Below are 72089 nucleotides of genomic sequence, written 5' to 3' on the forward strand. Positions count from 1 at the left end.
CAGTGGAACAACATATTTAAATGCCTGAACGAAAGAAATTTCCAACCTAGGGTCCAATATCCAGAAAAACTCTCATTCAAATGGGAAGGCAGACTAAAAACATTCTCAAACAAAAATGAATTTGCATTATCTACTCAAACAAAACCGATTCTAAAGGACCTACTCAGAGACGAATTACATAATCCAAACCCCCAATTGTAACAACAACCACCCCACACAACACAACTGCACAACAGTCCTCTCTGTCGATAATCTCCCTAAATGTTAACGGACTAAACTCTCCCATTAAGAGACACATAGTAGAGAACTGGATTAGAAAACATAAACTGGACTTCTGCTGCCTGCAAGAAACACACCTACAACTACAGGACACAGGCTTAAAATAAAAGGATGAAAAGTAATTATTCAGGCTAATAGAAAAAAAAGAGCAGGGACAGCCATTCTTATATCAGACCAAATTCCATTCAACCTCAAAAAAGTAATCAGGGACAAAGAAGGACACTACTTACTGATCAGGGGAACACTAGATCAAGAAGTAGTAACCCTGGTCAATATTTATGCACCTAATGTAGAGCCAGCAAAATATGTGAGGCAACTGCTTGCAAACCTGGAGAAACATATGAAGGAAAATGTGATAATTGTAGGAGATCTCAATACTCCATTATCACCAGTGGACAGATCCACCAAACAGAAAAACAGCAAAGAAATAAGAGCCCTAAATGAAAAATTAGAAAATCTAGGGCTAATAGACTTATATAGGACCCTCTATCCCCAGAAAATACAATATACATTATTCTCAAGCCCACATGGAACCTTCTCCAGAATAGACCATGTCCTAGGTTACAAATCTACCTATATAAGACCACAAATGTAAGGATCATTAGAAGCACCCTATCAGATCACTATGCAACAGAGGTAAAAATTGACTACAAGAAGAAGCAATGGAGAAAAACTAATACCTGGAGATTAAACAACATGCTGCTCAACAACAGCTGGAACAAAGAGCAAATCAAGGAAGAAATAAAAAGATTCCTTGAGACAAATGATAATGAAGAGACAACCTGTCAAAATCTGTGGAACACAGCAAAAGCAGTAATTAGGGGGAAACTCATACCAATACAGGCCTATGTCAAGAAACAGGAAAAATACAAAACCAACAGTTTAAAGGATCACCTCAAGGAATTGGAACAACAGCAGCAAAGAAATCCAAACACAACTAGAAGGCAAGAAATAATAAAAACCAGAGCAGAGATAAATAACATGGAAACTAAGAAAACAATACAAAAATCAATGAGACCAGGAGTTGGTTTTTTGAAAAAATAAACAAGATAGACAAACCACTGGCAAACTCACCAAAAAAAAAAAGAGGAAAAACACCCAAATCATTAGGATCACAAATGAACGGGGAGAGATTACAACAGAACCCCAAGAAATACAACATATCATGAGATCATATTATGAAAAAGTATACTCAGGCTAGAGAACCCAGTAGAAATCGACAGATTCCTGAAAAAAAATACCATCTCCTGAGACTGGATAAGGAAGACCTAGAAAGCCTAAACAGACCAATCACTTCAGAGGAAATTGAAGATGTAATTAAGAAACTCCCTAAGAACAAAAGTTCAGGTCCAGATGGATTTACAGGTGAATTCTATCAAACATTCCGAGAAGATGTACTACCACTTTTCCACAGGCTCTTCCAAACCATCAAAGAAACAGGAATCCTTCCCAACTCCTTCTATGAGGCTAATATCACACTCATTCCCAGGGATGGCAAAGACACCACCAAGAAAGAAAACTACAGACCAATTTCACTAATGAATATAGATGCAAAGATTCTCAACAAAATTTTAGCAAACCGAATCCAGCACTTTATCAAAAAGATCATACACCATGACCAAGTGGGTTTCATCCCAGGAATGCAAGGTTGGTTCAACACACACAAATCAATCAACATCATACATTACATCAACAACAAGAAAGACAAAAACCACATGATTATATCAGTCAATGCAGAGAGGGCATTTGACAAAATCCAACACACTTTCATGTTGAAAACACTCAGCAAAATAGGGTTAGAGGGAACCTTCCTCAAGATAGTTACAGCTATCTATGAAAAGCCCACAGTCAACATTATCCTTAACGGCGAAAAACTAGAAGCATTTCCACTAGGCAAGGCTGTCCACTCTCTCCACTCTTATTCAATATAATCTTAGAAGTCCTAGCAATAGCAATCCAACAAGAGACGGGAATCAAAGGAATCCAAATTGGGAAAGAGGAACTGAAACTATCTCTTTTTGCAGATGATATGACAATATACATCAAAAACCCTAAAGAGTCCACAGTAAAACTCCTAGAAACAATTAACCAATACAGCAAAGTGGCTAGCTACAAAGTCAATACACAAAAGACAGTAGCGTTTCTCTATACAAATAACGAAGTTGAGGAGAGAGAGATCAAAAACACAACTCCATTTAAAATAGTATCAAAAAATATAAGGTACCTAGGAATAAACCTTACAAGGGAAGTGAAGGACCTATACCAGGGAAACTTCAAAACACTCCAGAAAGAAATTGAAGATCTAAGGAAATGGAAGAACATCTCATGCTCATTGGTAGGTAGAATCAATATAGTCAAAATGACTATCCTACCCAAACTACTATATAGATTTAATGCAATCCCAATCCAAATTCAGACATCATTCTTTAAAGAATTAGAACAATAAATCATAAAATTCATCTGGAACCACAAAAGACCCAGGATAGCCAAACACATATTGAAAAACAAGAAGCTGGGTGGCATCGCCTTACCTAACTTGAAACTATACTATAAAGTCATAGTGATCAAAACAGCATGGTACTGGAACAAAGATAGGACCTCAGACCAGTGGGTTAGAATAGAATTTCCAGACATAAACACCAAGATATACAGCCAACTAATATTTGACAAAAGAGCCAAGAATTTGAAATGGAACAAAGAAAGTTTCTTCAACAAATGGTGTTGTACAACTAAAAAACCACATGTAAGAAATCCAAAATTGACCCATACCTCACTCCTTATACAAAAGTCAACTCAAAATGGATCAAAGACCTTGAAACCAGACCCGAATTTATAAAGTTTATTGAGAATAAAATAGGTAGAACACTCAAAGACCTATATATCAAAAAGGTCTTCGAAGATGGAGCTCCAATGGCAAGAACTTTAGTGTCAAACATAAACAAATGAGACTACATTAAACTAAAAAGCTTCTGCATGGCAAAAGAAACCCTACTTAACACAAGAAGACAGTTAACTGACTGGAAAAAAATCTTTTCACTCACCATATCAGATAAAGGGCTGATATCCAAAATATACAAAGCACTCAGAAAGCTGAGCCCCCTAAAGTCAAATAAAGCCATAACAAATGGGAAGACGAAATGAATAGACACTTCACTGAGGAAGATCGAAAGATGGTCAACAAACACATAAAAACATGCTCACCTTCACTCATCATCAGAGAAATCCAAATCAAAACAACAATGAGGTACCACCTTACACCAGTGAGAATGGCTCACATTAAAAATAATGGGAACAGTCTCTGTTGGCGGGGATGTGGTATGAAAGGCACTCTCATCCACTGCTGTGGGAATGCCCCCTAGTCCAACCCTTATGGAGAACAGTTTGGAGAGTGCTCAAGGAACTCAGAATTGAGCTGCCATTTGACCCAGCAATTGCTCTCCTAGGTATCTACCCCCAAGTTGGAAGGACATTCACCCCAAAGTATGTGTGCACCCCACTATTTATCGCAGCACTCAGTATAATAGCCAAGTCTTGGAACCAACCTCTATGTCCAACAACAGATGAGTGGATCATTAAGATGTGGTATCTATACACAATGAAATATTACATGGCAGTCATAAATGATACAATCATGGACTTTGCAGCAACCTGGATGGACCTAGAACATATCATGTTAAACGAACTAAGTCAGAAGATGAAAGATAAACAGAATGATAGCACTATTCTGAAGCACCTAGAACATACACCTTATACACAACTCATACTCAACAATCAAATAACAGGGTTTAATAGGGTAGAAACACCAAACACTGTAACAGTCAACATATACCAGGGAGCAGTGCCCAAAACACATGAAAGAGGAACAACAAAAACTCTTGACTACACACTATACCACAAAGAAAACAGTAAAAGCAGAAACAGCAGCATAGAGAGAACAGGTATGTAATCAGCCTTCTACTACAAAGACCCATAATAATCCCTTAGGGATCTTATACAGAATTACAGGTAAAGAATACCATGGGAAATCACTGACTCCAGTGGAAACATCTCATAACAATATGTTCTAATGCCTTAATCTTTCTATATTTAAAATAACCTCTCAGCTTCTCTGTCCACAGGCATTCTTGGATACAAAGGGTGGACAAACCAAGATGACATATTTCAGTCACACGAGATACCATACCCAGCTTGGACTACAAGAATGTCTGTCCCAAGAAAACTCCTTAACCGACAATTTATTTCTAGGTTATACCTTCTTTTAGGACCTGAAATACGTGACCAACCAGACCACCGAAGCAGCAACTGTGACCTAGAGACTTATACTACAGGCCCTATGCATTGAACACATTCAAGCAAACTAGCATTCCCTTGCTCTTTTCTCCTCTCTTCTCACTACTTTCTTTTTTTCTTCTTATCTTTTATTTTTTTCTTTTTTCTTCTCCTTTTCTTTTTTCTTCTTTCCTGCCCCTTCCATATATTTTCCCCTTTTCCCCCTTTGGAAATTAGACTATCCCTTCACTCTTCAATCCCATCCAGATTTCCCACTTCATTAAAACTCTTCACCCTCAGTTCTTAATCCATTAGGCATCAAGACTGACCTCCTACCCCAACAAACCAGTACCTAGCACCCAAGTGAAGGGACACTCAGACAAACCTACATTCGTCCCCGGCAAGAAAAGTCAACCAACTCCCCTGCTGACTTATGCTGCACGGCCCTCCTTACCAACTCTTCCTAACGTGAACTGTAACCTGAAACTGGACTTAGCTCTAAAAGTATCCCCAAAACAAGAACTCTTCCCAAGACCTCTCTGCTTGCAAATCTTTTGCCAATCTCAAGAAGGTCAGGGTGTGTGATGAAAAAGCGCCCGGGAACCCACACATCATAAGAAAATCTCAAAAGACAATGGGGAAACCTATACTTCTATTATAAGTATAAGACCTGTATTACACTACCTCTTTACCTGCTCTTCCCCAAATCTTTGTTCTTTATATATATATGTGAGCACATATATTTTTATATTTTTATCTTTAAAAAAAAAAAGACCAAAAACCCAATTCCTATGGTTGGTTATCCAATGAGACCAATACAAAGGATTTAGTGTTAGCATCAAACCATAGATTTGCAACCAACTCATCGATTGGTAATATCCAATTTGGACTTGCTTAGAACAGTTGTATCTTGCCACAAGGATTTAATGTTCAAAGACATATTGTGTTGTCATACACCCAGTAAATGGGTCTTTACCTGATCCCAAGTCTGAGATATCTTATATGGATATGGGATGACACATCAGTGATTCCAGGACAAGAGAGGCCTCATCTAAGCTTGCAGTTTCTTTAAGGCTAAAACGCCAGAATTATTATACCAATCACCATGGATTTCAACAGGAGCATAATACAAGCAGGTTGCTTAAGAATCAGAAATTTAGAATACATTTTAGATATGGTTGGATTAATACAACTAGTTAATACACAATTTGTACAGAAGATTGTATAAGAGGTATGGAAAGTAGTGATATGTATATCTGATGACTGAGCCATGAGGACAGCATAGGGCAGGTTATTACTCAATTTTATAACTTGATCTTAGGGCTTTCCTCCAGGTTTTAATAATATTGGACTCTAGGCTGCTAGCAAACAACACAGGCTTGGGAAATTTTTTGAGAAGTTGTGATGGAATGTTAAGAAAAATGGGACTGACTCAGCCTGGGGCAAAAAGGTGATGGACAGGGTGTGAAGCTGAGAGCTTAAAAGAAAAATAGGATCCGGAGGGATGGCGCAGCAGTATTGCCTTTGTGGTTCAATCCCCCAGATGTTCTATATGGTCCCCAAGCCAGGAGCGATTTCTGAGTGCATAGCCAGGAGTAACCCCTGAGTGTCACCAGGCCAAAAAAGTACCATAAATGGGAGATTTATTAAATATATAAATATATCAATGACAGGGGTCAATATGGAAAAATCATATATCTTTATATCTGAGGCCTGTTGTCAAAAGACAGTGGCACTGCTAGGAAAGCCTCAGTCAAACCATTTGGGGGGTTCACTAAGGAGCTTCTTTAAATCCTTGTGTTCTTCCTGGCAATATATATACTCGAGTATAAGTTGTGTTTTTCGACACAAAATTTGTGCAAAAAACACAAACTTTGTTTATACTTGGGTCATACAGGTTATATGATTCGATGTGTGTAGTGCACATGTGTGTAGCGCACGTCATCTCCAGTCATCTGCCATCTTCTGGAGGGAGTGGTGCTTCAATTCAGTTTACAAGTTTTGGCAGAGCTGAAGAGGTTAGGCAGCCGAATTGAACTGTATGCCCCTGAACTATTTAACCCACAATATTCAATGACACATTTAATTAAGTGAAAAGACCATCTAAGTCATCAAGTCATTTAAATAACTGTTTATAAAGCCTAAATCCTTATAATCAGGGGTTTTGGAGTACAAGGTTTCAGGATTTTTAACCATTTATTTACAATGCTTTACTGTCATTAATGGTTTATTCACTTTATTAAAGTTGCCATTGAATACTATGGGTTAATGTGGCATGTTAATGGTATACAATATATCAAACAATCATATATTATAAATTTATTCATGTACTTAAATGTATAAAAATATTAAGTTTACCTATGCTGATACCATCACATCAGATACAGTTGACGCTTTGGACATGATGAGGAGGAATCCAGTTTTGAAAGATTTTAATCTTTGATTACCTGTTAAGCTATGGTTTTCTGCACTTTAAAGTTTTAAAGGTATTGTTGCTAGTTTACAGTTTTTCTTTAGCAATAAATACTGAAAACCATTTAACCTACTGATTCCTCAATTATTGTAATTGTTTTGGTATATATTTTAAATTATTTTTTAACTGAAACCCAACGACAAACATGTTTATAATCACGGTGCTCAAAGACACTATTATAAGAAAATAAATTAAAAATTAAAAATAAATATTCAGTCCATTTTTTCTTTTTCTTCTTCCTTTTTCTCTTCTTTCTCTTATTCTTCTTCCTCTTCCTCCTACTCCTCTACTTCTTCCCCTTTTCCTCCTTCTTCTTCTTCCTCTTCTTCCCCTTCTTTTCTTCTTTTTCTTCTTCCTTTCTCCTCTTTTCCTCTTCTTTCTCCTTTTCTTCTTTCTTTCTCTTCTTTTCTTCCTCTTTCTTTTTTCTTCTTATTCTTCTTCCACTTTTTCCTCTTCTCCTCCTCCTCCTCGTTCTTCCTACTCTTCCTCTTCTCACACTTCCTCCAACTCTTATTATTAATATTCTCTTCCTATGTCTATGGGACCCCAATGATTCCGATGTTGTTTCTGTTGAGTTCATCAAAGACTTCTATTTTCATCTATTCACATTTTTTAGTAGTTAATTCATTGTCTGATTATTTGTGTTAAGGTTCTTTTCCAATCTCTTCTGCCTTATGAAGTTGTTCTGCATCTCATCCTCTGGTTCACTGACCCTGTCCTCAGCTGCTGTTACTTTGTTGAAGAAGCTTTTCATCGAGGTTTTCAATTCATCTACTGAGTTTTTCAGATCTGTCATTCCAGTTTGGAGTTTTCTGAATTCTATCATTGTGGTCTGTTCAGCTCGATCTATGCTTTTTTTTTTTTTTTTAGTTCTCTGAACATCCTCCATATTACTGCTCTAAACTCCTTATCTGAGAGGCTAAGTGGTTGGTACTTTTCAGGTCATCTTCATTCTCTATGCATGGTGTTGTCTTGCATTGTTTCCTCACTGCCACACTTGTACAGTGGTTTTTACTCTGTGCTGTGTTGGGATTCATTAGAGATGTGCACTGCCATGAAGCAAAGTGAAGTGGCTGTGCTCCTCTGGCTCCACCTTATTGGCTGAGGTCAGCTTCCCAGGTTTAGGTCCTGGAGACTATGTTTAATGGCGTCTTCTTGGCTGTCTTGTGAAGAAAAGCAGCATATTTTTAGTTTTGAAATTTACCAGTGGCTGCTGCATTTTCCACCTCAGCTTATACTCAAGTCACTATGTTCTCCCAGTTTTTAGGTAAAATTAGGAGAGTTGGCCTATACTCGGGTCGGCTTATACTCAAGTATATATGATAAATGTAGGAGAATATTGCCCCTCCCCCAATGCCATATACTAATCTCACCTGGATGGACAGACTCACCCACATCTGGGAAGGGTCTGCAGTTGGGAATATAAGCCTTGCCTGGAGGGAAGGGGAGGTAGACATAGGAACAAGGGATCATGGAGGGCAACAGAAAAGAGGCTGCTTAGCTTAGAAGCCATGTGGAGAAATGCTGACTACTGAAACTTCAACCAACTGTCTGTGGATTATTTCTCCACCATTACCCTGAAACCTACAGACCCATTGACCAAAGATGTTATAGGTGCTGGACTGATCTCAGAGGGGCCCCCAACTCTAGGAGTCTATATTTTATATTTAATCAATAGGAGAAAATATGAAAGAAAAGTTGTAGCACTATTAGGCAAGTTTTGATACTGTTAACTTGATTGTTGGTTAGTTGTACTGAGAATTTCTCTAAAGCACACTTCCAACCTTACTAAAGTGAATCAGTATTTACTGATGAAAAATTATATAACTTTTGAGAGAAGCAGATAAGGTCTGAAATTGATCTCTTACTACTGGAGAGACATTCCCATGGTGCACAGTCTTGTGAATGGAGAACAAACATTATACTTGTTCCCTGAGCATTTAGGCATCTGCCTGTCTTCCTCAGAAAAAGCTCTCTAATACTATACAGGTGCTGCCATACAGTGAGAAAACACAGCTGAGTTACTTTTACTGTTACTTCTCACTCTATTTCAGGGTAAGTTTTCCTAGTAAAGTTCAAGCCAGACTAGTGATTGCATTTACAGCTTTCAGTTCCCTATGACCTGTCTGTTACAATCAGTGAGTAACTTCCATGTAGGTTACCCAAAAAGATTGGGCTTTCAGGTAAGTCCTCTAAAGTGGATTTAATTTAATCAGCTACAGAAAATTAGTTACTCTCTTCACCTTCACCTAGAACCTCACCAGATAGCTGAATAATCTAGGTTTGTTCTTGATCATAAATTCAATAATAAGTTTGGAGAAATCTCCACTTGGGGGCACCCATTAAGTGGGCTCTGAGGTCCCCTAACAGACTTTTAAAAGTCTGTCTGCATGAAGAATAATCCACAGTACAGAGAGAAGTGCTTCCTGCCTGTATATACACAAACTAACATAGTGTCATTAAGCATCAAAAAGGACTGAAGGTACCAAGAAAAAGGCAAATCTTTTTCAAATTTACACAACACATAGAGCAACCATGATACATATAAATTTTAAATTCCATTTGAAAAATAAAAATAACCTTGAACTTTTATAATTTTTATAGGTCTAATTTTCTAAGAGCACTGTAACATGAGTTTAGAGCATCTAATTTCCTTTTTTATAGAATTCTCTATACAAAACATAAGATCATTTCTAATTTAGAATTAGAAATTTATAAACATATTAATAATAATTCAGTTTGATCATGCAGTATCATAAATCTACTATCCTTTTGCATAAACCACACAGTCACACTCCTCTTTCTAACCTTTTTTCCTTTTGATCCTTTGCTGATTACCAAGGTTACCACATTTGGATAAGCACAATTTATCTTCTGCAAAGAACATGAATCCACATCACTGGTCCTTCTTGCCAAATGCAACCTATGGGAGTGTGGACAGTTTTTTGTTTGTTTGTTTTTAATTTAATAGTTGCCATGGTTGAAAATTTTGCACCAATTGATTATTAAAGGGCTGATTGAACAGCTTTAATGCCTTCTCAGCTTCAGGAGTTGAAGTCCTCTTAGAGTTTGGAGACAGATCCCCTTTACTAAAAACAAGGAATGAAAGGACTTTACTTAAAAAAGAACTTAATTTGAAGGCTTCCTTTGGAGATGGAATTACACACAAATTTTCACCCAAAAAGTTCCTGGCAGGAATGGATCACTGAGAAGTCTGAGTCAGTGGGAGGAGTGTAATCACTGCTTGTGACCAGATCAAAGCCAGTGCTGTTGAGTGGGTATTTTTGTTTGCTAGGTGCTGCAATCTGTTCTCGGCATACTGGCTTCCCAAGTTAACATCTTAAAATTCAGCATTAACATTCAAAGAGGGAAATATTAAAGCAGCTTTCTTTCCATTTACAAATAGGTTGCTAGATGTGTTTATTAAAGACACTGAATTCAATTTTACACACCTCCCATTTTTTGGATGACTATACCATTACATTCAGAGAGCATTTCTAATATATCCTGACCCATTGATACTTTCACATTTTATAAATTTATCTTTTTTTATAACTTTATCTTATGAACAATGTCATATTGTAAAACTGTCAGTGAAACTGAGTTATTTTAACTCATGCACTCACAAAATAAACAATATTATCCAAAAGGGTCAACCACAATAATTTGCAACATTATCCACCTAATTCTTTATTTGAAGAAATTTCTACTGTCAGAGAAACTTTTCTTTATTTTCAGTAGAAATTTTAAAAAGTCCAAATTTTCTAGTCAGTTTACCTATTAACATGAAGATAATAGCCTCCCTAGGAAGATTTCCCTTGCCCTGAAATAAGCAAGTTCAAGGCCACTTAGATGTAAAAAAACAACTATTTTTTCTTTCTTTCTTCAGCCAGTTATCACCTCAGAAAAGAAGCTAGGCCAGAGTTTAGGATGCCTCTTCACTGTTCCTGGGATATCCACAGGATACTCAATCATAAACATGACAAAAAGCACACACAATTCCAACACACAATTCAAACTAAATTTCAGATTAACAAGAACACAAACTGACAAACAGGAACAAAATAAGTGATAGACAAAAAGATGAAAGAGAGATGAGAAAAATATGGGAAATCTGGACTTCTCTAAATTCCCTGCCAGTAAAACTTCACTTGCTGACTACATATCAGAAAAGAAAAATAGAAGGCCTTTTAAAAGAAGTACTTCTGGCTCTATTAATATTATCTAATAGTTTTTGAGGAATAAAAAATAGAAAAATAATTAAGAGCATTTAATTTATTTCTTTGAATTTCTAATTGTTAAATCCCTATATATTTTCTTAAACAGATGTTTTGCTGCCTGTAATTTTCTATAGTATGGGCCACAGCTCTACCCAACATGCTTATTATTTTCTGTATAATATTGAACAGTGACTTCTAGGAAAACTGTTTTATTCATTATTCAGATGTTTAGTTACCATTATGGTCAGAGCCATTTCCTTCAGTATATCCCTTCCCCACAAAATATATGGTAAGGAATATAGAACATAGAGCTGGAAAGTTCCTTTGCCCCACCATCATCCTAAGTTAAAATTTTTGTATGTTTTGTTATATTATTAGCAAATCCTAAGGCCATCAAGGGAAAGGAAGCACATTTAACAGACCATGGATAGGGCCAGTCTTTTCTAGCAATGCAAGAAATATCTGCTTCCTTATCCACGAGTTCCAATATCTCCTTTGCCTGAACTCTTACTGATCATAAAGGCCTTTTTCTTTCTATTTCTTGAATTAACAATTTATAAGACAAAGGTTGCCATAGGGCCTTCTCATATTCCTCCAAAACTCTGCAGCGCCGAAAATTGCAGTTTCAAGTCTTGTTAGTCCTGTAAAATTTCAAATCTTTGCATAGGAGGAGCATAGTCAAAGCCAGCAGATTGGTTTTCAAAGGCTCTCATCTTCCTCATCTTATGCTCTTCATAGTTTATACTGCCCTGGAGATAAGACTGATTTTGCTATTTGTTGCCAATCAAAGAAAGTCATCCATCTTGTTCCCAGTTTCTACAAATTGAACAAGTATATGGGGAGGATGGACCAAAATGATGACCTACTTAAGATCTTTTAGTAATTTCAGTGGCAATGGTGCCCAGAATGGCTCATCCCCTTCCTCACACAGAATGGGAAGGCAAACTCCAAATCCCCAGTCCTAGGGGTCTCCCTAGCAGCTCCCAGAAAGGTAGTTCAGGGCTTGGATCCCTCACCCCCACCCCTGTGGCAGTCAGCAAGGGGAGCAAGATTTTCTTCTAGGGAGAGTGGGGGTGGGGGCTACTGGAAAAGGGGCTGGGATTTCCTTTGGGCCTTTCTGCTCCTAGAATTTGCTAATGTCTTTTCTCACCTTCTTCCAATCCAGTAAGGAAAGGCTGCCTTCCTTGGAAAACCAAGAGCTAACTTTCTGCACAAACTGGAGGAATTCTACTACCTGATGCTGGGTGATATTAGACCCAAGCCATGCAAAGCACGGCACAACACATTAGAAAACAAATTATCTGGGGCCTGAGAAATAGCACAGTGGTAGGGCGCTTGCCCTGCACGCAGCCGACTTGGGAGGGACCCAGGCTGGATTCCTGGCATCCCATATGATCCCCCAGTCTGCCTGGGACTATTTTTGAGTGCAGAGCCAGGAGTGTCCCCTGAACTTCAGTGGGTGTGGCCCAGAAACCAATCAATCAGTGAATCAACAAATAAAATAAAAAAAAACAATTGATCTTTAGAATTAACTTGGTACATTGTTCTTACCAAAAAAACTTCTCCTTCTTACCTGATGTCTTTTTTTATTGGGAGTCCTAGGTACCTTAGAGATCGCCAATCTGTGTACTTAAAAAAGAAAAATAAGGAAAAAAAAAAAGAAAGAAAAGGAAAGAGATAGCTTACTCTCCTTTGGGTCCCACAAGTTTGGGAACAGGTGTTGTTACTTCATGGTTGCCAGATATCACACGTGGGTGCCAGATGCCACGGGTTGCCTTGGGCTGGGCAGGAGCGGCTAGACATAGAAACACCAGTAGGGTCCTCAAGGAGAATGGGCACAGGAATTGGTGGATTGTAAGTAGATCTCACATTACGAGAGGAGTTTGGATCTAGCCCGTTTATTCTCTCAAAGAGCAGGGATTTTATACATTTAGCAAGTCATGGTGAGTTGGCAAGGAAGAAGGGGGATCAATATTTACATAACAGGAAAACATGTGGCTTCTGAGGTACAGATAGTCATCAAAGCATTCTATAGACTTCATTGACATCCTCTTTAATACATTGCTACAATAGTTCTTGATATTTTACCACTTATTTATGGCCTAGGATTAAACAATACCCCAATTTCCCAAAGTCTCCTAAATCTCCTGAATCAGCTTAGTGGCTTGAATGCCCAGTTCCTGTTTTCCAGGGTGTCATTTGTGTGGCTATTTACTGCATGCCTAAATTGGGTTTTGTTTGGATGCAAAGATTATTTTTAAAACCAAGTGGCAATGGCTCAGGGCCAGATGCTCTGGTTCTTCAGTAATTTTCACACTCTTTTTTTGGGGGGGGCACACCCAGTGACACTCAGGGGTTATTCTTGCTATGTGCTCAGAAATCGCTCCTGGCTTGGGGGACCATATGGGATGCCGGGGGATTGAACTACAGTCTGTCCTCATGCTAGGCAGACACCTTACCGCTATGCCACTGCTCCGGCCCCATAATTTTCACATTATTATCTCCTATAGCATTTCTATACTGACCTAGATGGCCTGGAATAACCAGGTCTCAGTTTTGATTTACAGAAGTCTTGGTGGTCTTTAGAGAGCTCTTTGGTGGTATTTCAGAGAGATTTCCTTAGGATGCTAGTAAAACTATTCTCAAATGAGAGAGGTGAATTTATGCCATGACCTCTATCCATATCCCCTTTACCCTAAGCATCTCCTTGCAATTGTGAGTACAACAAACAAAAGGCTTTTTTGAGCCTAGTGCCCTCCCTTAGCCATGGCTCTAGGTTAGAGTTCCTTATACAGAGGTCGTGACAGAAAGGAACAAATAACAAGTGTTATCCTGCTTTGAGATTCATTACCTTAAGTCTGATGTGAGGGCGATCTGCCTGCGACATCTGTCACCCCACTGATTGCCAGGGTTGATTCAGTTGATCTGGCTGGCTAGGCGGGTATCCTCTTCCTCCCTCACCACTCCATGTGCGTCCCTCCCGAAGCTGCGCGCTTGGTGGAAGAGGATGACCTTCCCCGAATAGAGAGGGGCCGTTCTTCGGTTGAAGCTATATGAGTAGCTGCGCTTCCCTGCTAGATCTCCAAACAAGCTCTCAAGGTTCATTACCTTAACATCTATTTTGCTAATTTTCAGAGGTCATCAAATCCCACTCTGGTGATTAAAGTAAAAAATGGACATGCAGAACTCTCCCTATCCAGAAGCACATACCCAGATGTCACAGTCACAAATCCAGAGTCTCAAGCTCCAGTCTGCTGTGGGTGGCGGCTCCATCACTGATCAGATGGATGAACTTGAATACTTACACTTGAATACAGTGCCAAGAAACTACATGGATGATGATGGCTCAGACGGCTTAGATCAAAGTCTTTTGCTGGTGAACTTCCCAAGGGTGCAGAAAATGGTGTTGAGTGGCAATTTCTATACTTCCTTGTTATTTTCTGTTAAATTGTGTTTTTGTATTTCAAGGCAAGCTCTCTTAGGGACAGGGCAGGGTGGTGGTTGCAAACTGCCTCCTTACTGGTTAGCAGGACTTAAATTTGTCCTGGAAAAGCTGAACTTTGCGACTAAACAAACACCTCAGCCAAAAGGTAAAAATCAGAAAAATCTTGAGAGCTGCCGTCTTGCTGCTTCTGGCTGGGATGCGAAGAAATTGGTCAGTTTTAAATTCTTTACTGAAGCTTATCTGAGAAAGGGAAGCTTGCCCAACTCCCGTCCCCTTCCGGGTTTACATTTCAAAGGAGAGATTGGGATTGACTGGGAGTCCAGAAGGAAAAATTGGGTCTTTAAATATCTCAGAAAAATTCCTCTGACTTAGGTTTATTAGAATGAATAATTTGGTGGGAAATGTTGCAAATTATTGTAATTAACTTTTGTAATAAAATTAAGTTATAATACAGACAGTGAAAAATTTCACCTAGCCCTAAGGAATTTGAAGGAAGGAGGAATTATCAGTTGAAAAAAAAAAGACTTTTACAATTTCAAAACAGGTTATAACAGCATTGTGATGTGAGTATAAGTTTTTATATTTCTATTTTTTTTTTGATTTTTGGGCCACACCCTGTGACGCTCAGGGGTTACTCCTGGCTATGTGCTCAGAAGTCACTCCTGGCTTGGGGGACCATATGGGACGCCGGGGGATCAAACCGCGGTCCTGTCCAAGGCTAGCGCAGGTAAGGCAGGCACCTTACCTCTTGCGCCACCGCCCGGCCCCATATTTCTATTTTTATTTAAAAAATCATATTAATTTTAAGAGGCCAAAACTGTGTAGAAAATGTTGTGGTTAGCATTTTGATAATATTGTTAACTTTGTAAGTGCTTAATATTGTAGAGATAACTAAAATTGGATAACTATATGGAATTTAATGTGGTCTTGAAATCTAAAAGAAACTGTCAGATCAAACTAAATAATTAAGCCTTGGCTAAATAAGCTAATGAGCTGCATTAAAATGGTTTAAAAATCATTAAGGTTCAGTCTAAAGGCTTTTGAAAAATTAGTAATTGTTAATAATTGTAAATCTTTTTAAAGCCTAAAGTCTGCTAAAAGTAGCGAGCATTCTTCCTGGAATTAAAAATTAATTTGTGTAATGTGAATTGCTGGTGTCTGCTGCCCAAAACCAAGGCCAGGAAACTAAGTAAACTTTTATGTGAACTAAGCATGATTAAAACATTTTTACCATTCTTCATTATTTGCTGCTAAGAATATTAATAAGTGTATCACAAGGAGATTTGTAAATATGGCCGTGGTTTAAAGAATTAAAAATATGGAAGATCTTATTATAAAAAAGGCCCTAAACAATAATCAAATCAAATGGTTTTAAAATTTTCTGTACAGATTTCAGTAACATTTACCTTTTTCTCTCTCCTAGCACCTCTTAGTACTGTTTTTATGTCACAGCATCAGGTTGCTTTGCATAAAATACAAACAGTTAAACTTCCTCTCTGCATGAGGAGTAATCCCTGTGCAGACAGGATATCTTAAAATTAATAAGGGAACCCCAGAGCCCTCTTTCGGGGAAATAATCAGGCTTGAGGTGGTGTGATGAGCAGGCACCCTTAGGCATCTGGCTAAAAAACCAGGAAGACACCAAGATGAATGGCCTGAAAAAGGAAATTGGAGATTTCCTATAAGTTTCTGGACCTGCAGTAACTGTCTATGTCTGCTCTCACCCTCTACCCTCAATCTCAAGAAAAGGAAAAAAGGTCAGAGTCTCTTCCAAACCTAAAGAGGAGTTGAACAGGCTACTTTTAGACAAATCCTGCAGAGGGTAAGAAGACAACAGCCATCTGTGAAATCATCACGCTGAACTAACCAACTCATCCTTACATCAGCCTAGCCCAGTGGTGGGCAACCTTTTTTTTCAACTGAGCCAAATCTCGCCAAAACCACGATTAAAATTTATTTTGAGAGCCACATTTTTAAAACCAAAAATACATAGGATGGTACACTGTTTTAGTTTCAACAAGTTTTTATTGAGACTATTCTGCATGCAAGTATCCACATAGGTCGGGAGGATACACAACTAATAAAACAAAAACTTTAGAATAAAATTATTTATTGATATTGTTAAATTTCATAAAATTTTCCTTACAATGTAGAGAAAATTACATCCTGACAATGACTAACAAAGCCACAAACACTAATGTGAACATTGGCCTTGCATTTCCTTGAATAGTTTGAGTAAGTCAGGTTTGTATGTTGTTGGTTTTAATTTTAGGCACGATTTCAGGTTCTCATCTATGAGATGATTTATCAATCTACTCTTGATAAGATTCATGCTTGAAAATGATTGTTTGCATAAATATGTAGACCCGAACAAGGAAAGAACAGCAAACACTAGCTTTTTTAGTTGATTATATAAGTCAGGAATACTATTCCAGGTGTTAAAAATCAACATACCGCTCTTTCCTTCCTGGGAGCCAGGAGGCTCTAGCAGCATGGGGTTCGGCAGGCCTCCGCCATGCCAGAGGCCTTCTTAACCAGGCCTAGGGGGGTGCGAGACTTGGGTGACCCCAGTACCCCTCTACCGCCTTGCTCCAGATCTCCAGGGCTTCCCCGGGCCATATGCCTGGGCAAGCCAGCGAGGTGGGTCCCTTGGCGGAGCTTGAAGGTACCCTAGGCTTTCCTCCATTCCCCACTCAGCTCCTTAGGGAGGGTCTGGGCGGGGCTCTGAACTTCCGGCCTCCCAGCTTTTTGAAGCAGTCACTGGTAATCTCTTATGCACAAGATACATTAATAGTACTGACTATCATTGAATTATGTTTTTATGTATGCAGAATGACCATTTTGTACTCTGCTCTTTCTCACACCCCTACAAAAGATCATTTTTCTCTTTAACTCTCTCACCCCCTATCATCATTACTCTACATTTACCCTTTTTAACTTAAGTACTGTAGAGTCCTAAGTCACAGACCAAAGTGGTGCCCTTGAGTTAACATATCTCCCGCTATTCCAAAAGGCATAAAAAAGTACACGTATGTCTTTTCAACATTTTATGTGTGTTTTCTTTGATGGCTATAACTCTTGCTGAATATTTTCTTATGTAGTGACGATTCCCCCCCCCCTTTTTTTTTTCTTCTCTTTGTGAACTGTTCAATAGGGAAGTTGGTGAAAGAGTCCCTCAGTTTAATGCTTATGCTTGAAACAAGTCATGGGTATTGTTGGACGTGTTCTTACACCTCCATATACTCTGATAACGCCACATGGCTTTATTTCTGTTTGCATAGGCACATTAAAATGGGAAAATACTATACATACAAATAAGTTCTTATCTAATAGAGATGGGAACACACAAATCTTGTAGTGCAATGGGAACTTATACCCTGAACATTGATATAAAGACCTGGCACAGGCCTCAGAAGAATGGGCATTCTCCATTCACCCCTGATCTAGGGAAGACATCTATGAAACATCCAAGGTTGTCTATAACATCACCTGGAGGCAATCCTCTACCAGGGAAGACCCTACCGCTACTCTGACATTGACCTTCTCAAAAGAGACTTCCCTTAACACTGAGAACAACAATGACCTGCTTACTGGACAGGGCTTTCTGTATTGCCCCTTAATTGTGAGGTGAAACTCCACACCAGCCTGACTTCAATGAAGGATGTGCAGATTCCAGGATTTTTAATATGGAAACCTGATGCCAACAATAGAGACTGCGTGAAAAATAAAACTGTATTGGCGCTACAGACAATGACTTGGATTGAATAAACTAGTTTTCCTGGAGCTTAGAGTTGGTCTTGTACCAGGAAACTTCAGGGGTAGGGTCTCATTGTATTTAGACCAAGGCTTTTCCTTTCCATGTCCCCCATATTTTGGTGGGCCTATGCAAACAATATTTGCTACTCTAACACCGTTTTTACTGTGCTTTTTTGACTCTAACCCTTAAAAAAAACCTCTTAAACTTTTGTGTTAACTTAAACTAATATGCATGTGCATGAAAATATAAAAAATACGATGCCTTCAATGTTTAAGGAGTCACATAAATCTCATGGCTTTAGATTGCTTTGTGTACTGCTAAGCAATGTTATAATGTACTACAATCTGGGGACTTGAGGACAAAGTAATTGTACATGGGTTCTGCCTTATTTTTCTTAATGTTCTTTGACTGTAAGTTCAATATTTAGGCATCAGCAAGGGGATTTCTTCTGAGAACTCTGTTTATGGGCGATTGTCCTTCCACTATAACTTTACCTTGTCCTCTTTGCATCATTGTTCTCATAATTAAAAATAAAAAATTAAAAAAAATCAACATACCTTACTTCTTCAGGTCTCTCAAAGCAGACCACTTGTGCTGTGAACTAAGTTCACATTTGTGTTTCTCCAATCTTTCTAAGTTAGCACAAAGATGTTCAAATTTTGAGCTCCACAGTTATCTGTTTTTTTTTAAATCCAGCAATTGCATTTCAAAGTTGCCAATGTCGATATTAAAGGGAGAAAAAATTTAATTTCATTACGGTGGCATCCAGAGGATTTTTTTTTTAACAAAGGTCAATGTCGCTTTGCTGTTTCTGAAATCCTGAAACCTCTTGAGAAAAGCTTTCCTCATATTTAAAAGTGCTGTTTTAAAATAGGTAATGTCGGGGGCCGGGTGGTGGCGCTAAAGGTAAGGTGCCTGCCTTGCCTGCACTAGCTTTGGACGGACCGCGGTTCGATCCCCCGGTGTCCCATATGGTCCCCCAAGCCAGGAGCAACTTCTGAGCGCATAGCCAGGAGTAACCCCTGAGCGTTACTGGGTGTGGCCCCAAAAAAAGCCAAAAAATAAATAAATAAAAAAATAAAAAAAAATAAAATAGGTAATGTCAATATCAGAATTATTTTCTTGGTGTTTCAACAGGCTTGGAAAGTGAATCAAAGTTTCTCTGTCAAAATCTTGAGCTAAAACAGATAATTTGTTTTTAAACGAAATAACTTCTTCTAACATAAAAAAATTGTGTTTCCTTTACCCTGTAGTTTATGAGTATGCTGATTTAGATGTAAAGTACATTCACAATGATATACAGTTTTTGAATCCACTGATCTGGATAGTGAAACCCTTATCAAGGAAAAATGCTTTGATTTCTGATGATAAGGAAGCAAAACGTTTCAAAACGTTTCCTCTTGATAATCAAAATGTGCTGAAAATTTGAAATGCTACAATATGGAGATGAAACAGGCAAAAGAGAAAAACCTTTTTAACAATCTTTAAAAGCAAGATCAGTGTTCCAGAGAAAAGTAGTGATTTCAGGGGAAAAATCTATTGACACTTTAGTTTGTGCTGCAAGAAACCAAACTAAAATGCAACACAAAAACAAAAACGGTATTTTGTTAAAGGCATATGATATCATATCATAAAGGAATTATGATATATTGCCTGAAACATTTTAAAAATAATAGGGGTTGGAGAGATAGTATGGAGGTAAGGTGTTTGCTTTCATGCGAAGAATGGTGGTTCGAATCCTGGCATCCCCTAAGGTCCCCGAGCCTGCCAGGAGCGATTTCTGAGAATAGAGCCAAGAGTAATCCCTGAGCGCTGCCAGGTGGACCCAACCTCCCAAATAACCCATATAACCTTCCAAGGTTGAATAAAGAAGATGAAGCATATCTAAACACCCCCATCACTATTGAGGAAATTAAAACTGTAATCAAAAATTTGCCCAAAAACAAAAGCCCAGGCCCTGATGGATTCACGAATGAATTCTTTCTTTTTTTTTTTTTTTTTTTTTTGGTTTTTGGGCCACACCCGGTAACGCTCAGGGGTTACTCCTGGCTATGCGCTCAGAAGTTGCTCCTGGCTTGGGGGACCATATGGGACACCGGGGGATCGAACCGCGGTCCGTCCAAGGATAGCGCAGGCAAGGCAGGCACCTTACCTTTAGCGCCACCGCCCGGCCCCACGAATGAATTCTTTCAAACCTTTCAAGAGGAACTACTATCAATCCTGGCCAAGCTCTTTTATGAAATCGAAAAAACAGGAACACTTCCAAATAGCTTTTATGAAGCCAACATCACTTTAATACCAAAACCTGATAGAGATGCTGCCAAAAAAGAAAATTACAGACCAATATCCCTGATGAACACAGATGCAAAGATCCTCAACAAAATCCTGGCGAACAGGATCCAGTGCCTCATCAAGAATCATTCACTTTGATCAAGTAGGTTTCATCCCAGGAATGCAAGGATGGTTTAATATTCGTAAATCTATCAACCTAATACACAACATCAACAACAAGAAAAATAAAATATCACATGGTCATATCAATAGATGCAGAAAAAGCATTTGATAAGGTTCAACACCCATTCTTGATGAAAACTCTCAGCAAGATAGGAATAAAAGGAACCTTTCTCAAAGCCATCTACCAGAAGCCAGTGGCAAATATTATCCTCAATGGAGATAAACTAAAATCCTTCCCTCTAAATTCTGGTACAAGACAAGGCTGTCCTCTCTCACCATTACTATTCAACATAGTACTGGAAGTACTTGCTATAGCGATTAGGCAAGAAAAACATATCAAGGGAATCCAGATAGAAAAGGAAGAAGTCAAGCTCTCACTCTTTGCAGATGACATGATACTCTACTTAGAAAACCCTAAAGACTCTACCAAAAAGCTTCTAGAAATAATAGATTCATATAGCAAAGTGGCAGGCTAAAAATTTAACACACAAAAATCAATGGCCTTTTTATACACTCCTTGGGAAAAGAAATATGGGAAGCATTACTTTCCCCAATTTTAAGCTGTATTACAAAGCAATAGTTATAAAAACAGCATGGTATTGGAATAAAGACAGAACCTCAGATCAGTGGAATAGGCTTGAGTACTCAGAGAAGGTTCCTAAGACATATAACCACCTAGTTTTTGATAAAGGATCAATAAATCCCAAATGGAGCAAGGAAAGCCTATTCAACAAGTGGTGTTGGCACAACTGGTTAGCCACTTGCAAAAAAGCGAACTCAGACCCCCCAGCTAACACCATGTACAAAGGTAAAATCCAAATGGATTAAAGACCTTGATATCAGATCTGAAACTATAAGGTATATAGAACCACATGTAGGTGAAACACTTCAGGACATTGAGACTAAAGGCATCTTTAAGGAGGAGACAGCACTTTCCAAACAAGTGGAAGCAGAGACAAACAGATGGGACTATATTAAGCATCTCAAAGGAAATAGTGCCCAGAATACAAAGGCCACCCACTGAGTGGGAGAAATTATTCACCCAATACTCATCAGATAAAGGACTAATATCCAAAATTTACAAGGTACTGACAGAACTATACAAGAAAATAACAACTAACCCCATCAAAAAATGGGGAGAAGAATGAACAGACACTTTAAAAAAGAAGAAAGGCAAATGGCCAAAAGGCACATGAAAAGATGCTCAACATCACTAATCGTCAGGGAGATGCAAATCAAAACTATTATCAATCTCACACCACTGAGATTGGCACACCTCACAAAAAAGGAAAACAAGCAGTGCTGGCGGGGATGTGGAGAGAAAGAAACTCTTTTTCACTGCTGGTGGGAATGCCATCTAGTACAACCTTTATGGAAAGTGATATGGAGATTCCTTCACAAACTGGAAATTGAGCTTCCATACGATCCAGCTATACCACTCCTAGGAATATACCTGAAGAACACAAAAATACAATACAATAATCCCTTCCTTACTCCTATATTCATTGCAGCGCTATTTACAATTGCCAGAATGGAATACTATGCAGCCATCAGGAGAGATAATGTCATAAAATTTTCCTATACATGGATGTACATGGAATCTATTATGTTGAGTGAAGTAAGTCAGAGGGAGAGAGAAAGATGCAGAATGGTTTCACTCATCTATGGGCTTTAAGAAAAATGAAAGACATTTTTAACAGTATCTCAGAGACAAGAGAGATGAGAGCTGGTAGGTGCAGCTCATGACATGAAGCTCATCACATAGCGTGATGAGTGCAGTTGGAGAGATGACTACACTGAAAACTATCATAACAATGTGAATGAATGAGGGAAGTAGAAAGCCTGTCTCGAGTACAGGTGTGAGGAGGTGGGGAGGAGGGAGATCTGGGAAATTGGTGGTGGGAATGTTGCACTGGTGAAGGGGGGTGTTCTTTACATGACTGTAATCATACAACTATAATCATGTTTGTAATCACGGTGTTTAAATAAAGATAATTATAAAAAAAAGACTTGCTGACTTGTAGCTCGGGGTTATTGGCCCCTAGTTAACAGTTCCTGCATATGCTTAAATGAATGAATAAACCCCTTGCTTTTGCATGAGACTAAAGTCTTGGTGTCTTTAAAAGATGTGTGTCGGTTCCTTGAACTTAACACCCAGTTTATTTTACCATGTAGAAATGTTGGGGGACTACTAGCAGCAATGCTCAGGGGATATTTCAGGCTCTGGATCAAAGAATTAACCCAGTGAGTTTGGGAGACCATATGCACTGTTCTACCATTGAGCCCCTTTTTTTTGGGGGGGGGGATGCACCTATCAGTGCTGAGGGCTAACTCAAGGCTCTGCTTACCAATCACTTTTAGCAGGGCTGGCACCATATGCCCTTGGGCTCTGTTCAAGGCTAGAACCTTTCCTGCTTACTATCTCTCTGACAGCACCATGCAAAAAAATGAATTCGATATAGCCCCAGTTGTTTATATTTGTTTCTATTGCCCTTGTCAATAGAACCATATCACTGAAAATACAATATCTGAAGTTTTGGAATTAGAAAACTATTCTCAACCCCTACTTTTAACAGCTTTTTCTTTCTTTTTCTTTTTTTCTCTTTCTTCTTTCCTTCCTTCTTCTTTTCTTTCCTTCCTTCCTTCCCTCCTTCCTTTCTTCCATTCCTCCTTCCTTCCATTATTCCCTTCCATTCCATCCTTCCTTCATTCCTTTCTTTGTTCCTTCCATTCTTTCCTTCCACTCCTTCCTTCCATTCCTTTCTTTCTTTCCTCCTTCCCTTCCTTTCATTCCTTTTTCTTTCTTCCACTCCTGCCTTACTTTTCTTCCTTCCATTCCTCTCATCCATTTCTTCCTTCCATTCCTACCTTTTTCCTTTCATTTTGTCCTTCCACTCCTTCTTTCCATTCCTTTCTTTCCTCCTTCCTTTCTTCCATTTCTTTCATTCCTCTTCCTTCCCTTCCTTCCTTCCTCTCTTCCATTCTTTTCTCTTCTATTCTTTTCTTCCTTCCTTCCATTTCTTTCTTCCACTCCTTCCTTCCTTTCTTTCCTCCTTCCTCCCTTTATTCAATTTTTAATTATTTTTGGGTCACAACAGATGGAAATCAGGAGGTATTCCTGGCTCTGTGCTCAGAAGTTGACCTGGCAGGCCCCGGGGGACCATATGGGATACTGTGATTCAAACCACCGTCTGTCCTGGATCGGCTGCATGCAAGGCAAATGCCCTAGTGCTGTGCTATCTCTCTGGCCCCTTATAATGGGCTCACCAGATGTAAACCTAAATATATGCCACTATAGTGTCCCCCTATTTGGGAACACATAAGTTAGGGAGGGAATTCTACATCACATGAACTATCCACATCAGGAACAAAAGCATCGGAAATAATTTCATGATGCTTCTTTTTCTTTTTCTTTTTGGTTTTTGAGTCACACTGGGCAGCGCTCAGGGGTCACTCCTGGCTCTACGCTCAGAAATCGCTCCTGGCAAACTCGGGGGACCATATGGGATGCCGGGATTCGAACCACCGTCCTTCTGTATGCAAGGCAAACACCCTATCTCCATGCTATCTCTCTGGCCTCGATACTGCTTTTTCTTATAATTTATTTCATTGTGGGTGTAGAGTTGTTCATGATTGAGTTTCTGTCATAGAATGTACACCACCTCTGACCAGTGCCTTTTTCCTGCCACCAATGTCCCCAGTTTTCCTCTAAAGCAATGATCTTATTATAGGACAGTACTTAATTTGTTTCTCACTTCTATTCACTTGGAGGGGCAGAGCTTAAGCTCAGAATACATGTGAGAAACATGTTTACACCCCCCCCCCAAATTAGTGCTGAGGAGACCTACAACTGGCATGGAGGCTCTAGAACAGAGAGAAATAGGCTACAGGATAAAGAGGCAGTTTATTGTACAGATATCTGGATAAAATCCAGATTTTTTTGAATTAACAGGAAATATTTACATTCTGGAACCACCCAAAATGTTTCTGTCTGCTTGCTTGTTAGAGCCATATTTAAACATTTGTCCATGAGGTTATTCCACTTAGCACTAGGTCAATGGAGATGAACCCACTTAGGCTCATATAGGTCAAGAAGTGACATAAAGCAGTCTCATATGTGAGATGCTTCCCAATGTCAGGGAACAGTCCTCCTAGAGCTCTCTGTTCTATAAAATCTGAATGATAGAAGCATACTTCAAGAAATATTTTGACACCTTGTGTCATTTCATTACTCAGGAGACAGTGTTACCCTCAAGTCTGACTGAAACAGAACAACAGAATTTCTAGACACCATGAGTCCATAAAGACAGACCCTTGCCCAACTGAGGTCATGACAGGAAATTCCTGGTCCCAGCAGTAAGCTGCTTCTGTGCCTGTCCCCGGAACTGTTATTTATAATCCATGAACCCTGAGTCTTCTCTCTAGTCCTAAACTTCCCCAGGTTAGGGCCAAGTATCTTTTCAAAGATGTTCTGGGGGAAACGTGGTGGTTCTCAGTGTTCTTTAGTGGGTCGCAGTGACAGCTGGAAGTTCTTAGTGCCCTAAACAGCCCTTCCCTCTCCATGTATGAGTGTTCACTTTCTCTTCCCTTCAGCCAGCCTCACAGAGTCAACAAATAACTGGGGATGATGGATTATGACAATACAGATGGTGGGAATTGACTGGTGGTAGAATTGGTGTTGAAGTGTTCTCTGAATAAAAGTCAACTATCTTTCATTTGGGGGGGGGACACCCAGCAGCACTCAGGGATTACTCCTGTCTCTGCACACAGAAATTATTCCTGGCATTCATGGAGGACCATATGTAATGCCAAGAATCGAACCCATGTCCATCCTGGGTTAGCTGTGTGCAGGCAAACATCCTAGCACTGTGCAACCACTCTGGCCCTCAACTATCTATTACTTTGTAACTCACATTTCTTTAAATACAAAAATAGAAATCATGACTACAAACTGAAATGGTAAAACATCACCTCATGAAGAGACTTCTAGTAGTTCTGAAAATAACATCTGCACGAAGAAAATATATTCAGATGATAATTCCAAAAAATTGTGTTCTGCACATGATTCTAGTTGTTAATTCCAGATTCAACATGTTCCTGACATTGTGTCTGCAGTTTGTGATTTGGCCCTACATGCCACGGCATACATAAACTTCTAGGGAGCTCAGTCCACCAGATGTATCCTCAGATTTTTCTGGTGGGGAAAAGTGAAATAACCCACATGGAGTTCCTCAAAAGGCTTGCTTTGGACACCTTTTCCCCCCTGCATGGATGGTTGAAGAATTTCCAAAGAGATGCTTGGCATTACATTTTTAGTCATTATTTAGCTATCTCTCCTTTGTAAATCTCAGGCAAAATTGTGGCCTCTATCAAATAATTTGGCTCAGAAATTCCAGCACCAAAGGTTACTATGAGAACCCTTTTCTGGATAATATTTAGTACCTAAGAGCAAAGACAATATTTTTTTCTCTTTTTCAAACATGACCTGCAGCTGCAGTCTCTGAGTATCAAGGGTGAATGCAGATCCTGGGCTATTTTTTGTTTGTTTTGGTTTTTGGGTCACACCCGGCAGTGCTCAGGGGTTACTCCTGGCTCTATGCTCAGAAAATCACCCCTGGCAGGCACGGGGAACCATATGGGATGCCGGGATTTGAACCCCATCCTTCTGCATGAAAGGCAAATGCCTTACTTCCATACTATCTATCTCTCTGGCCCCAGATCCTGGGCTATTGACTCTCCTCAGGAAATAGGGAAACACATTTTAGGGGATCTGGCTCCTTCCTTTACTTGACCTCTAAAACAATAGAGCCCAGCCCAGTGAAGATCAAGTTCCTAGATATTTTCTACTTCCTAATAATCCCTGATTTACATTTTTTAATTTTTTATTTAAACACCTTGGTTACAAACATGATTGTGGTTGGGTTTCAGTCATATCAGATGACACCCCCCCCATCACCAGTGCAACATTCCCAGCATCAGTGACCCAAATATCCCTCCTCCCCTCCCCATCCCTACCTGTACTCTAGACAGGCTTTTCACTTCCCTCATATATTCTCATTGTTAGGATAGTTCGCAATGTGGTTATTTCTCTAACTAAACTCATCACTCTTTGTGGTGAGATTCATGAGGTCGGCTGTAACGTCCAGCCCTCCTCTTTTGTCTCTGAAAATTGTTGAGAAATTGAAGTAAGCTTGCAAAGAGCTTCCCTGAGTTATAACCTTCTCCTTTGTAACTCAGAATCCTTATAGCTCATAGCCATAGCTTGAGTATGTTTACTGTTAAACTTTGCTTTGTGATTGTAATTATTCTTCTCTATACCTATGGTTGGTTTTACCCCTATAATCCCCTTGCCTAAAGATTAAACTTGTCGCACTTCTGCCAGAAGATGTGTTGACCCCACATACTCTGTGTGGTTTCATTATTTATACCTCATATTTCGCCGCCTGTGCTACCCACTCTCCCTAAAGTGGAGTCACTGAAATCTCACGGATGGCTGTAGGAAAGAAGCCGCCTATAGCACTACACATAAGCAGCATAAGATGAATTACTACCTGTATCAAATATGTATCAACATGGACTCATTAATGGCTAGGAGTGAGCAGACACAGTTCCTGTAAAAGTCTCTGGAAATAATCACCTCGAGTATCTATTTTTTTTGTTTGTTTGCTTGTTTTTTGGGCATCACCAGTGACACTCAGGGGATGCTCCTGGCTATGTGCTCAGAAATTTCTCCTAGCTTGGGGGACCATATGGGACAATGGGGATCGAACCAAAGGCCTTCCTGGATCTGTTGCCTGCAAGGCGAACACCCTACTGCTGTCCTGTTGCTTCGGCCCCTCAAGTGTCTTTTAAATAAGTAGCTTCATCACAAAGATTGACTTCCTAGAAGACTGAGGATAGCTGAAACCAAGCAAGGAAAACTCAGCTTGGAGTTGAGAACTGGGCATGCAATGGGGAGCACGCGAAGCCTCACTCTAGAGTCTATGACTGGATCCAGCTGATGCCAGCACTTCTGGACACATTCTATCTTTGTGTCTGATCTTGAACAATTAAGTAGCACAGAATATTTCACACACCAGTGACAGTGACAAATTACTAAATACATGACACCATAAAAGTGACCATAGCACTGCCAGAAAGTACCATCTCCACCCTCTGCTAAGGGCTGGATTCCAAGTCAAGAATATGGAGACACAAATATGGGCATCAAGCAGTGCTCAAGAGACACTCCAGGACATGGTCTTGCTAACAGATGAATTTCAACTCAGAGAAAGACTAATGTCCAGAATTTATTAAAAATGTGCATAGATTTAACTCCAAAAATCTAGACATAGACAATTCTGATGATTCCTGCTATTTGAGGACAGTTCTGTTCCATGACTGGGTAAGATCAGAGGAGACTGTTCTGTGGTAGTGTCCCTTCTGACTCTCAACAAGGGTGAGGACTAAATAACAGGGCCTGATATGTGCCACAGATTCAACCTTTACAACATAACCCATAACCCATAGCTGTGACTTGTGTCCTGTTCTTTGGCCATGAGTGGAAAGAAAATCCAAAACATTTTTGTTCATTTACTTTCCCTATAGGACAAGGTCAGGGTATAGAAGTGTAAAAGTTGCAGGACTTGAGTTCTTGTGGTTCTTCTAGTAGTTCCTGGGAGAATAGGATTCTTTCTTTTGGCAAATAGAAAATAATAGAGAGATATCATGTATTTACCCTCAAAGAAAGCCTGAGTCTGCGAGCCACATTCTGTGTTTAAGCCCATGACTCTCTGAAAGAAGTCATGAGGCATTAGAGTCCCTGTCATCTCACCCAACACAGCTGCTTCTTTTTTCTGATACACTCTGGATGTGGGTCGTCACACTGTGTCTCACACTGAGGCCTGTGTCCTCAGATCTCAGAATGCCAGTTTGATGTGGATTGTGCTGGTGGAGTTGTCTGCAGTGAGGGTGACTCTGCTCTGGAACTGCTGTTTATCTTGCATCACCAACTTCGGGGTCTTTCCTTCTCATTTATTCAAGTCCTTGTCCAAGGATCTGTCACACCCAGTGTATAAAAAAGGTGGTGGAGGTGTATCCTGATTCCTTGCAGGACATCTTCACTGATGTACCAGGTTCCTCACCTCAGCCCCAGACTACACCAGCTGCACCTGTGAGTGAACACCTGTGGTCAGAGATGGGACTGAAGGAGTCCCTGAATGGCCTAGTTCCCTTCTTATTGCAGGGATTGGGACACTTACCTGTGGCTGCTGTGAGCAGAAAGAGGCTTTTCAATGTCTAATCAATGCTGAGGCTGTGCTTTTACAGCCACATTCGTGAAGAGTGATGATTTTTTTATGTTTTTGTATAGAAACACTAGTATTTAATTTAATAGACATCAAATATTTGCATACTCATGATATGGAAAAATTCACAATTGAAACCCAATAATAGTAGAAGCAAAGAACAACTCTGGTTCCATGCTCAAGGGGAGGACTAAAAGCTTAAGAGCCTGATTCCATTGAGAAACTAGGCTGACAGGACATTCTACTCTCAGAGAACTCTCTGACAGGCCCTGCTCCCTAAACTTTCTGTGAGCTTTAATATCAGGAGTTGATGTAGATATTTTGGGATTAGTTTGTTTAAATATTTTATTTATTTCTTTTAATTAGTGAAACTTGCATTCTACCCATTACTTTTGATAAATCCAGAAATCTTCAAAACAATTTTTAATATTTTCTTCAACTTGTTTTCATTTTCCAACAGGAGAAAATGTTGGGAAGCAATTCCAAAGACCATGAACAAATTCCGATTGCTGCTTTGTTCAGATGTGTTTCTTTATTTTCGTAAACAGGAAACCCCAGAACTTAAGGAACATCCCACCTAGGCCACTAAACCTACTTTGCCTAGCCTAGAGTCTGAACTTCTAAGCCCTGAGTGACCCCTACTGCCTAAATCTGCCTGCAGGGAGGGTCCTGTTTGGATTCCCAGCACTGCCACACTCATACCTCCTCTTATGTATGAAATGCTGTCAGTCCATGTGAGCTGATTTCAGAATGCTCCTTTGGGCACTTCTTTGAGATTATACACTATTAGGCTGTGAGCAGTAAAAGAGGTGGCAAAAGGCACAGGTCCTGGGAGTCTGGTAAACAATTTCTTCTGCAATTCGAAGCAGGAGCAGTCTGGCAGGGTTATGGCAGAACAAATACAAACTATTTGTCTGGCTTGTCTTAATGGGTTGTGATATTGACCATGTAGTCAACAGGCATTTGTTTGTAAAGCATTATGCTCTTCTATAAGTGACTTAAAATATTGGCATTGCTAGGTGATCAGCTGATTGATTTTCTAAAGACATTGGATCTTGGTGACCAAAAGGTGGTCTTATCTGAATGATGAACATAGGCTCAGAGCACTTTTGTAAGTTTCAATTGTTGAAGCAAATCATAAAGCACAGGATTGTATTGATCTAGGCTTTGATATAAATTTTGTTTTGTTTTGGGGTCACGGTCACACCCGGCAGTGCACAGGGGGTTCTCCTGGTTCTATGCTCAGAAATTGCTTCTGGCAGGCTCAGAGGACCATATGGCATGCTGGGATTCAAATCACCGCCGTTCTGCATGCAAGGTAAACACTACCTCCATGCTATCTTTCCAGCCCCGACATAAATATTTTTATTTGAGATTTTGCATACAGTTTGTTTAAATTTTAGTTTAATCTGTTCCTTCAGATTGTTCCAGAAATTACAGACTGATACTATAAAGATTGTCATGAACTTACCATGTTAAAATATTGGGAAACAATTCAAGAGACAATGCACAATGTCCTCCCTGAATGCCTATTTCAGAAGGATTTTCTTGAAAATAGACCATCCCAGGATTTGAAAAACCTCCACAGCCCCTTCACCTTCTCCTGGGCTGGAGCCTAGACTGGCAGGTCCTGAACATCCCCTGTTGCCCAGACCTACCCTGGAGGGAAGATAATGTCTGAGTCCCCAGCATTGTCAACCTCACAACTCCTACACCTATAAAATGTTGCCAGTCTGTGAGAGCTATTAGTGTAGTGACCTGATTTTGTCCATCATAGTTTTATACTATATGTATCTAACATAGGTACAATAATATTTCCATCACAAAGTTAATTCACACATCCCTTGGCCCCTCCAATGTGCCCCACACATTCTCCTACTCTTCCCTGTGCCAATTGTAGTTGACCTCTTCATTCTCCTGCCAACCTCCTACTACCTGGCAGTACAAATTTTTTTTTCCAAGGACAATGATGGGTTTAATGGGTAGCCTCTTATTTCCTTCTCTATGTGCCATAGTTGTGAAATAATACATATATGATCTTCTCTGACTCATTTGGTCAATATGATACCTTCCTATTCCATCCAAACTGTAGTAAAGTTAAAGTTAGAATATTTTTTATAACTCTGTACTATTAATATGATGTACATATATTAAGACTTAATACAATCATTCATTCATTTGCTGGTGAATATTTGGGTTGCTTCATATCCTGGATATTTATTGAACGAAGCAATGAACACAGATGTGAATATTTAATTATTTAAATTTTTATTTAGACACTATTCATTTCAATGTTATTAACAACAGAATTTCATCACAACACCTATTTCAAGTATGCTTCCATCCATCAACGAACCATGGAGCCCTGTAATCCACATTATACCTTCCTGAAAAACTCAGTTTTGACAGTGGTATACATTTTAAAATTAAATGTTTGTAATACAGAAACAAACTTACTCATAACTGAAATTCAGTCATACAAAATCTCAAACACATTCTTTCACCATTGTACATTTACATTATTTCACCACATCAATAACCCAATATTAAAATGTAGTTTTAATTCCAATCCAAATAAAATTCCAATATTCTATCCTCTTAGCTTTTCAAGATTTTCAACATCTCAGTATTCTAACATTCCAATTGTCCAATATTTTAATACTCCAATATTCTAATATTCCAGTATTCCTATCTTTAACATCCATATATTCCATTAATATAACATGCCAATATTTCATTATTAAAATATTTTAATATGGGGGCTGGAGAGACGGCACAGGGGTAGGACGTCTGCCTTAAAAGCAGCAGACCCAGGATCAATGGTGGTTCAAATCCCGGCATCCCATATGGTCCCCCATGCCTGCCAGGAGCGATTTCTGAGCATAGAGCCAGGAGTAACCCCTGAGTGCCGCCAGGTGTGACCTCCCCAATTTTTCTGATATGAAGTCATACATATAATCCATTATTCTCAACACCAATTTCCAACAAATTAATATTAAAAAATAAAAAATTTGGGCCCGGAGAGATAGCACAGCGGCGTTTGCCTTGCAAGCAGCCGATCCAGGACCAGAGGTGGTTGGTTCGAATCCCGGTGTCCCATATGGTCTCCCGTGCCTGCCAGGAGCTATTTCTGAGCAGACAGCCAGGAGTGACCCCTGAGCAACGCTGGGTGTGGCCCAAAAACCAAAAAAAAAAATTATTTTTTCGGAATTTCAACAGTCTTGAATTTCAATATTCCAACATCTCAATAATCCACTACATCTATATCCAATCATTCTATTTTACTCTATAATTTCAAAATACCAATATTCCGCGTGAAAGGGGTATGTGTGAACATTATGTATTAGGAATGTGTGTAGTGGCCATGTATGAAGGGCATGCCTGAGTGGGCCCCTCAATAATATTCTTTTTTTCTTTTTTTTGCTTTTTGGGTCACATCTGGTGACACTCAGGAGTTATTGCTGGTTATGTGCTCAGAAATCACTCCTGGCTTGGGGGACCATATGGGACACCCGGGATTGAACCGCGGTCCGTCCTAGGTTAGCATGCGCAAGGCAAACACCTTACTGCTTGCACTGTTGCTTTGTCCCTCCCCCTCAATAATATTCTTAAAGGACTTTTTGAATTGTTTCTCAAATTTACATTTCATTCTTTGTGTACGGGCCATGCTGATTTTCTAGGCTAGGTCCCCCTAGCCTGAAAGGAGAAATTTCTGAGCACAGAGCCAAAAGTAACTCCTTAGCACAACCAGGTATGACCCAAAATACTAACAACAAAAAAGGTAAGAGTATAACAAAACTTCCTCCATCCCCCCATTTTTTTTAAAGGAAAGGTAGATTTCTGTCAATTTGCCTACTATTCACTCTGAGACATGTACTTTCTCTCCACTTATGCTTCTTTTCTTTTTTGTTTATGGGTTCGCTGCTGTGCTCAGTCTAGAGCTTCTTAGGGCTCATTCCTTGTGGAACTCATGGAAGCTTATAGTTTGGGGAGCTCTAACCCAGGGCTATGTGTACTATGTATACAAGGCAAGAGCCTTGTTAGCTGTCCTATCTCTTCAGCACCATCCCCTCATGATCTATAAATAAAACTTCTAAATCACACAAAAGTAAATTCCTTAACTTCAAGCACTTAATATACTAGAGAATTTTCATAATAAATATTCTGGTGCTACATCTTTGAATTAAAAAAATATTTAGCTCACCTGGCTACGGTTAGGTTTGTACTCAGGAATAGCTCCTGGAGGGCTTGGGAACCATATGTGGTACTGGGGATTAAATCCAGGTTGACCATGTGCAGGTATCTCTCTGACCCCAACCTAAATTTTTTTTAAAGTAACTAAATATTGGGGCCAGAAAGATAGCACAATTGTAGGGCATTTGAACCTGGGTTTGACTTTGGTCCCCCACACCTGCCAAGAGCAATTTCTGAGCACAGAGACAGGAGAAACTTGTGAGCATTGCTGGGTGTGGCCCCAAAACCAATACAAAACAAACAAACAAACAAACAAAAAAACAAAAGTAACTGCTTATTATCAGAAAAAAATGTAAAAGTTGGGAAATGTAACTTGGAAAATGGCCCAAAAGACTGAATGCATGCTGTGTATGTGAAGGTCATGGCTTCAGTCTTTGACACTGCATGGTCTCACCTGTTGCAGTGGAAGCCACTTCCACACACAGTGACCCATGAGTACCAAGCAAAGGTTTGGGGCCACATCTAGTGGTACTCAGGGTTTACTCCTGTCTGCATGCAGAACTTACTCCTGGTGCCCTTGGGGGATCATATGGTAAGCCAGGGATTGAAGTTGGTTCAACAATGTACAAGACAAGTGATCTACCTGAAGCTTTGCTAAATGTCTGGCACAAGTTAATATCTAATCTGATGAAAAATCAAAACAAAGTGGTGCTCGCTTCGGCAGCACATATACTAAAATTGGAACAATACAAGAGATTAGCATGGCCCCTGTGCAAGGATGAAAAATCAAAACAAAGTGAAACTGATTAATCCTTTTTTTACTTATATTCTAGATAGCAGCTCCTGCCTTTTCCATTGAACCATAGAACTTGAGTCATTTCGCTCTCTCACATTTTTTTCCCATTGTTTAATGTCTTTATTTAAACACCGTGATTATAAACATGACTGTAGTTGGGTTTCAGTCATACCTTCACCAGTGAAACATTTCCACCACCAATGCTCTTGATCTCCCTAACCCCTCCCCCTCATTTCAGACAGGTATTCTACTTCTCTCACTCATTAACAATGTTGTCAGTGTATCATTTCTCCATGCAATCACCTATATTTAAAAAATTTTTTTTGGGGGGAGGGTCACACCCAGCAGCACCCAGGGGGGTCAATCCTGGCCCCATGCTCAGAAACTGTTCCTGGCAGGCTCGGGGGACCACCTGGGATGCCGGGACTCGAACCATGGTCCTTCTGCATGCAAGGCAAATGCCCTACCTCCATGCTATCTCTTCAGCCCAATCACCCATCTTTTAGGTAAGTTTCATATCATGAGCCAGTCCTTCTGACCCTCATCTGGGCATTATCAAAATGCCTTTAATTTTTCTTAAAACCCATAGATAAGAGAGATTATTCTGTCTCTCTTTCTCGGTCTCTTTCTTTCTCTCGGTCTCTCTCTCTCTTTCTCTCCCTCTGACTTATTTCACTCAGCATAATGGTTTCCATGTGCATCGATATATAGGAAAATTTCATGACTTCATCTCTCCTGATGGCTGCATAATATTCCTTTTTTTTGGGGGGGGTTGTTTTTGGGTCACACCCGGCAGTGCTCAGGGGTTACTCCTGGCTCTACACTCAGAAATCGCTCCTGGCAGGCTCAGGGAACCATATGGGATGCCAGGATTTGAACCACCATCCTTCAGCATGCAAGGCAAACACTTTACCTCCATGTTATCTCTCTGGACCCATGCATAATATTCCATTGTGTGTATGTACCAGTTTCTTTAACCTTTCATCTGTTGAAGGGCATCTTGGTTGTTTCCAGAGTCTGGTGACTATAGTTGTGATGAATATAGGTGTGAACAAGGAATTTTTGTATTGCATTTTTGTATTCCAAGGGTATGTCCCTTAGGAGTGGTATAGCAGGATCATATGGGAGCTCAATTTCCAGTTTCCATATTGTTCTTCATAAAGACTGGACTAGACGGCATTCCCACCAGCAGTGAATGAGACTTAATTTCTCCCTACATCCCCACCAGCACTTATTGTTTTTGTTCTTTGTGATATGTGCCAGTCTTGTGTGAGAGATGGTACCTCATTGTTGTTTTGATTTGCATCTCCTAGATAATTAGTGATGTGGAGCATTTTTTTCATATGCCTTTTGACCATTTGTATTTCTTCTTTGAGAAATTGTTCATCCCTTCTCCCCATTTTTTGATGAGGTTAGATGTTTTTTCTTAAGTTCTGTCAGTAACTTGTATATCTTATATATTAGCCCCTTGTCTGATGGGTATTGGGTAAATAGTTTCTCCCATTCTGTGGGTGGCTATTGTATCCTAGGTACTATTTCCTTTGAGGTGCAAAAGCTTCGCAGCTTAATATTCAATTAGGTCCAACATCTTGATAAAAACTCTCATCAAGATGGGAATGGAAAAAAAAAGATGGGAATGGAAGGAACTTTTCTCAATATAGTCAAGGCCATTTACCACAAGCCAATGGCAAATATTATTCTTAATGGAGACAAACTAAAAGTTTTTCCTCTAAAATCAGGAACAAGACAAGGCTGCCATCTCTCACCACTCCTATTCAACATAGTGCTGGAAGTTCTTAACATAGTGATTAGGCAAGAAAAAGATATTAAGAGCATTCAGATAGGAAAGGAAAAAGTCAAGTTCTCACTGTTTGCAGATGACATGATAATATAGCTAGAAAACCTTAAGGACTCTACCAAAAAGCTTCTAGAAACAATAGATTCATATAGCAAAGAGGCAGGCTACAAAATTAATGCACAAAAATCAATGGTCTTCTTATATACCAATAATGATAGAGAAGAAATGGCCATTAAACAAATACTCCGGGCCCGGAGAGATAGCACAGCGGCGTTTGCCTTGCAAGCAGCCGATCCAGGACCAAAGGTGGTTGGTTCGAATCCCGGTGTCCCATATGGTCCCCTGTGCCTGTCAGGAGCTATTTCTGAGCAGACAGCCAGGAGTAACCCCTGAGCACCGCCGGGTGTGACCCAAAAACCAAACCAAACCAAACCAAAACAAAAAAACCTCCATTCACATTAGTATCAAACAAACTCAAATATCTTGGGAGTCTACTTGACAAAAGACATGAAGGACCTATACAAAGAAAACTACAAAACTGCTTCAAGAAATAAAAGAGGACACAAGGAAATGAAGACACATACCCTGCTCATGGATTGGGAGGATTACCATCATTACAATGGCTATACTACCCAAAGCATTGTACATATTTTTTTTTCTATTTGGTTTTTGGGTCACATCCAGCAGTGCTCAGGGGTTACTCCTGGCTTTACCCTCAGAAATTGCTCCTGGCAGGCTCGAGGGACCATATGGGATGCCGGCATTCGAACCAAGGTCCTTCTGCATGCATGGCAAACACCCTGCCTCCATGCTATCTCTCCGGCCCCAGCACTGTACATATTTTATAAAATTCCTCTAAGGATGCCCATGGCATTCTTCAAAGAAGTGGATCAAACACTCCTGAAATTCATTTGGAACAATAAACACCCACAAATACCTAGAGCAAAACTTGGGGAAAGGAGTATGGAAGGCATCACCTTTCCCAATTTTAAATTGTATTACAAAGCAAGAGTTATTAAAACAGCTTGGTACTGGAATAAAGACAGACCCTTAGACCAGTGGAATAGACTTGAGTATTCAGAAAATGTTCTTCAGACCTACAATCAATTATCTTTGATAAGGGGCAAGAATTGCAAAATCGAACAAGGAAAGCCTCTTCAACAAATGGTTTGGGGGCAACTGGTCAGCTGCTTGCAAAAGAGAACTCCGACCTCCATCTAATATAATGCACAAAGCTCAAATCCAAATGGATTAAGGACCTGGATATCAGACCTGAAACCCTGGGATATATAGAAAACACATAGGCAAACAAAGGTAACACTCCATGACATTAATACAAAAGGCATCTTCAAGATGGAAACAGCACTCTCCATACAAGTGGAAACAAAGATAAACAGGTGATTAGATTAACTTTAAGGCAATGCTGGTCTCTGGTTAATGGAATTACCCATATCTAAAATCCTAGATAGAACAGGTGGAATAAGAGCGATAGTGAAGGAGGGAAGGTGCTGAGTCTAATGTGAATCCTAGGTACCACATGTTTTCTCAGGGGTCACACTTTAGCACAGAACCTCGAGTAACACCAGAACATCTCTAGGTGTGGCCTCCATCTCCGACCTCTCCACAGTTATTTGAAACTTGCATTCTGGACCTGGAGCATAGCACAGTGGGTAGGGCACTTGACTTGAATGCAGCTGACCTGGGTTTGATCTCTGGCATCCCCTATGGTTGATCTGCTGAGCACTGCCAGGAGTAATTCCTGGGCATAGCTGGTGTGGACAGAATAAAACAGAAAATAATAAAATGTATTTTAAGCCATAGAAATGGTTTTTGAGTAGGGCACTTGCCTCACCTATGACCAGACCGAATTTGAATCTTAGGCATTCAATGTGGTACCACTAAACAGTGCTGGATTGATTCCTGATTGCAGAGTCAGGACCAAGTCCTGAGCACTGCTAAGCATGGCTCAAAAAGAAGAAAAGGTACTTTTTTCAGTAAATCACTAGTCTGAGTTTTATCTCCGAATCTAGGATGATATTTAAGAATCCTGGGGCACCTGCTGCTGGATCCTGTAGTGCCAGTATTGAACCAGTCAGCCAACTGCAAAACAAGTGCCTTTTATACTGTCTCTCTAGCCCAGGGGTCTGCAACCTTTCAGACATAAAGAGCCACTTGGACCCGTTTCCGAAGGAAACTGGGAGCCGCAAAACCATTGCAACATTTAAAACAAATATAACACTGCATATATCGTTTCTTACCTTAATGCTATATACGTCACCAGGTACGGCTGCCTCCATTGGCTCCGCTCCTCAGCTCCGCCTCACTGCTATAGATATAGCGGAGAGAAGCGGAGCTGAGATTAAAGCAGTATTTTTTTTTCTGACATCGGCTCCGGAGCCGCGGCAAGCCTTCAAAAGAGCCGCATGCGGCTCCGGAGCCGCAGGTTGCCGACACCTGCGAGTCTAGCCTGAGTTTGACTTTTGTAAAAAATAAACCATGCTTATTCCATGCAATTCTTCCTGGGGGTGCCAGAGATAGAACATGTGGTCTCAAGATGCAAGGCAGGTGGTTCATCGCGAAGTTAAGACTTGTGCACCAAATCTGATGGTGCTTTTGTTTGTTTTCGGATCATACTCGGTAGCACTCAGATTCCATCTTAGTCCTTGGTGAGCATGCAATGCCGAGAACTGATCGCCACTATTACTACTTCTTGCAAAGTTTCAAATCAAGTCTTGGATTTATCTCATGGCCCTCAATTTCGAGGTTTTTGAGCATTCTGGCATGCTCAGGGGATCAGAGGGGATGCTTGGGGATCGAACCGGGGTCCATTCCAGATCAGTAGCGTGCAAGGCAAACACCCTATTGCTATGCTATCACTCCAGCCCCAAGTTTACTCTTATTTCTTTTGTTCACTATGTTATTAATGTAGTTTGGGTGACTGGGAGTTGCAAACATATCTAAGATACTCACATAGTTTGATCTGTTGTACTCACTGAGGTGGGGAGGTCACACATCAAGTAGGGGTGTTTATACAGTCAACTGCAAGATTTGCCTTCTCTAAGCAGCACTCATTATTTGGTACTTGCTGGGGCTAATGTTCTTCCTTAAATTCTCACACACAAATTATGTTTGTAGTGCTAACGAACACTGCAGTATTCACTCATGCTCGCCAGGGGGACTTCCTGGTCATGGCACTTGCATATCTTTTTGTAGTTGTGTTGCTTCATAGAGGCATCAAGCCTTCTGTTGGTGCTCACATACCTAGGTGAAGTGTGCTTTCAACACTGATGATTAAATACAGCAGGGTTCAAAACATTTTAAAAACATACCAGAGCCGGAGAGATAGCATGGAGGTAAGGCGTTTGCTTTCATGCATAAGGATAGTGATTCGAATCCCGGCATCCCATATGGATATGGTCCCCCATGCCTGACAGGAGCGATTTCTGAGCATGGAGCTAGGATTGACCCCTGAGCACTGGCAGGTGTAACCCAAAAACAAAACAACAACAACAAAAAAAAAAACCCCCAGAATTGGGGCTGGAGAGATAGCATGGAGGTAGGGCGTTTGCCTTTCGTGCAGAAGGATGTTGGTTCAAATCCCAGCATCCCATGTAGTCCCCTGTGCCTGCCAGGGGCGATTTCTGAGCATGGAGCCAGGAGTAATCCCTGAGCACTGCCAAGTGTGACCCAAAAACCAAAACAAACAAACAAACAAACAAACAAAAACCAGAGTGATAATAGTACAGCAAGCACTTGCCTTACACACAACCAACCTGGACTTTGTTCCTAGCATCACACATGGTCCCCTGAGCACAGCCAAGGTCTACATCCTGAGTGCAGAATTAGGAGAAACCCCTGAGCACTGCTGGGTGTGACTTCCAAATTAAAAAAAAATAAAAATGAGGACTGAAACTAGAGTGACAGTATAGTAGGTAGGAAACTTGCCATGCACACCACTGACCCAGTTTCTATTCCTGGAACCCCACATTATTCCCTGTGAGACATGCTTTGAGTTATGTCTGAGTGCAAAGCCAAGAAATGCCCTAAGCAGAGGGCCGAAAAGATAGTACAGTGGTAGGATGCTTTGCATGCGTCCAACCGGGAGGAACCTGGTTCGAGTCTCAGCATCCCATATGGTCCCCCAGCCTGACGGGGGCGATTTCTGAGTGTAGAGTCAGGTGTGGCCCAAGAACCAATCAATTGATCAATATAACGTTAAAAAAAAATAAAAAGCCCTAAGCACTTTTTGTTGTAACAAAAAGTAAAGAAGAGCAGACTGACAGTATTGTGTTTGTGAAAATGGGACACTAGAGATAAATCTATGACCATCAACTTGCAAGGAAGGTGCTCAAAGTTTCTCTGCTATTTCTCCAGGCCCTTACATTTGGTTTTCAAGATTTTAGGAACCATGACAAACAATACTCAAGGGACATGGGGCCACTCTTAGCCGTGTTGGGAGACATGAATTGCCAGTGATGGATCACTAGACCTCACACATTCAAGAAATGTGCTCTTCTACTTGAGCTCTCTCCAGGACCTCAGGCTATCTTTAGAGACAGCATCATTAGGTAGTACTTCTCCTTGAAGACACTTTTATAAGTTTGTTCAGATATAGGTCAGACAGGGGATAAATCTTTTATTCAAACAGTGCTGAAATGTGGGTTTGAAGACAAATGTACTGAGTTGGAGCAACATATACTCTCTTGTCTGATCTGCTCCGGCTTGATGCTCATCCCACCACCACTGTGAACAGCTCTGCTGTTCTTGGAGTTTGGTAATCCTTACCTGCCCACCTATGGTCCAAAGAAAGCTGGCAATGCCCTTTCCTAAGTATGAGGATCTGGCCTTGGCTGCTGTGGCAGTTGCCATGAACAAGTGGCTGAATTAATGAAATGGAGAATTTGGGTTTGCCCCTCTTACCTCAACTCCTGCTTCCTATTTGCCATGGACCTAGTCTTGCCCCTCTGGAAATATTTGGTGTAGGCACTGAAGTCACCAGTGGCTGTGGATGCTCACAGGTGGCCTAGAACAGGACTGAGGTCTTGGTGAAGGTCTTTCTATATTTTAGAAGATAGAAAATCTTGAAACCTAATGAATGCAGGAATGCCTCCCCCTGAGTTTCCTCTGGCAGAGATAAGGACCACAGCCACTCAACATGAGCGGTGAAGTGATTAGTATTCTGGAGAGGAAGGTTGAAGCCAAAATACCCTTTTTTTTGGGGGGGGGGTCACACCCGGTGGTGCTCAGGGGTTACTCCTGGCTGTCTGCTCAGAAACAGCTCCTGGCAGGCATGGGGGACCATATGGGACACCGGGATTCAAACCAACCACCTTTGGTCCTGGATCGGCTGCTTGCAAGGCAAACACCGCTGTGCTATTACTCCGGGCCGCAAAATACCCTTTTAAGACTCAGCTTAGGATCACACACTCCCTATTTCCAAAGAGGCTGCGGTTGCAGGATGTAAATTTGGGGACACCAGGAGGACTGTGGCCACATCAGCAGTGATTTTTACTGCAGATATGGAGGGAAGGGTAGGCACTCTGCTCCTATTTCTGAGCAATTGCTCAACCATGCAGGGTCACTTTTGGTGGGACAAAGATGTGACACTCATTTGGAAGATTGTGATTCCCCTCCCACTACTTTTCGGTAGTGCAATAGTGCCCTATTGCCTCCTCCAGTCCCAAGACAACACAGTTTAAGTCACAAAATATGGCAAGTCTAAAGTATTTCCACTGAGTGGGGCTGCCCAGGAAGTTGTTTGCTCTTCTCTTCTCAAAGAGAAGTTGGTTGACATACCAACTTCTAGAAGCATCCAACATAAAAACTATTGCCTTTTTATTTTTCAGTTTTGGGGCCACATGCATTGACACTCAGGGGTTACTCCTGGCTATGCACTCAGAAATCGCGCCTCACTTGGGGGTCATATGGGACACTGGGAGATTGAACCGCAGTCTGTTCTAGGCTAGTGTGGGCAAGGCAGATACCTTACTGTTTGTGCCACTGCTCTGGCCCCAACTAATGCTTTTTATAGAAATGCAATTTTGGTACTGGAGTAATGATTCAGTGGGCAGATAAATGCTTTGCACATGGTTGACCAGGGTTTGATATCCAGCACCCCATTTGGTCCAATAGATTTAAACTGAGCACAAAACCAGAAGTCAGCTCTGAGAAGTCCCAGGACTGACCTCAAAGATCAACACAATCAAATACATACAGAAAAGGTCTTACTTCCCAGATCTTGATGTTTCCTTCCATGACTTTTTGTTTTTGTTTTTTGGGTCACACCCAGCGGTGCTCAGGGGTTACTCCTGGCTGTCTGCTCAGAAATAGCTCCTGACAGGCACGGGGGACCATATGGGACACCGGGATTCAAACCAACCACCTTTGGTCCTGGATTGGCTGCTTGCAAGGCAAACGCCGCTGTGCTATCTCTCAGGGCCCACCATGACTTCATTTTAAATCTCTCTCCCTTGGCCTAGGAATTAAGAACCTGAATGATCTCAAATAGATACTTTATCAGGGATCAATTTTGTTTAGAATTGGGTAATAGTTTTCTGTCCATTTTATTCTTCACCACTTAAAAGGAGGAAGGAAATATTAGAGATCAGAACTATATGAAGACAAAGTTGATTAGTTCACAGATAAAATATGGAAGGAGTTAGAAGACAGTACACATTGCTAGCAATGTAATCTGCTTGATTACGCAGTTTGGGGTGGCTACATTTGTTCTCAACAGATGCTGAGACTTTATTTACTGCTAATTGATTACTGCTGTTTCAAACATAGTGCGTCTAACCAGTGTGTGTCCTCTGGTGTCTGATGAGACTTGCCCTCTGACTGAAGCCTCGCCCACATTCCCGGCAAACATGGGGCTTCTCCCCTGTGTGTGTCCTCTGGTGTATGGTGAGTTGTGACCTAACACTGAAGCCTCGCCCACATTCCTGGCAAACATGGCCCTTCTCCCCTGTATGTGTCCTCTGGTGTGTGGTGAGACTTGACCTCTGACTGAAGCCTCGCCCACATTCCTGGCAAACATGGGGCTTCTCCCCTGTGTGTATCCTAAGGTGTCTGATGAGATCTGACCTTTCTCTGAAGCCTCGCCAACACTCCTTGCAAACATGGGGCTTCTCCCCTGTGTGTGTCCTCTGGTGTGTGATGAGGCCTGTCCTATGACTGAAACACTGGCCACACTCAGTGCAAACAAAAGGCTTTTCCCCTGTGTGAGTCCTCTGGTGTGTGATGAGACTTGACCTATGACTGAAGCATCGGCCACACTCCATGCAAACATGGGGCTTCTCCCCTGTGTGTGTCCTCTGGTGTGTGGAGAGATTAGACTTCTGAATGAAGCCCCTCCCACATACCTGGCAAACATGGGGCTTCTCTCCTGTGTGTGTCCTCCGGTGTGTGATGAGATGTGACCTCCGACTGAAGCCTCGCCCACAGTCTCTGCAAGTATAGGGTTTCTCAACTGTGTGTATCCTCTGGTGTGTAATGAGATGTGACCTCAGACTGAAGCCTCGCCCACACTCCTTGCAAACATGGCAATTTTCCCCTCTGTGAGTCCTATGGTGTGTGATGAGATTTGATATGTCACTGAAGCCTTGACCAGTCCTTACATACTTTGTTCTTAAAGGTCTTGGCATTTCTATTCCTGCAACTATTCCACCTGTGTCTTTTGGGTTTTCTTTCTGGCCTGTGTTAGTTTCTTCCTCCATTGGCATCTCATGCTTATTACAGTTCCCTATTTGACTGTGAAATAGTCTAGAAAAGGCTGTTGAAATTCTTCTATGCCTTATTTTCTTAGCCAATGGTATGGAGATTTCTTTGGGCTTTTGACTCTCAAGTATGTCATTCGTTGGCTTGTCATTATGTGGAACTGAAGGTTGCTGCCAATGGCTCTGATCATGTGGACAGGAATTCTCTTTTTGAGGGTGCTTTCTTGCAGATGTTCCTGGGAGGATCCAAGAGCGATGACTACATTTTATGTGATGATTGAGCAAGTTCTGAATGGAGAAGGCCAGAGAACAGAAGGGACATGGATGGATTTCTGGCTTTGGTTCTGCTGAAAGAGGAAGCTTTGGGTAAGAGCAGATGTTGACAAGGTTGTCTGGACCATAGTCCTATATCCTGCTAAAGTCTGTTCTAGCTTTTCTAATTTTGTTGATAAAGGATAAAACCTTCATACTCCTAAATAATCTCATGGGTGTTTTTGTTTGGTTGGATTTGGGGGCCACATCTGGAGGTGTGTGGCTCTGTGTTCTAGGATCACTCCTGGCAGACTTAGGACACTGTATGGACTTCTGTACTATACCTTTGGGACCTAAGCAGTGTTGACATTCCATCTGAAATCACTCAATCTTGCAAAATTTAGAAAGTACATATCCAGAAACTTTTCTTTGTTTCTGTCTTGCCCTAACCTCACAATGCTGAGGGGTTACTTTTATTTTTGCATTAAGCAAGTACTCCTGACTGGCCTAAGACAGAAGATCATATGGGGTGCTGAATATTGAACCTGGGATAGTTTATGAAAGGCATACATCCTACCCACTGTACTGATGCTGCAACCTCTATCCTGGAACTTGACATAAGGTTTTTTTTTGTTGTTTTTTTGTTTTTGGTTTTTGGGCCACACCCAGTGGTGCTCAGGGGATACTTCTGGCTGTCTGCTCAGAAATAGCTCCTGGCAGGCACGGGGTACCATATGGGACACTGGGATTCAAACCTACCTGTTACACCCCACTCAGGAAGGGCACACAGCAGAAGTGTTTTTTAACCTTCTTAGGTATAGTGCACTCCTGAAAAAGAATTATTTGCCAAAAAGGCCCGCTTAGAGTAGTCAAATCAGTTAACCCTTTGCGTGAATAGTTAGGCTATAATTCTAAACGTGGCTGTGACTATCTCTCTCTTTATTTTTAACCATTATTAGAAATCAGGCCTCAGTATTTCTAACAAAGAAAATACAGTAGGGAAAAAGCCCACCAAAAGTATCCTGCTGAGCTCCTTTGTGATCTCTCTGTCTCCCCCCATTTCCTTAAAGGTATCTGCTTTCTTTTTACCTGTCTCTTCACATGCTAATTCTAGCTCTGATCTCATTGGTTTATCCCCTTTTCCTTTCTCCCTGGCTACGCCCCAAATATCCGTCTATTTAAGGCCCAATAAAGCCTCTGGCCTCTCTCTCTGGCTTCACCTCTTGTTTTCACCATGTAATTCTGTGTGGTCTCATTTATTTCATATTTCATAATTCATATTTGCCACTTTGTGCTTCCACTTGATTCCCAGTGGGAAAAAAGAACCCACTAAGTTCTGCTTAAGAACTTTTTATCTTATCAGGATAAAAGGTCCGCAGCAGTTGGCGCCCAACGTGGGGCTTTCGGAGTCAAGCAAGCTGGCTCTTTCTTTTTTATATCCTTTTTTTCCCCCTATTTCTCTCTTAATAGGTGCACAAAGAAGAAACTCGCCGGAGTGCCTAGAACTCCCTGGACAGCACCAGGTTAAAAACAAGTAAGTAACAGTATTTTCATATTAATTTAAGGTACAAGTTTACATTAATTTAACAACAATTGCAATATTTTTATTCAGGTTGCTATGTAACATTTAGTCACTGGTTTTCCTAGGTTGCAGCATAAACCAGTACATTCCGGAACTTACTAATGCCCATCAGCCACTAATCTCTTCTTCTATAGGTACAAAAATTTGTAATCTTACAGGTGATAAATCAAAATTTAAATCTGTAACTCAAAAGGCAAAATTAAAAAGTCAGGAGCCTTCTAAAACTATCAATTCTGTAAAAGGATTTAAAAATTGGCCTAATTGTAAATCAAACTTACAACTGGAAAAGAAAGCTTTTAAAAATAAATCAAAATTGGGGGCCGGGAAGGTGGCGCTGGAGGTAAGGTGTCTGCCTTGCAAGCGCTAGCGTAGGACGGACCACGGTTCGATCCCCCGGCGTCCCATATGGTCCCCCCCAAGCCAGGGGCGATTTCTGAGCGCATAGCCAGGAGTAACCCCTGAGCGTCAAACGGGTGTGGCCCAAAAACCAAAAATAAATAAATAAATAAATAAATAAATAAATCAAAATTGGCTTTGGCTGCTGTTTCTCCTGTGCAAAAAGTTAAAAAAATTTTTAAAACTAAACAGTCCGTATGCTGCATCTCTTCATGCTACTAAGTCCTGTTCTCCCGTAATGTTTGAAAGCATTGCCTCCGGGCAACCTTTATCTATAAAAATTCAGAATAAAAATATACTAGGCTACGTGAATACCGGTGCAAACTTTTCCTGCATCGCTGGAAAGAACTGGTCCCACTCTTGGGCGGTGGAACATGTTCCATTCCCTTTAAGGGGTCTAAAATTGCCTAAAAATGTTCTAAAAAGTGCTGTTATCCTAACTTGAAATAATGGTGTAAGCAAAACAAAATTTCCAGCCCTATATTCTACCTCACTTATTGTATACTATATGGGAAAAAATGTGCTTAAAACTGTGTCTAAAAATCATAATTAATAACATTTTTGCATATATAATGAGTAAAATTTTTCTATAAGTCTCTGCTCAAATGTTTTCTTTAAAAATAATAAATATGTGTGTATCCGTAAAGATTACAGGTCATATCTAATGCAACAAAAGTAAAAATTTACCAACTAAAAATTTATAAAAATAAACAAATGCACTTAATTTTTTCTATTTCTCTTCAATAAACTGCCTTTTAACTAAAAGTCAACTCTTCTATTTCTTCTAAAAAGGCCTTTTCCTAAAACAATTTTTTTCTAATAATAGCCAGCAAAAATCTGGCGGGGATAATTTGGAAACGTCCAAAAATTTCTCACAATTTTTCTCATCTCATCTTTTATCTGCAACTCATCTTTATATTGTTTGTCAATTTATGTGCTGTGTAAATTTAAAAGTTTGTCTGAGTGTATGCTGAAATTGTGTGTTTAAAATCGTGTGTCTAAAACAGTGAGTGCTTCTTTAATATAACTAAGCATATTACAAATGTGCAATTTTAAAAAAACAGCCTTTTCCTAGGTCAAACCTCGCCTCAAAAAAAAGCAAAAAAAAAAAAAAAAAAAAAAAAAAGTGTTTGCGCTTTAAATCCAAGCCGCTTCTAGGTTTCCTGAGGGGAAAGGAATCACCACCCCACAAAGCCCATTGGTCAACAAAATAAGGTCTGAATTTCTCAAGGTTTCCAAATTTCTCTCTATTAAAGTTTTTAATAAATCAAAATTGTCTAATAATGTTGCAGTTAATTAAAATTTAACCATTTTTAAATAATATTGCTAATTTCATGTATGCATATTTTTTACAACTTAATTTTAAGTAATATTTTTTTTCTTGGTCACATAATTTTATTACTGTGTGATATTATCATTGGTCAAAATAATATTAAAACTGGTATCTAATTGTGTTAATTCTTTATTGTTATCTAAAATGATAATACATCTAAAAACTAATTTTTAATTGTCTTTAATAAACATCTAGCATTTTATTTACCTATATTATTATATTTTTCATAAATAAGGGCAATTTTCATCATTTCCATCTTTAAGCCTTAATATAAGTTTTCAAATGTTAATTTAAATAACTGGCATATACCACCTGTCAGCACTGGTCTTAATCTAGTTGAGGTGTAATTCACCTTCAAAAAATGCCCTCAAATTTTCAACAAAATTTTAGTACCTTATTTGGTAAAAAATAACTTATCCCCAAAACTCTAAAACTTTAATTCTAGTAGCTACTGCATTAAAGCTAATTAATTAATCAGGCCATTTCATTTGTCAGTCTATTAGTGCCAAATTATTTTCAAAACACTAATCTAATGCTTTATACAGTAAAATTCTAATAATTAAGCATGTTTTCAACCTCATGTTACAAGTGCTCATAAAATCGAAGCTATATAACTTATTGTAACTTAAATTACTAATTGCAATTTTTAAAATTTATTTGTTGCTTTGTGCTTTCAGCCTCTTAAAATTTTCAAATTTATCTTTTGCTTATACTCAATGGCTACCTTAATTTGCATATGTATAAACAGAAATGCCTTCTCTGCAGTCCACATTTGCAGACAGCCTTCAAATGGCTGTCTCCCAAAATAATTTTTTTCTCCAATCTTACAAATATATATGTTTAAAAATATAATTTTAATTTCAGCTATCTAAAATTAAAATTTTTAGTTAACATGTATCTGGCAACTACTTTCTGTATTTGTTTTATATGCATTTTTTAAAAAACAACATTAATTTTTACATCTTGCTTGCTACATAACTTTTCATTTACATAACTAAAAATTTTTTCCCTCTCTCTATTCTTTCTATAAATTTGTTCTCTTTTATTTTAATATGTATACAATATAATCAGGTCAATTATGTGGTTTTCTTAACAAACATTTTCTCTTTTTTAAGTATAAAATCATTACTTTATAATCTTATTGCTATTATGTTAAAAGTTTTGCTTTTTTTATTTTCCTTATATTTCTAGCCTCTAAATATACCTACCACCACTACCTTATTTACTTGCTTATAAATATGCATTTAAGTATTATAACCATACATAATTTACCTTGCTTTATAACCAGTCTGTACTAATTAATATTGTAATTGCTTTTACTTAATTTTTGTATTTTCATTGCAAATTAACTTCTATCTTCCCACAAAAACAAAAACATGTGCAACTCTAAGGCAATATTAGAGTTTTAAATCTAATCTGCTCAAATCCCACTAATCAATTTAATCTTTTCCAGAAATTAAAACTGCAAAATCATACCAGTCAATTGCATTCCCTTGCAATCAAAGTAACAAAAATCTTTCCTTCTTCCTTTCTTTTTTTTTTTTTCCTTCTTCCTTTCTTATAGGCAAAAAATACAGCTCCTTTACCATCCTAAAAACAAATAATGCAGTTTCTCTGCCCTCACCTTCTTCTCCTAACAACCTTTGTTTTATACAACTTCTACAACATAAAATCCAAAAGGAAAGCATATAGCTCTCCCTAAACATAATTAAAAGCTATTTAATTTCACTACAGGCCTAAAAAGTTTTCTCTAAAACTCAGTCAAAGTAAAACAATTACCATGCTCCTACTAATTTTTCACTTAAGTTTTCCAGTTTCTTCAAAAAAAATCCACAAAAACTACTAACGCTAAACACTGTCTGCCTAAAAAATCAGCCTCCCTCTGCAAAAACTAACAGGCTCAAAAACAAAACCCCCCTGCCAACTTCACCTCCTCAACTCCCTGTTAACCCCAGTTCTATAACTTCTACAAAAACTCCATCACTGGCAACCCCTAAAAACTGCCTAAAAACAAATAACGTCACACCCGCAAATTAATAAAAACTAAAATTAAAAACTCTTAAAAATTTAAAAACTACACTTACAAACTCTTAAACAAAATACCACCTTTTATTGTTCTAAGTATATGTTTCCTGTTTAGCCTACCTTCTTAAAAGCAGCAACAAAACATACTTTTATTATCACTGTAATTTGTAACAAAATTTTTTGTATATGTGCTTCTGGTTATAATCAGCAAACCAGCAATTCCCCTTCCAACTATTTCCCAGCAAAATTTGTTCATATATGCTATGTTTTACTATTGCTTAAATTCTCCTCTAATTTCCAACTTTTCTATGCTTCTTTATTTCTAACTTTTCTTAATAATGTAGTATTACTCAATTTTTCTTCTCCTTACAATTCTCTCACTTATAGTACCTTACTTATTTGTTTTTTATTCCTCAGTGCCAGTATACATTCTCTATTTTTATATTGTTACAGTAACCAACCTATATTTTAATTTTCATAAAATAGTATATACTTTATACCCTATTTAGCTAAGTGTATCATAGCTCCTAATCCCACCTTGCTAAAATCAAATTAATAATTTTTGGCTCTTTCGGTACTGTTTATTTCTTTTCTTTCTAATTAAACTCATAGCCAAAAAAATAGCATATGTAAGGCATTTGCCTTGCATGCAAAACAGTAATTCAAACTCCTATTTGGTCCTCTAAGCGTGCAAAAAGGCTACTCTAAGCTCACAGCCAAAAAAAAGCCTAAAATTGCCGCCAGATGCCAATATGTAAAAAAAAACAAACAAAAAAAAAAACGGTCTATTGTTACACACCACTCAGGAAGGGCACACAGCAGAAGTGTTTTTTAACCTTCTTAGGTGTAGTGCACTCCTGAAAAAGAATTATTTGCCAAAAAGGCCCGCTTAGAGTAGTCAAATCAGTTGACCCTTTGTGTGGATTGTTTGGCTATAATTCTAAACGTGGCTGTGACTATCTCTCTCTTTATTTTTAACCATTATTAGAAATCAGGCCTCAGTATTTCTAACAAAGAAAATACAGTAGGGAAAAAGCCCACCAAAAGTATCCTGCTGAGCTCCTTTGTGATCTCTCTGTCTCCCCCATTTTCTTAAAGGTATCTGCTTTCTTTTTACCTGTCTCTTCACATGCTAATTCTAGCTCTGATCTCATTGGTTTATCCCCTTTTCCTTTCTCCCTGGCTACGCCCCAAATATCCGTCTACTTAAGGTCCAATAAAGCCTCTGGCCTCTCTCTCTGGCCTCACCTCTTGTTTTCACCATGTAATTCTGTGTGGTCTCATTTATTTCATATTTCATAATTCATATTTCACATTCGCCACTTCGTGCTCCCGCTTGATTCCCAGAGGGAAAAAAGAACCCACTAAGTTCTGCTTAAGAACTTTTTATCTTATCAGGATAAAAGGTCCAGTCCACAGCACCAACCACCTTTGGTCCTGGATCGGCTGTTTGCAAGGCAAACGCCGCTGTGCTATCTCTCCAGGCCCTGACATAAGGTTTTAAGTGACCTTTCTACACATAGAATCCTAAAGTCATATTATTTTATGATGTGGTTTCTAAAAATATTTTACTTCTGAGATGTAGTGCTAATTGATTTTATGAGGTCAAATCATCCCCAGTGACTTCCAAAGAGGAAAAGGTATTAATATTGTCAAGAAGAGGGATCAGAGAGATAGCATGGAGGTAGGGCATTTGCCTTGCATGCAGAAGGACAGTGGTTCAAATCCCAGCATCCCATATGGTCCCCTGAGCCTTCCAGGAGCGATTTCTGAGTATAGAGCCAGGAGTAACCACTGAGCGCAGCCAGATGTGACCCCCAAAAACATATTTGTTAAGAAGACTTAGCTTGGAGTAGAACTAATGGATGCAGAATAGGGTTATGGTTAGATCAATTATGCATGAATCAATTTAAATTTGAATCATGCTATCAAAAATGTCATATTGAGGAGCTAGAGACAAAGTGCAAGTTTTACGGTGCATGCCTGGCTTATAGCCAATCTCAATTCAATCCTTGACACTGTATATATGGTACCCCAAGCACTGCCAGGAATGATCCCTGAGTACAAATCCAAAAGTCATATTCAGGGGCAGATTCATGATTAAAGTGGCAAGGCCATAGTTTTGATCCCCAAATATTGTGTGGTCCTGTGCTGGATGTGACCTAGTAACCCCAACCACAATAAAAAAAAATGGATGGAAGATGGGGCTGGTGCAGTGGCAAAATGTAGGGCATTTGCCTTGCATGTGGCTAAACTAGGACAGACCCTGGTTTGATCCCCCAGTGTTCCATAGGGTTCCCCAAACCAGGAGCAATTTCTGAGGGCATAGCCAGGAGTAACCCTGAGAGATGTGGCCCCAAAAAACAAACAAACAAACGAGTGGAAGAGCCAACTCTGCAAACAGGTTAGATCCCCAGTACTGCATGCATGATCTCTCAGCATCACTGGGAGTCATTCACAAGCACTTTATTTCAAGTAACCTCTGAGAACCAGTACGAACAACCGAAGCTCGCTTAGATGTGGGGAGAAAGAAATTCTCATTCACTACTTGTGGGAATGTCATCTAATCCTGCTTTTCTGTAAAACAATATGGATATGCCTCAAAAGTGGAAATTGAGCTTCCATGTGATCCTGCAATACCACTCCGAGGAATAGTTCCTAGGAACACAAAAACATAGTACAAATATGCCCTCCACACTCCTATGTTCATAGCAGCACTATTACCATAACAAGAATTTGGAAAATACCTAAGTGCCTGACAACAGATGAATGGCTACAGAAATAGTGGACATCTATATAAATGAATACTTTGCAGCTGTTAGGAGAAATCAACTCATTAAATATGCTTATACATGGATGGACATAGAGAGTATTATGCTTATATTATGAATCAGAGGGAGAGGGATAGACATAAAATAGGCTCATTCATCTATGTGATATATCACAGAGACCAAAGACAGGAGGGCTGGATTAGTAACCCATGATCTATACCTTGCTATTAAGAATGGTGAGAGAAGCAGAATTGCTGTTCCAGAGACAGGCAGAGAGGTCTGGAGGGAAATAGGGGCCATTGGTGGCAGGAAAGTTGCACTGGTGGAGGGCGGTGTAAATTCTGACTGAAACCCAATTATGAACATTTCTATAACCATGATTTTAAGTAAAAAAATTAAAATAAGGGGCCGGGAAGGTGGTGCTAAAGGTAAGGTGTCTGCCTTGGTAAACGTTAGCGTAGGACGGACTGCGGTTCAATCCCCCCGTGTCCCATATGGTCCCCCAAGCCAGGAATGATTTTTGAGCACATAGCCAGGAGTAACCCCTGAGCGTCAAACGGGTGTGGCCCAAAAAAAAAAAAAAAGAAATTAAGATAAAAGGTTGAATGAAATCTGGTTGAATGCGACAACATGGATGGAGTGAAATGTGCCTTATTTTCATAACTAAATCAGCTGAAAAGGCAAGAACTTGGGAGGATGAAGATGAGAGGTTTGGCAAAATTCACCTAAAATTTAGTTTTGTGCTGAGCTCTCTTAGCAATGGTTTAAAACCACACACAAGAAGTAATTCTGGGGGCCAGAGCTATAGGGTGTTTGCCTTGTACGCAGCTGATTCGAACAAATGGAGGTTTGAATCATGGCATCCCATATGGTCCCCTGTGCCTGCCAGGAGCAACTTCTGAGCTCAGAGCCAGGAGTAACCACTGAGCGCCACTGGGTGTGACCAAAAAACCAAAAAAAAAAAAAAAAAAAAAAGTCAAAACAGTAAAGCACAGCAGGGATTGTGTTTGCCTTGCAAGTGGCTCACCCGAGTTCAATTTCCAACATCTCATAATGTCCCCTGAGCCCACTAGAAGGGATTCCTGAAGCACGGGGCCATGAGTACCACTATGTACCATCACTGAGTGTACCTCAAAATCAAAAGAAAGAAAATCACTTATTTGGGGATCTCAAAATGCCATAATGATCCAAAGTAAAGGCCAGAGTAAAGAAAAAGAATAGAGGGGCCCGAAGCAACCCAACATGGGACTGTGCAGACATGCTGAGCACAGAAGGGTCATGAATGCTTAGGATCTCAGGATCTGTTCTAACCACCCAGAAAAGGAATCAGAAAGAGCAGGCAGGAAATTAAAGCTCCAGATAATTCTGGGACTAGCCTCAAGAGCAGTGAATGGGAGCAGGCCCTGCAACCCTGATCTGGGAGCCCCATGCCCTGAGCCCAGGGAGCTTTTCCCACACTCACCTGTAAACATGACTCTCCGCAGCCTCCCCAGGTCTCCTGCTTCCAACCAGGAGATCAGCAAAGGCTTCACCCCATAATACCCTGCCATAGAAGGACGAATCTTGAATTAGCTACAAGGAAGAGGACAGCAGCACATGCCTGACTGAGACTAGGTCCTTAGAGAACGTGGCCAAATCACAGAAAAGATGAAGAATCTCTGATCTCCATACTGCACTGCTTATTGCACAGGTTGAAATGAAAGAGTCTAATTGACATGGCAGATAATACAGTGGGGAGAGATGGGAACAACAGAACTGTACTGGCCTTGTACATGGTCAGTCTGTGTTTGATCTTGGCACGCTCTGTAGCTTCAAGTCCCTCAGGAAGTGAACATTGAGTGAAGAACCAAGTGTAAAACCAAGTACCACCCAAGCCATAAGGTGTCTTAAAAAGAGGAGGCTGGAGTGATATTCTGGTAGGTATGGAACATGCCATACCAGATATGGCTAAAAACTGACACAATGTATGATTCCTCTGATCAAAGGAAAAACATTTAAAAACATAAAGTTGGACTAATCTAAGAAACAATGTCAGGACTGGGGTGTCAAGGCCTGCTTAGTTCATAGATTAAGCGAATTCTTGGGATCACTGCTCAGGAAGGTATGTCATGAAGTCCGCGAATGGGATCAGACATTCAGACACTCAGAAGTGATGCTGCATCTCTTCTCTCTAGGCTAAAACAGAAGACTTACCCAAAATTTCTTAAGGCATCACAATTGCAAACATAACCATTAGATCTCTCACTGTACCTATGCAAATGTGCAGGGCAAGCTGTATGTTTCTTATTACCATTCCAGGGCATGGCATAACTTTCAGCATCTGTGTTCCTCCAGCAAGATCAGTTCCCAGAGACTGGCTGGCTATAGTTTTGACCTTGCTCCATGTCATATATTCTGAGCTGAGGCATGAAATAGTAACCCTTAATATGACTGTACTTAGACTAACAGCAAAGCTAGTTTTGTGTAAGAATAATAAAGAATTGCTTGAGTATACACAACTGCTCGTGGCAAGGTAGCTTTATAGAAATATGAGTGGTCTTTAAGAGAGACTCAAAGAAAAGTCCTTAGGATGCTAGTGAAGTTATGCCTCAAATGTCTCACATAATACTAAGCTACATCCGCCATTAGTTTCCCCATTTCCCTGAGTCTCATGAATAGGCAACCAAGAGCTCTCTGTTCCTCAATGTCATCAGTCCACTGCCCTCCCTGATGGGTACAGGAAGCTAGGGCCTTTCAAGATGATGCCCTCAACTAATCCCTCTTGAGCCTGATGCTCTCCTTTGATCTCAGGGTCAGATTTTCTTACACAGGTGTGAACTTAGCACTGGGGTGAGAACAATAGAGAGAAGCTTGATCCTGCAGTCAGCAGAATCTTGTCCCCTCTTGAGCCCAGATCCTTGTCTGATCCAAGCACTGATCCTTCCCAGGATATAGCACATAGTAGCAGATCCAGGAAAGCTCTCACCTACTGCTTGCAGGTGCTCGTATGTCTCCAGCATCACATCTCTGTAGAGATTCCTCTGAGAGCCATCTAGACATGGCCACTCCTCTGGAGAGAAGCTCACAGCCACGTCAGGGAAGGTCACCAAGTCCTGAAGACACAAAGAAAGATGTAGAGTCAAGGCTAACCCAAGGCACTGGGAAAAAAACAGGAATGACCAGGATTTTAAAGGGAATCAGATCCTTTACCCTCTGCTCTTATGATCACCCACCCTCCAAGTACCCCTCTCCATGGCACCCAGAGGGAATGGTTCCCAGGAATCAAGTCAGATCAGCCAACATGATAGGTAGACAGTATTTCAGAAGTTTCTTAGACGTGTTATTTTGCATACACTCAGGACCAATCCCTGCACTAGCTTCACTGAGCACTGGTGGGTGAAACACCTGACTACAGAGTCACAAAGAGCTGAAAAAGCATTTTTGGGTATGGACCAAAATGCTAAACAAACACTAGACCCTTCTACCTCCACAGCCCATCTATGCCCAAGATACAAGTGGGGAAAGATAAATTCAGGATCTAGTGAGGGAATCAAACCTGTGTTTGGGCTTATTGACACTCATGGTTCGCTCTCAAACAAATTCCTCCTGGTGCAGGTAAAAATAACCCAACTACCAGCAACTATGTCTTCCAGAAAGAGCCTTTTGCAGGGAGGAGTCTGACTTTGCAGAGTGAAGGACAAAAGCAATGAACTGCATGTCCTGGCATCTAAGCAATAGTGCCAGTGAGGGGGCACACAAGGCCAACACAATGTCAATCCCAGACACAGGCTAGTATCCCCTAAGGTTGCCTGGTGCATATCCTCTATATAGTGTCAAGAAAAATCCCTGAGCACCACTAATGTAGCAAAAATTCAATATCAAACAAATAGACAGCACACCCAAAACTGAAACCAAACAAGACTCAAGAGTTAAATGCACATGCAGGAATGGACCTTTCTGCTCTTTTTCAGGTTAGGCAGAAGCTTCTTCACCAGGAGCCCAGAGTTAAGGACCTTGAAGAGAGTGCGCCAGACCCACATAAAATGTCCTGAGTCAAAACCAAAAGGCGACAGGGGTGAGGGTATCCGTGTGGCATCTGGAAGCAGCAACAAAATACAAAAGAACATTGTGCTGGACCAATAAGACAATTTGCTACACGCTTAATTTGGAAGGGTCTGTCACAGAGTGAGTCCATGACAGCCCTTATGATCCTTCAGCCCCAGAAGGTATGATAAGAGTGCAGAGCCAGAAGAATTCCCTTTCAGGTGTGGTGCTATAAACTAGAAATAAACCAAAGAGCTTTTCCTCAGGTGAGACTGGAATGATGCTTCATGGCAGCAATTCCTGGATCAAGATCTCCTTCCTCACCAACATCCGGGTCCATATTACCTGGAGCTCCACCCTGCGACCTGGCACCCAGGAGCTCTTAGGCCTGCTAGGCGTGACCCAAGAACACAAGAGTGTGGAGGAAGGCCTGAGCACTACCTGACTTGGCTCCCCAAAGAACACAAGACAACAAATGTGGACAAAATGGCCTCAAACTGCAGAGACCAGCCTCCCTAGAGGAGTGGTGGGCAGCTGCACAAGCCTCCAGATCTCTTAGTGAAACACCTCTGGGCCTCACAGGTCCTAGGAGACTGCACTCCTGTCCACCTATCCCTGTCCTCCTCAGTGCCTCCACTGACCCCTTACCTGAGGACATGCTATCTGAAGGTGTGGCCCCATCTTCTCCAGCTTGGACTACTCCCAAAGAGCAGCAGCAAGTCCCATTGCAGAAAGTCCTGAAGAAAAGTCACAGCCATGAGCAACCAAGATGAGCACAAACAGGCCCTGACAGAAAGTGCTGTACTGCGGCCGAAAAAACCTGATGGGCTGCACCCTACGACACCAGCTAGGACCCAAAATGGGGCATCCTTCATGGACCCCACATAGCCTCTGGGAGCCCAGGACAGGGGCTGAGTCTGGGGAAGAAGCCCTCCACATCAGTGTCCCCTGCACTGGCTCTGCCACAGGGACTCAGGGGGGGGGGGGGCAAACCCTCTGCTGCCCTCCTGCCAGGCCCCTGGGGAAATGGCCCGGGGCGAGCCCTCCAGGGACCAGGGTGAACTCAGAGATGGTGGACAGGGCACAGCCCGGCTCCTTCCTGCTGGGTCTTGCTTGATCCTGACCTGGTCAGCGCATCTGAACCCGGGATCCAGCCTCCGCTCCTTTGTGAGGGAGCACGCGGAAAGCGCCCAAACAGGCTGTGGTCCGGCAGAACTGTCCTCATTGCCACCGCATTTCCTAAGGACCGAGCTGTCACCTGGTCTGGCCTTGGAGCTTCTAGGCTAAATCAAATCTACTTTCGACAATCAAGAGGCCTCGAGGGGAGGGGACAAGGCTACGGGGGGACGGCTTCTGCCCCCAACAGGCTTCTCCGAGTGGTGTGACTGGGCTTGACGCAGGACGAGTAGAGCGGGTGGACACTCGCCTCGCACGGGGACCTGTGGCCACCCCAGGCACCGACGCGGTCTCCCGGGCCCCCAGCGAGTGAGCTCCGAGCGCAGATGCAGGCGTCGGCCCTGAGCCTGCTGTAGTGGCCCCTCGGCGTGACGACAGAAAAACCCCACGATGCCCGGGGCGGGACGAGAGCACGCAGGGGAGAGGCTCAGACCTGCGGGTCCCGGGGCGACCGCTCACCTCGGCGAGCCCCCGCAGCTCCGGGCGCTCGGAGCGGCTTCGACGAAGGCGGAGAGACACTCGTCCCTCCAGAGACTGGAGTTCTGGGCGCGCGAGCCTGGGACCAGACAAAGAAAAATGGCGGACTGCGTGACGTCAAGCGAGTCCTGCCGAGTCTTAAAGGGCCAGGCTCAGCTACTCAGCAGCCGATTCCTGGGCTGGAAGGTGATTTTTTTCTTCTGGACTTGAATCAACTGGTGCGAATCTGTTCTTAGGCAGAAATGGAAGGTTCCGTTTCAGAGAAACACAAAACACACTCAACTTGGGGCCTTGATGAGAGCTCAGTTCGGAGCCATTGAGCACAGGTGTGAAGGCCAGCTGGAGGGCCCACAGATCTGAAAGACAGCACCCATATTTGCCAATTAAAATACCTCACTAGTGCTAGACCATGGGACAAAGGGAGTGCTCATGCATTGCACAAGGCCAGCGCAAGTTCAATCCCGGAGTCCTTGAGGCAGCCAGGAGTAATTCCAGAGTTCAGAGCCAGGAGCAACCCCTTTACATTGCCATGTGTGGCCCCTACACAAAACAATTTTTGAAAAGGTCCCACTAAAGGCATCTGAAGCATCAGTGATTTTATTTGTACTTTTTAATTTTTTTTTATGCTATTGGGGTCCCCACCAAGCTGTGCTCATGTTTACTCTGGCTGTGTGCTGACTGATCACACTTGGTAAACACTATTTACAACAGCCACAATTTGGAAACAACCCAAGTGCCCAAGATCAGATGAGTGGCTGTCACGACCTCTGTATAAGGAACCCTAGCCATAGCTAAGGGAGAACACTAGGCCCCCCAAAAAAAGCCTTTGGTTGCCTGTACCCACAATTGCCATGAGATGCTCAGGGTAATGGGAATATTGATAGAGGTCATGGCATAAATTCGCCCCTCTCATTTGAGACATAGTTTTACTAGCATCCTAAGGACATCTCTTTTGAGTCCCTCCAAAGACCACCAAGACTTCTGTAAATCAAAACTGTTTTCTAGTGACCAAGTACATGTGCTGAGACCTGGTTATTCCAGGCCATCCTGATCAGTATAGGAAAGCTGTAGGAGATAAGAATGTGAAAATTGGGTTGGAGGAATAGCATGGAGATAGGGCATTTGCCTTGCATGCTGAGGGACCGTGGTTTGAATTCCCTGGCATCCCATATGGTCCCCCATGCCTGCCAGGTGCGATTTCTGCTGAGCACCTGAGCCAGGAGTAATCCTGAGCCCCACTGGGTGTGGCCCCAAAACCAAAAAGAAGAATGTGAAAATTACTGAAGAACCAGAGCATCCAGCCCTGAGCCATGGCCACTTGGTTTTAAAGATGATCTTTGCATCTAAACAAAGGTATGCAGTAAACAGCAAAACAAACGATCCTCTGGAAAACAGGAACTGGGCATTCAAGCTACTAAGCTGATTCAGCAGATTTAGGAGACTTTGGGAAATTATGTTATTGTTAAATCCTAGGCCATAACTAAGTGGTAAAAGATCAAGAAGTATTGTAATCATTGTATTAAAGAGGATGCCAATGAATTCTATAGATTATATATTCTATAGATTAATGATTATCTACACCTCACAGAAGCCACCTGTTTTCTTGTACATAAACTTTTGATAACCCCTTCTTCCTTGCCAACTCAGAATGACTTGCTAAAAGTAAATATTTAAAAACCCTTTTCTTTGAGTGAATGAACTAGCTAGATCCAAACTCTTCTCTTGGTCTAGTCACTATTCGCACACTCATGTGCCCACTCTCCTCAAGGCCCCCAATGCTGTTCCTGAGTCAGCTGTTCCTGAGTCCAACTGCTCCTGCCTAGCCCCAAGCAGCCCATGGCAAGAGTGGGAGAACACAAAAAAGTAAACTGCCTTGCTGTTGCATTAAATAATTAATGATGGGCCTGGATGGAGGTGGATGGATGGAGGGATTTTTCTCTGCCATCCCAGGCCACGTGGCTCCGCAATCCCCATTCAGCTGGCGGGTCCCAGGTTTAGGTGAACAGCGGAATCACTCATCCAGAGACAGGCATCAGGAAGCATCAACTTTATTCATACCCTATCCACCACATGTGTGGCCTCTATCATAACCTTTTAAGCACAGCCATTCTTAGCTAGCCCTGCATCTTAACTCCTGTCAGCCATCTTCCCTTTGACCTCCATGCTGGCCAAAGATCAAAAGGGCAAAAGGCCTAATCCCCTGGGTCAAAGGCCTTATATAACCTCTCAAGACCACTCCCCGGAATGGGAGGGTCTCAGGTAGGTACACCTAAATCCAGGGTGGAGTTACACCTTGCCTCGTGTTTTTTAGCATATGCCCATCTGTCAGCATTGTGAGCTTAGGAGAAGATTGATGCAGAGACTGAATTTAAAGGAATTTATACATGACCTTACCAGGGATTTTTTTTTTTTTTTTTGGTTTTTGGGCCACACCCTGTGACGCTCAGGGGTTACTCCTGGCTATGCGCTCAGAAGTTGCTCCTGGCTTCTTGGGGGACCATATGGGACGCCGGGGGATCGAACCGTGGTCCGTCCTAGGCTAGCGCAGGCAAGGCAGGCACCTTACCTCCAGCACCGCCGCCCGGCCCCACCAGGGATTTTCTGAGACATAAGCAAACAACTGGAAAATCGAAAGATGCAATTCAGAGGCAGGCTAAGTGTAAAGAGACTCAATAACACCTGCTGAAAATATTAGCCTTTAGAATGCTAATAAAGACTGTCAGGCTCTCCTGTGCCCCATCAGAGAAAAACTGTTGTGAGTTATTTATTTATTTATTTTTTGTTTGGGGGCCACTGTGGTGGCATTGAGGAGTTATTCCTGGCTCTTCATGCAAAAGTTACTTGTGGCAGTCTCGAGGAACCCTATGGGATGTGGGGTGATGGGGGGAGGGAGGACTGAGGAGTGAAGAAAACTTGTATAAGTAGTCTTATATGAAGGACTGAAGTTCTTTTTAGTAGTTATATTGTTTTAACAAGTAATATTAGATATAACTAAGCTGTTAGCTTCTGCTTTCTAAGATTCACTGCCCCAGGCACCTTTGGCCCCGAGGACTCCTGCAGCTTAGTAAGAAAGCAATTAATTACCATTCCTAGGGTCCCTGGTGCTAAAGGCACCTGACATTGTCCTGCCACTCTTTGATTCTGCAGGCACCTCCACATCCCCTTTATTCTTAGCTTCTGGCAGGCAAACTGTAAACACTTCTCTATGCAGCCAGTGACATCTCCAAAATTTCACCAGGAGGTGAACTGAGATAAGGGGCGCCAGGGAAGGGGACCATATGGTGTGTATTAGAATTTATGTAGACCTGTGGAATGTTGAAATATCACCCTTTGTAGTTTTCTGTAACTGACATAAAATGTAGTGGAATGATCTGAAAAGTATAAAAACCTGTTTGAAAGTTTGGGGGTGGTCGATCTCTAAGGAGATGACCCTGGTGAGTCAGAAATAAAGTCTGCTTGCCTGAGCTTGTGAGTTCTTGGTATTTCATTGGTCATGAAGCCATTTGGTCAGACTCTAACAGGGAGGGTGGACCAAACTCGAGTTGGCCCCTGCAAGGTAAATTCTCTATCCATTGTACTATCACTCTGGCTCCCTATTATGGGTTATTTAAAGGCACAAGGGAACGTTGTTACTGTTAAACATCCGGCACTGCTAATGCTATTGAAGCCTATATAATAAACATGATTTATTTTGTAAAAATCAAACTCATACTTGAGAGATAGTATATAAGGCACTTTTTTTTTGCATACGGTATCACAGATTCAAGCAAGAGGGACCCCAGATTTCTTGAACACCAACTTAGTCCCAAACATAAAATCCAGACTCATGATTTACTGAGGAATAAAATTTTTATTCCTTTTTTGGGACAAATTTCATTGTGCGGAAGACAGCTAACAGAATGGGAAAAATGTTTGCACTCAACATATCAGATAAAGGGTTGATATCTAGGATATACAGAGCTCCCAGTAAAGTTAGGTCCACAAAACCTAATAAAGTCATAGAAAAATGGGGAGAAGTAATAAATAGACATTTCTCTGAGGAAGACCAAGAGATGGCCAATAAACCTATGAAAACATGTTCATCACCACTCATCATTAGGAAAATCCAAATCAAGACAACAATAAAGTACCACCTTACATCAATGAGGAAGGCACACATCAAAAACAACGGAACCAATTTCTGTTGGCTGGGATGCATCAAGAAAGGAACACTCATCCCCTGGTGGGAATGCTGCCTGATCCAACCCTTATGGAAAACAGTATGGAGTGCTCTCAGTAAACTCAGAATTGAGTTGCCAAATGATCCAGTAATTGCACTCTTGAGTATCGACTCCAAGATAAAAAGACATTCATCCAAAAATATGTATGCACATCACTATTCATTGCAGCACTCAGCACAGTAGCCAAGATTTGGAATCAACCTAGATGTCCAACTAACATGCTCCAGTGCAGGGTCCCCCAATGAGGCCAATGCAAGGGTGAGTATGGGTCTCTTCCAGCCCGTAGCCTTTGAGGCCGGAATTGGGAAAGGAGGGAAGACTGTGAGCCATAGACAACTCGCAGGGAATCCTTGTCAGAGCAATAGACTTCATTTATTGAAGGTAGGGATAAGGCTTTTAAGGGCAAACTTTAGGCGGGAAACAGAATGCGGGTAATAACAGCTTAGGGATTAGAGCGACCTGATGGTATGTGAAGACAACAGTCACAGGTATATGGCATCATTGATTTGGATGGTATGCAAAGAGAGAGGTTACAATGCCCATGGCATCATTAAATCAGAAAGTATGTAAAGATAGCAGTTGCAATGCTATGACACTCTTAGCCTAGACAGGTTGTTTGACCTGGATGACTTTCTCCTTAGCTCACCCTGCACTTGTAACAGCAGGGAACACAAATCTTTAAACAGAGATTTTCTTTTATATTCAAAGTCAATTGCAGTAATCCCCTTATTTCCCAGCCTCTATCTCCACAGATAAGTGGATCATGAAGAGGTGGTACACATGGAACACTGCATAGCAGTAAGAAATGATACAATCATGCAATTTGTAGCAACATGGATAGTGTTGTGTATGTAAATATTTTGGGGGATTACTATGTTACTCACCCTAAACTGATTGGTGATTGTGCCCTACCCTAGGGTGTGACCTGGCATTCTGCCCCCACCCTAGGGTAGGACCTGATTCTGCTTCCACCATTGGTTGGTATCTGCTTCCACCATTGGTTGGTATCTGATCCCACCATTGGGTGGTACCTGACTCTGGGGGATAAAAACAAGGGTCTGTGGAAGGCCGGGGCTTTTTTGCTGGAACTGAAGCTGAGTCTTTGGACTTCAGTTTTGTCCTCCGAATAAAGCGAATATTTCCACGAGCCTGACTGTCTGCAAGCTGTTTACACACCGTTTCACCTCAGAACCGTGGGCTAGACAGGGTGGCAGGTGCGTGCTCCGAGCTGGAAGAAAAAGGCCTCATCCTCCATCCCACCATCAGTCAACCTCTTCAGGGGCTGGCTTGCTACATAATGGCGCCCGCACAGCCTGAACCTGGACCCTCAATAACTGTAAGTGAAATACTTCATTGGAAATTTCCTATGCTGACCATCAAATGGTTTCTGTGGTTAGTCATGTGGATTTTGCCACCCTTTGTCTTACGCATTGGTGCTCTAGTATACAAGTGGATTATTCCATTTTGTTTAGAACTAATTGGTTTTGATCTAAGGACAATCACTGCAGTTGGATGGTTGTGGTCTATATTTCAAATGAAAACTGCAGTGTCTCCAGCCATCATAGTTTGTGGAATTTCTGTGTTGACTAACGTTATTATTGTGAGCATAGTTATTGGCCGGTATTTAGGAAATAGAAAGTGTAGAAATGGTGAGGCTAAAACCAGTATAGATAATAAGGAAATCTATCTGATGAAAACTCAGACCAAGGTGTGGGCTGACGAATCCAGCCCCACCATCAACAATATAGAAATTTTTGCTGGAAAAAAAACAACTCAACATGTTAAGCCTGATTCTAGTAGTGACTCAGGCAATAATCAACCTCCAGTGTTAACTCCACAAGTGAGGCCTCGTTCTATTCACAAAATTGAATTGCACAGCAGTGCAGATTCAGACGATGAACCACATGCTCGGTCTCAGAGCTCTATTCAGAGTAATTTTGCTAATCCGGCCTCATCCCCTATAGACCGGGTAAATGTTTCTAACTATGTACCCTATCAGGTGGAAGAATTAGATTGGTTTAAAAGAGCATGTAAAGAGCATGGGCCAAAATCACCATACAGTGTGGAGTTATTAAGACTTTGGAGTCATAACTCATCTTGGACTTTGTATGATTTTAAAAGAATCACTGAAATATGCCTGTCATCTAAACAGTGAACTGAATGGGAAATGTACTATTCAGAAGGGGTAAAAGCTAAATTATATAGCCCGGATGGTACGAAAAAGCAAGTGGCAGGTGTTACTCTATCGTATGAATTATTGATGGCAGAAAATCAATTTGCAAATATTCAGACACAAGCAGCTTTACCTAAGGAAATCTTAAATTTAATTAGGGATATTGCATTGTCATCATGGGAAAAAATTGATTCTAACAGCATTGGTAGAGGAAACTTTTTAAAAATTACCCAAGGCCCTTATGAGTCATTTGCAGAGTTTGTAGGTAAGATTAAAGATGCTCTGAAGTTACACGTGGAAGATGAGGAGATGAGAAACTTCCTAGTAAAATCTTTGGCCTATCATAATGCAAATTCAGCCTGTAGATTAGTATTGAATACATTAAATGAAAAGGCAGATGTGAATGATTACCTTTATGCCTGCCGGAATGTCTATGGGGAACCCCAACCCCCACCCCACTTAGACTCAGTACAAACCTCCCCAGTTACCAAGGGAACAATGCCTTACTCCCCTCGGGGACAGAACACTTTCCGGAAACCAGGTCTTTGCCCAAAATGCAAAAGGGGTCGCCAAAGGGCGAAAGATTGCAGATCCAGAAACCTCATTAATAATAACCTAAGTAGAGGTTTCAACACAGTTCCCAGGAGGCAAATCGCCTGCTACCATTGTGGAAAACAGGGACATATCAAAAGAAATTGTCGTCTCCTTATAAATTCAGCTCCTCAAGAACACACATACAAGATGCAGGGAAACGCCCACAGGGCCTCCCCCCAGGCCCTTCCAAATCAGGGTCAAAGTTCACAGACAATAATCCTTCCAAGCCCAGCCCAAGAAAATTCATCACGATAAGAGAATTAATCCACTCCACTTCAGGGAGTGCCGGATTAGACATATTATGCCTAGAGGACATTACAATTTACCCAGGAGCATGCCCTTACATGTTAGAAACTGGCATTGTAGGCCCGCCACGCCCAGATACTATGGGTTTGATTCTTGGCAGAAGTTCCCTCAACATAAAGGGTATATCAGTAATCACTGGTGTCATTGACTCAGATTCTATGGGAGAAATCATTGTAGTTATTACTGTACCAGTTACATGGACCTTTAAAAAAGGAGAAACGATTGCCCAGATAGTAATAGTGAATTATGTCAAATTTGGGACTTCAGATAAGACTAGAATTGGAGGTTTTGGAAGCACAGATCCGGGTGCTGCTCAAAACCTAATCATGGCTCTGGTTACTAAATGTAAAGATGAACACCCAATGATCAAACTTCACTTGGAAGGGCAACCCTTTGATGGAATGATAGATACGGGTGCTCAGGTTACCGTAATTTCTGATAAAGAATGGCCAGAAAATTGGCCTCTTCAGGAAATCCCATATTCCCTAGAAGGAATAGGAGGCCTGAGCGCCTGTCTGTTGAGTATGAGGACTACGCTATTTTATGGCCCAGAAAAATCAAAAAGCAATAATCAGACCTCACGCGGGCCCATTTTCATCATCCCTGTGGGGCCGTGACCTACACAAACAGTGGAAAGCAGAATTCCACATCCCATTAGCTCCAGAAGAGTCCGAACCTTCTTTTGATTTAAAAACCCAAAATTTTTACAAGGGGCCACTACCATAAAAACACCAGCACCAATAAAAATAAAATGGAAATCTGATGAACCAATTTGGACAGGTCAGTGACCCCTTAAAACTGATAAGTTAAAGGTGCTGACAGAATTAGTGGAGGAACAACTAAGTTTAGGACATATTGAACCATCTTTTTCTCAATGGAATTCACCTATATTCACTATAAAAAAGAAATCCGGTAAATGGAGACTTTTGATGGATTAGAGCTATAAATTTATCCATGATACCTATGGGCAAAGTGCAGACTGGTTTACCATCACCTGTAGTTATTCCAAAGGAATGGCCACTAACTATAATTGATCTGAAAGACTGCTTCTACCATATTCCTATCCACCCAGATGATAAAAAACATTTTGCATTCTCAGTTTCTTCTCTCAATAATACCCATCCCTGCAGACGTTTCCAATGGACTGTTCTCCCCCAAGGCATGCTGAATTCCCCAACCATGTGTCAGTTTTTTGTAGATAAGGTTTTGAGCCCTGCTCGTGAAAAATTTCCTCAAGCCATGATATTTCATTATACAGATGATATCTTGCTCACAATGAACAATGAAACAGATTTACAGGAATTATACTCTTATGTTACTGACTGTTTACAAACATCAGGACTGAAAATAGCTTTAGAAAAAAATACAGATAATGCCACCGTATCAATATTTGGGTTTTATTTTGGACCGGACGTCTATACGTCCACAAAAATTTTCTATCAAAAAAGAAAACCTCAGAACGCTTAATGATTTTCAGAGACTTTTAGGTGACGTAAATTGGCTCCGCCCTGCACTAGGAATCCCAAATGCAGAGTTATCTAATCTGTTTAAAACGTTGGAGGGTGACCCTGCTTTAGATAGCCCGAGAAATTTAACAACAGCTGCCAAAAATGAATTGGACATCTTCTTGAGCAGATTACAAAAAATTGTTTCTCTCAAGATTAATCCCAGGAGAAAAGGTATTACTGTTAATCTTCCCTACTATAGAAACCCCCACAGGGGCCTTGATGCAACAGTCAGGACCTTTGGAATGGGTGTATTTACATAACAAACAACCTCGCTCAGTTGTCCCCTACTTGCAACTGATTTTAGAGATTATTATCAAGGCAAGACTCAGATCTATATCTTTACTAGGTTTTGACCCAGATATAATAGTTTTGCCAGTACCAAAAAAGGAAATTGAGTCAATATTGCCAATTAATGAATCTCTACAAAGGGCCCTCTCAGATTTCACAGGAGAAATATCCTCCCATTATCCAGCAGGAAAAATTTGGGACTTTTTAAAGAAAACTCAGTTTGTTATTTCTTCAATTGTTCGGGATTCCCCTATTCCCAATGCCAAGGTTTTTTACATTGATGGATCCCAAAATGGAAAAGGAGGAATAACCGGAGACAACATTAATATGACCATAGATACCAAATATAAATCTGCACAGAAAGTTGAATTAGCAACGTTAATTTACCTATTAGAAAATGTATCTGAAGCCATGAATATAGTTTCTGATTCTTTGTATGTGGTAAATTTATGTCATGTGATAGCCACTGCTTCCCTTAATGCTAATAACCCGATCATACAGAACTTACTTAAACAATTACAGCAGCTTCTTCAAAAACAAACTGAGCCCATCTTCATCACGCATATTAGAGCCCACTCAGGTCTTCCAGGACCGATGGCTCAAGGAAATAAAACTGCTGACTTGCTAGCAATGCCTATATTTAAATCACCTGTAGAGGAACATTCAGCCCTACACACAAATGCTCGCCGTTTACATGTGAATTACCAAATTCCATGGAGGCAAGCTAGAGAAATTGTAGAAAACTGCAACATATATGCACCGTTAACAAAAAAGACTCACATAGCAGGAGCAAACCCAAGAGGCTTACAGTCTAACGAACTTTGGCAAATGGATATAACTCAAACAGATTTATTTCCAAGGAAACCTTATCTTCATGTTGTGGTGGACACTTATTCTCGGTTTATGTGGGCAATTCCCATGTCTTCTCAAAAATCCAAGGCTGCTTGTAGTTTTCTTTTACAATGTTTTTCTGTGATGGGTATTCCATATTCTATAAAAACTGATAATGGGCCAGCCTATGTTAGCAAAACTTTTGAATTTTTTTGTAAGGAATGGCAGATAAGACATCTCAGAGGAATTCCTTACAATTGTAGGGGACAGGCCATTGTAGAAAGGACTCACAGTGAAAAGGTGTGAAGAAAAAAATAAGAATTAATAAGTAAGAACTGGAAAATAACAAATAGAAGAAAAACTCCCTAGCTCCCTAGCTCCCTGACCTCCCTAATTTCCACTTCCCTAAACTCTCTGGGAACCACCTCCCTAACTCCCTAAAACTCTCTGGGAAACTTTCCACTTCCCCACTCCCTGAAAGCTCCCCTTCCTTTGAACTAACCAAAGCCAGACAGCCAGATCTGGGCAACAATTCTCGGAAAGCACCTAACTCACTTTAGTTTGGCACATGCTGTCAGGCGAAGAACAAAGATACCCACATGACCCCAGGGGCAGACACTGCCCCATCTGTTACACATGGTAAACAAAATGCCTCCTTCCTGGGCTCTGACGCATAACTTCTTCTGTGGCGGGAGATAAGGAAAGATGCCTCCTTTCTGGCAGGTGTGTTTCATGATATGTATGTTCTTTTTACCCTATAAAAGCTTTGCTGAATGCTGGAGGGGGGCCGAATCTCCTCTACTCAACTCTGAGGTATGAGATTCGGTCCCTGCATGCTGGAATATTAAATCCCTCAGGTTATTACAGCAAGTTTGGTCTCCGAGTCTCTGTGGGTGCGCGCATATCCTGAGCCTGGAGCGAAATACTCCCAGAGGGAGTTCCTTCAACAGAACCTTAAAAACTCAATTGCAAAAAAATAGAAAAAGAGGTTAACCACCAACGGATTTGCTATCTTTGACTCTTATCACACTAAATTAATTAAACTTACCCCAAGGGGAAAGTTACACTGCAGCGGAAAGACATTTTAATGAAGATATTCAGAGACAAGAAACAACCCATAAACCTATTTGGATCAAGGAGGATGAAAAATGGATAGCTGGCTATCTTCTCCTAAGAGGAAGGGCTTATGCCTATGTTTCTATAAATGACAACCCTCCCAAGAAATTTTGGGTTCCATTACGCCTTGATAGAAATCGGGCTAGCACAAATGATCAGGTTCAGACTACAAACTCCCCTTCAGAGCAAAAACAGAATACTTCAGACACTAACAGCAGTAATATTGCTGAGGTCTATGGGGCAGGGAACAACGATTTAGCTGTCACACACCATACAATGAGTGAGACTGATGGTAGTGATAAACCCTTACACTCCGAGATGCAAAAGGAAAGACAGGAACCTGTCTTAACTGTGCTACAAAATATAGGAAACTCTTGCTACATAAACTCAATATTGCAATGCTTGTATAATATTTCAGACTTGACTCAGTATTTTCATAAAGATCATTATAAAAAGGATATTAACAAGAAAAATCCGATGGGGCGTGAAGGTAAATTAGCCGAAGAATTTGGTCAGCTCATCAAAACCATGGGAAATGGATTTCATAGATATATTAACCCTGAAAGCTTCAAAGTAACAATTGGTTTACTTAATGACCAGTTTGCTGGACACAATCAGCAGGATCCTCACGAACTACTGATGTTCCTAATAGAGGGACTACATCAGGACTTGCTTACTGTAAATCTAATGACAGACAAAACTACACATCTTATGGAAAATGAAAATTATGAACAATGTAGTCCAGAACACCAAAAGGCTCACAAATCTATTATTTATGATCTCTTTCAAGGACAATGCAAATCTATACTCCAGTGTCTCACTTGCCACCAAAAGTCTGAGGTTTATGAGACATTTGTTCATTTGTCTCTGGCTGTTACATCTACAGATAAATGTACATTACAGGAATGCCTCTCTGAATTTTTTAAAGAAGAAGAATTAATAAATGACAACAAAGTTCTGTGCAACAGTTGCAAAACTAGAAGGGATTTTCAAAGAAAACGTACTTATGGAAACTGCCACCAGTACTTATAATACACTTGAAACGTTTTGCTTTTGATGGCAAACAAATAAAAAAATTGCATACTTATGTAGATATTCCTTTAGAAGACCTCAATTTAGTGGAATTCATTTCAGAGAATAAAAGCAAGATTAAGAAATACAACTTGGGCCCGGAGAGATAGCACAGAGGCGTTTGCCTTGCAAACGGCTGATCCAGGACCAAAGGTGGTTGGTTCGAATCCCGGTGTCCCATATGGTCCCCCGTGCCTGCCAGGAGCTATTTCTGAGCAAACAGCCAGGAGTAACCCCTGAGCAATGCCGGGTATGACCCAAAAACCAAAAAAACCACAAAAAAAAAAAAAGAAATACAACTTATCATCGGTGTCAAACCATTATGGTAAAGTTCACTATGGACACTGTACTTCATACTGTAAAATTGCTGCAAAACAACACTGGATCAATTTTGATGACAAGAAGATCAAAAAAGTCCCTAATACATTGGTGAAATCCACAGCAGCATACATCCTGTTTTATACTTCTTAAAGATCTACAATGAACACCAGATAATCATTTCACTTCCTTATCGGTTGCTGTTAATGCTCTAGGGTTTTTTTTCACAGGCATGATCAATGAATATGGATTGAAAATCATGAACCCCCAATGTGCTTCCTTGTAGGATGGATTTATGTCTTAATTTCATTATTGCTCTAGGTCTCAGTTAATCATGAAATTTTACAAATTAATTTAAGTCAAGGTTCACCTGAAAGAGAAATTTCTCATCATATTAATGTTGTTTTTCTTTTTAGGTATACTCATTTAATGACTTTCACTCTTTTTATTTTTAACATCATTGCTTTATTTCCCTCAACTTAGGTTTTAAGACGCTGACATAATGATAATTTTAGGTGGACTTTCTTCACAGTGCTTCTTGCCTATGATTGATTATCATAAAGTTACTGTTATACAATAACTTTGTATATATACTGATATACACTTATAGTAGAGTTTTCCATGTTTGTATTATGCATGAAATTCTCTTTCAGATCTGCTCTGCTCTGCCATAAAAAAATTTTTTTGTGTGTGTGAATTTGAAATGATTTATCTAAATAATTGCTGGCTATTACATTTTAAGGCACTTTTAGTTGATTCAGCTGAATTCTCTTTTCTTTTGCTCTATTTTGGATCCTTTCCAACAAATATTTTTTAGTATGAGTGAGTGTTATGGCCATATTTTTTGTGAAGTCTGTATGTGTATGTCTTGTTTAGTGTCTGTCTGTTCTGCATATTTTGTATATAGTTTCCTTTTTCCTAACTTTATCTTCCCCAATTTAGTCTTCCTTATCCTTCCTTCTCTCTTCCTAGTCCTTAACATTTTAATTTTCAGGATTCCTTTCACATGTGTAACTCATCTCCTTCACCCACAACTACAAGCTTCCTGATCTCGGCTGGAAGAAGAAATCCGTGACTGTTGGAGTTTTACACCATATATGCTGCAAACTTGTTGGAAATGAAGCCACCTGGAATTTGTGTCACAATGTAACCCCAGAGAAAAGATCCATGGATAAGACCCACAGTCTCTGGATCCCAGTTAAACTGTGCTATCTGAATTTCTGATTTTCCATCCACATACACAATGCTATTGTTGACCGTTTCTACAATGACTACCCCAAGATTGCACCGATCCCAAAGGAAATACAGAAGCCCAACCAACTTATGATGTAATGATGTAATGCTTGGGGATGCCCCAACACATGGATGACTGTACTGGCCTTCCTTCTTCATTCAGCTTGATGTTATCTCCTGTACAAGGCTTCAACCCGCTTTTCCAGACCCATCAAGTGTCTTCGGCCGGTCTTTTTGGAGTTCCAGACCCCTCATATTTACAGATTGGTATTGAAGTCTGTAGAAATTTCATCTGTTGTATTTTTCCTATAATTGTAATCCTTTGAAGTTATATTTGGTACTACACTTCTTTTGACTATTGTAATTAATGTTTTTCTATTTTAGTTTTTAATCTTAGGAATTGATGTTGTATTATATTAGGGTTTTGCTTTCTTGACTTTAGGTTTGTGAGTTAGATATTGTTGTCTATAATTTCCTAAATAATATTTTTGTCTGTTCTCAGGGTTTTTTGTGTGGGCGCATCATAGGCAAAATACTAGGTTTATAGGAGGTTCCATCCATTTTGGATAGGCCCTCAAGTTGTTTATTTACACAGGGAGGGTCTCTGCCTTAAACATTTTGTTTTGGTTTGTGACTTAAGCTCCCATCTATAAATAGTTGACATCAATTTCAGACATCTTATGGACTTCAGACTGGATTAAGAACTTGGAC

The 72089-nt window shown here is 40.7% G+C and overlaps 1 protein-coding gene and 1 non-coding gene across 2 annotated transcripts; one reads left to right on the plus strand and one right to left on the minus strand.

Moving 5' to 3' along the window:
- Positions 1-34084: 34084 nt before the first annotated feature.
- On the plus strand, positions 34085-34195 carry LOC126019955 (U6 spliceosomal RNA). Its single transcript, XR_007499556.1, has one exon. It is a non-coding gene; the product is annotated as a U6 spliceosomal RNA (small nuclear RNA).
- An 8488-nt stretch (positions 34196-42683) lies between these two features.
- LOC126018845 (histone-lysine N-methyltransferase PRDM9-like) lies at positions 42684-56407 on the minus strand. The gene is made up of 5 exons (XM_049780939.1): positions 56392-56407; positions 55977-56119; positions 55010-55136; positions 53507-53587; positions 42684-44029 (listed from the first exon to the last, which is right to left on the minus strand). The coding sequence occupies exons 1-5, from the start codon at positions 56405-56407 to the stop codon at positions 42762-42764; spliced, it is 1635 nt and encodes a 544-aa protein (XP_049636896.1). The 3' UTR covers positions 42684-42761.
- Positions 56408-72089: the final 15682 nt, after the last annotated feature.

This window comes from Suncus etruscus, chromosome 9 (assembly GCF_024139225.1).
Source record: "Suncus etruscus isolate mSunEtr1 chromosome 9, mSunEtr1.pri.cur, whole genome shotgun sequence".
In the NCBI taxonomy this organism is placed as follows: domain Eukaryota; kingdom Metazoa; phylum Chordata; class Mammalia; order Eulipotyphla; family Soricidae; genus Suncus; species Suncus etruscus.

Coding starts and splice junctions, on each gene's coding strand:
- LOC126018845 (XM_049780939.1), bottom strand. Junction 55,137..55,976: donor ACCTGAAAAAGAGCAGAAAG/GTCCATTCCTGC, acceptor TTGTGTCTTCAG/GACTTGGTGACCTTCCCTGA. Junction 53,588..55,009: donor CGAGCACCTGCAAGCAGTAG/GTGAGAGCTTTC, acceptor CTTCTATGGCAG/GGTATTATGGGGTGAAGCCT.